General features: G+C 38.3%; 1 long non-coding RNA gene across 2 annotated transcripts; it reads right to left on the bottom strand.

Annotated features, from left to right (window-relative positions):
- Positions 1 to 12,321: 12,321 nt before the first annotated feature.
- Positions 12,322 to 35,571, bottom strand: LOC103692415 (uncharacterized). Of its 2 annotated transcripts, XR_001838001.3 has the most exons (5): positions 35,022 to 35,571; positions 22,003 to 34,548; positions 21,010 to 21,135; positions 16,251 to 16,337; positions 12,322 to 12,878 (listed from the first exon to the last, which is right to left on the bottom strand). It is a non-coding gene; the product is annotated as an uncharacterized LOC103692415 (long non-coding RNA). The 2 variants fall into 2 exon arrangements; XR_010051867.1 differs by having other exon boundaries at positions 16,251 to 21,135.
- Positions 35,572 to 72,089: the final 36,518 nt, after the last annotated feature.

Here is a 72,089-nt window from a genome sequence, read left to right as displayed (position 1 = left end):
TCCACATGCTATCCATTAACTGGGTAAAAGATTCCTATTGACACTTGTGTCGTCTCAGTGTTTACAGAATCCAGGGACTTGGTTGATATGGGGACAACAAACATCTTTGTAAGGTTAGTCAGGAGGCTCTCCCCCGTAAGTTTGGTATTCATTTGTTTATTTTTGAATATGCATCCTAGAACCAAGGATGACTTCAAACTCATGATCTTTGTGAATTAGACATTCTGCATGTTATAAATATAGCCATGTACTGTTAGACCTGGATCTCATTGGTTTTGAAATTTAAAAACAAGGGACAAAGTTGATACCCACCACTTTGGTCTGATTACCTGTTTCTCTACCCACCAAGCCATAGACACATAAAGTCATGGACATACATGGGCAGTGCTTCCAATCTGGGCTCACACTACCACTTTGTAGGCATTTCCATTAATCCTCTCTTCTGTTTAATGCGTCATGCAGTTTTTTAGCATCTGACTATACAAAATGTGTCCTATGCTGGTGGTAACAATATGTCACAGGGTAAATTCCTACAACAATGTCTTTGAATCAGACAATGAACCCTTTTTAGATAGCAAGCATATTTAGCCATAAAGATCCTGTGAACTGAAAGAAAAGGATGCACTTGTATTTGGGATCAGTGGTAGACAGTCTTCCTTGGCTCTGTGGATGTATCTTTGAAGTAGACTTGAAGGAATATGAAGATGAGGATGGCATCCTGCAAACTAAGGAACAACTCCAAATACTGTGGCACCTTTTCTTTCCTGGAAGGCATTGGGGTGGACTCAAAAGGCATTAGGGACTTGGTAACGTCAATTGTTGCCTTAAGTATTTTCTCTGATGCCAACCAGCTTATGTCACATTTTAAGAACATGGACTTATGTTTTATTGAACTTCTTTCTGTGGAATGAAGCCATGTGCCTGTGTGCATTTGTTTTCAAAGCAGTCCTAGCAATTACTTTGTATTGTGAACATTGTGGTTTTAATTGGTGCTTTTAGAACTGCTGCCTGGGAAGCTAAGCCATCGGCTAAGGGGGAATGGTGGCTCGTTTTCTTCGTGCCATTTCTTTATTAGTATAATTGTTAAACTCTGTAAACCAGGAGTTTGCATTTTTAGGCAAACCACAAAGCACAGAATCTTTCCAAGCCTTAGTTTCTACCAAAGCAACACAAACATATGCCAGAGCTATAAACTAATCAAGTCAAAGATGTTGATTTGTCTCTTAGGTTTCATTTTATGTATGCAAAATGGATTGTGTGCACACTTATGTGTGTGCATGCAGGTGTGTGTGTGTGTGTGTGTGTGTGTGTGTGTGTGTGTGTAAATAAATGCTATAGTGAGCATGTGGAGGTTATAAGACAACTTCAGGTGCCAATCATTGCTTTTACCTTTTTTTTTTTTTTGTAACAGGGTCTCTCTTAGTTTTCTTTGCATGTTCCAGGATAACTGTCTCATGACCTTCTAGGGGACTCCCCATCTCTATCTATTGTCTCTCTACAGTGATACTAGAGTGAAAGATGCTCATATTACACATCTGTGATTTTAGTATGTTCTGGAGATTCAAACTTATGTCCTCATACTTTATTTTTGGTTTGTTTGTTTATGTATTTATTTATTTTTTTCTCCATCTTTATTAAATTGGGTATTTCTTATTTACATTTCAATTGTTACTACCTTTCCTGGTTTCCAGGCCAACATCCCCGTAACCCCTCCTCCTCTCCTTCTATATGGGTGTTCCCCTCCCCAACCTTCCCCCATTACTGCCCTCCCCCTAACAATCCCGTTTACTGGGTCCTCATACTTTGTGACAAGTGCTTTTACTCACTGAACCATCTCCCAAATATTTCACTTACTTAGTGATCTAAGGCATAGGAATTTAATCACATGACCTCATTATTAGCGATTAATTTTGCTTTTTTGTCCCCTTCTTAAACATGTGGCCACTCAGGATGGTCACAGCCATACCAAGGGGTAATGACTTAATAAAAGGAACAGTTTCCTGGAAACAGTTCCTTCCTTATTTTCCCCACAGTGCATGTTTGAAAGGATTTGATCCCTTCCTTTTGTTTTCCCTGAAACTTTCTTTGTTCTACTTGATTGAGAAGCAGACTGTCACTTATGTACCAGGGGCCTTTTCTTATTCTGATAGCACGTGAATATGTCCAGTGGAGGTTGTGTAGTGTCCAGCTTTCCATATGTTTCATCATTTGATCAGAGAGGCTGTGCTGATCTTTCAAGGATGGGAAGCCAGTTGAGTGTCCAATGGTCTAATCTTTAACTACAGATTATGTATCAGTAGAAAATGTTAATTATTATTACCATATAGCTTAACTGTGTTAAACACTAGATACAGATTTTTTTTTAAGAATAGAAGGGTCAGATTTCAGATTTTCATATGATAATGTTTCTGACATAACTAAGAATATAAGATAGACTAAGGCCTGTTTGCATTGGAAGAACAGGTATCTGTCTCAGGAAGGTATTTTATGGATTAGAAAGGAAATTGGTAACTATTGCTAACACTCAAGAAAGAAAAATCTCCCTTTTAAGATTTTATAATATAAAGGATAAATAATAATGCTTTATTGTATCAAAGATAAATGGTCATGCTTACGTATTTGTTCTCAATCTCTTATATTTAAAAATAAAAAATAATTTTTTATTTTATGCTTTGAAAAGCCATATTTTATGTAAAATATAAAGTTTTTATAAAGTATAAAAAATGACATCATTTATATAAAATCATTTATTCATCAACTATTCCATAAGATGTGTAGCATAATTTAATTATTCTCTTTGTTATGATGTAGTTAAACTGTTTTAGTCCATGATTATAAGGTAATAAAAATAATTTTTTATATCTAATAAAACTGGCACTTAACTGAGAATGGACAAATCTTTCGCACTTTTTCTTGATTGCAGTAATTTCATTACTCCTCCTGATGGTTCCACAAAGTCAGTAATATAATTGTCCTCATTTTAAGAAAGAAATAATTGAATCTTGCTGATAGTTTACCGCTTGATGATGATAACATAGCTAACAAGTATGGAACTTAACCATTGTGGTATCTGCTTTCGAAGTTCATGCCCCATACATTACATGCTGTTAACTCATCGAATACAATGGTGACTATATCTAAGAATGTGCAAATATAAATTCTGCTTCAAAATATACCTATTTTGAACAGTTTTATAGAGTGTAATAAATTACCTTTCAAAAGTTCAACATCAATGTATTTTACCAATCTGTACCTTAAAACAAGCATTTCCTAATAGATTCTCTTGATAAAATTATTTTCATTGTCATTGCTAAATACACCATGGAAAAAGTTCTTTTAAAAATTTGGTGATGTAACAACGACTTTATGAAATTCTTAGGCAAATGGATGGAACTAGAAAATATTATTCTAAGTGAGGTAACCCAGTCACAAAAGAACATACGTGGAATGTACTCACTGATAAGCGGATATTAGCCCAAAAGCTCAGAATACCCAAGATATAATTCACAGACCATATGAAGCTCAAGAAGAAGGAATACAAGAATATGGATGCTTCAGTCCTTCTTAGAAGGGGGAACAAAATACTCACAGGAGGAAATACAGGGACAAAGAGTTCAGCAGAGACTGAAGGAAAGGCCATCCAGAGACTGTCCCACCTGGGGATCCATTCCATGTGCAGCCACCAAACCAAGTCACTATTGCTGATGCTAAGAAGTGCTTGCTGACAGGAGCCTGATATGGATGTCTCCTGAGAGGCTGCCAGAGCCTTAGTAATACAGATTAAGATGCTTGCAAGTAACAATCAGACTGAGCACAAGGAACCCCTGTGGAGGAATTAGAGAAAGGACTGAAGGAGCTGAAAGGGTTTGCAACCCCATAGGAAGAACAACAATATCAAACAACCAGAACCGCCAGAGCTCCCAAGGACTAAACCACCAACTGAAGAATACACATGGGGGAATCCATGGCTCCAGCCACATAGGTAGCAGAGACTGACATTGTCTTGCAACAATAGGAGGAGAAGCCCTTGGTCCTGTGAAGGCTGGGTTTCCTAGTGTAGGGGAATGCTACAGTGTTGAGGTGGGAGTGGGTGGGTGGGTGGGAAGGGGAGCATCCTCATAGAAGCAGAAAAAGGGGGATGGGAAAGGGGGAATCAGGAAAGGATATATAACATTTGAAATGTAAATATATAAACTAACCAATTAAAAAAATGTTGGCAGAATAAGCCGGGAAGCAATGTTCTTCCATTGACCCATGCTTCAGTTCTTGCCTCAGGTTCTTTTCCTGATAGAGCTTCTGCCTTCTTTCCCTCAAGGATGGATTGTACTTGTGATGTGTAAGCCAAGTAAAATCTTTTCTCCCCAAGTTCCTTTGGTCACTATGTTTGTCTGGGCAACAGAAAGCAAAGTAAGACTGGCGCATAGTCAGATCTCAACAAATGTTTTCCCCTAAGTGTTGGGGGATAAAATGAAGATAGGTGAGGTTGGGCATCTGGTTCTAGGTTCTACAACATCTCAAGGGAGGTGCTTCACAGTGATAAATAAATGCAAAGCAAACAGTTGCACCCAACAACGAAGATTATGTATAATAGATGTTGTGGTAGCCTGTAGGCCCTCAAAGAATTGATGGGACATATTCCTTTCCAGGAACAAAGACTTCACTCAGAAGGAAAAGTCTGAAAGAACTCTCAAAAGGACAGACAGAGTTCAGCAAGTATCCTTGAAATAACAATCCATTTCCTATCCTGGGAATACAAAGAAATACCTAGTTGAAGTAATGATGGTGCTTGTATTTTGGATCCTCTTAAAAGTTACATGGGAGGGAGGGGGGATGCAGATTTAATCCTAAACAAAACACCAATGGCTTATGCTCTAAGATCAAGAATCGACAAATGGGATCTCATAAAACTGCAAAGCTTCTGTAAGGCAAAGGACACTGTGGTTAGGACAAAACGGCAACCAACAGATTGGGAAAAGATCTTTACCAATCCTACAACAGATAGAGGCCTTATATCCAAAATATACAAAGAACTCAAGAAGTTAGACCGCAGGGAAACAAATAACCCTATTAAAAAATGGGGTTCAGAGCTAAACAAAGAATTCACAGCTGAGGAATGCCGAATGGCTGAGAAACACCTAAAGAAATGTTCAACATCTTTAGTCATAAGGGAAATGCAAATCAAAACAACCCTGAGATTTCACCTCACACCAGTGAGAATGAGTAAGATCAAAAACTCAGGGGACAGCAAATGTTGGCGAGGATGAGGAGAAAGAGGAACACTCCTCCATTGTTGGTGGGATTGCATACTGGTACAACCATTCTGGAAATCAGTCTGGAGGATCCTCAGAAAATTGGACATTGAACTGCCTGAGGATCCAGCTATACCTCTCTTGGGCATATACCCAAAAGATGCCCCAAGATATAAAAAAGACACGTGCTCCACTATGTTCATTGCAGCCTTATTTATAATAGCCAGAAGCTGGAAAGAACCCAGATGCCCTTCAACAGAGGAATGGATACAGAAAATGTGGTACATCTACACAATGGAATATTACTCAGCTATCAAAAACAACGAGTTTATGAAATTCGTAGGCAAATGGTTGGAACTGGAAAATATCATCCTGAGTGAGCTAACCCAATCACAGAAAGACATACATGGTATGCACTCATTGATAAGTGGCTATTAGCCCAAATGCTTGAATTACCCTAGATGCCTAGAACAAACAAAACTCAAGACGGATGATCAAAATGTGAATGCTTCACTCCTTCTTTAAATGAGGAAAAAGAATACCCTTGGCAGGGAAGGGAGAGGCAAAGATTAAAACAGAGACTGAAGGAACACCCATTCAGAGCCTGCCCCACATGTGGCCCATACATATACAGCCATCCAATTAGACAAGATGGATGAAGCAAAGAAGTGCAGACCGACAGGAGCCGGATGTAGATCGCTCCTGAGAGACACAGCCAGAATACAGCAAATACAGAGGCGAATGCCAGCAGCAAACCACTGAACTGAGAAGAGGACCCCCGTTGAAGGAATCAGAGAAAGAACTGGAAGAGCTTGAAGGGGCTCGAGACCCCATATGAACAACAATGCCAAGCAACCAGAGCTTCCAGGGACTAAGCCACTACCTAAAGAGTATATATACATGGACTGACCCTGGACTCTGACCCCATAGGTAGCAATGAATATCCTAGTAAGAGCACCAGTGGAAGGGGAAGCCCTGGGTCCTGCTAAGACTGAACCCCCTGTGAACTAGACTGTTGGGGGGAGGGCGGCAATGGGGGGAGGGTTGGGAGGGGAACACCCATAAGGAAGGGGAGGGGGGAGGGGGATGTTTGCCCGGATACCGGGAAAGGGAATAACACTCGAAATGTATATAAGAAATACTCAAGTTAATAAAAAAAAAAAAGAGGAAAAAAAAGAATAAAGTGTAAAGTACAGAAATGACTTAAAAAACAACCAGCCGGGAATCTGCCGGGTGCGGTGCTGCATCTCAAACTTTTAGGCGGAATCACTTAAAGAATCTTCTTAGAATTAATATTCTATCTGTTTGGAATAGGACCTGTATTCTGCCAAGCTTTCTGGCTTGAAGATTATATTTGGGTGGCTGGCTCAGTTTGTGAGTACTACTGTTGAGCTTTTAAAGTCAGGAATACAATTAGGAGAGGGTCAAAGTATTCCAAATGAATTTCAGCCACTGAATATTTAAAAAGAAAATTAAGTAATGCCAGGGTTGGGGTGAAGGACTGGCATCTCTCCATAAGACATGTTAGTAAATAGATCTAGAGAAGTGGCAATTTAGGTGGCTTGGGCTAAAAATGACTGTAGCATTTTTGTAACCATGGGATGGCTTTGGGCCTTCTGCACCAGTCAAGAACTAAGACCCACAGCCAAGGTACAACCTGGAAAAGAACAGAGTATGAAGGCAAGATCTCAATGTTTCCTGAGCCCAGAGCTGCTGAGAGGGACTTCTGAATTTCCTAGGACTTCCAGGTTAGGAAACAAACAAACAAACACCAGGAGAATGTAAACACAGAACAGGAATCAACAGCAACTCTTTTTTAATCTTTGTAAGTATTGTTTTTCAAGTCAAAGGCAAAAGGGATTACAAAATAGACTCAAAATCATTTACGAACAAAACAAAAAACAAGGTATTATTTACTGAATGGAAATTAAATAAGAAAATCATAATGAATTTTTTACAAATTAAAAGACTCCTCAATAAATAATATCTCTTTTAATAGCATCTACTAAAAAAAGTAAAAAGACTTTGATACTCTTGTTCCCCACTCAAACAGGGTTTTATAATGGTCAATGAGATGGCTCAGCAGGTGAGGCATTTGCTGCCAAGTTCATAATCCAAGTTCTACTCCAGGGACCCACAGGATAGAACCAACAGGTGGTCCTCTGATCTCTATATGCATGTATGGCCCTCTCTCTCTCTTTCTCTTCTCTTATATACACATGTTGAATGAGCCAATTAACTAAATGCAAATAAAAAATTAATAACCTGGATGTTATTGCCCAAATATTAGTAATAACAACATCAATGAAAGAGTATTGGCCATGTCAATAGCATTATAATAAGCAGTACTATTAATATAGTCCACATATTGTTTTTATGTGCCATTTCCATAATGAACTTTACTTATCTTAGTTTGTGTTGTAGCTCAGTTTCTAGTTGCTATGAAGAAAAGCCAGACAGGAATCAATTATGAAAGGGAGGATGTATTTTGGTTCACAGTACGAAAGAAATAGACCAGCATGGCAAAGAAGGCATTGTAGCAGAAATGGGAGGTGCCTGTTCACACTGTGTTGCTAGGCAGATACTTGAGAGCCTTGAGGCTGGTGTCCCATTCTATGGGATGGTGCCACCCACAGTCAGCCTGGGGCTTTCTTCCTTCATTAAATCTCCCTGGAAGTGCGTTCATAGATACACTCAGAGATTTGTTTCTAAGCTAATTTTAAATATAGTCAAGTTAACAATGAAATGTATTCATTACAGAAAGCGGGGTTACTATCTCAGTTACATAGCAAAGATTTTCAGAGGTTATACAACGTAAGGATTAGAGCTATGTGACCTAAATAGAATGCACTAGCCCCAGATAGCCCACTAATATTTGTAACTTATGAAAACAAAATACTAATTGAGCTTGAGTGTATTTTATTGCTATTTTACCATTAATTATAGCAATTGTCAGAGTAACATGAATAATGGACACACATTTCTTCTAAGCTTAGTGAGTATTAGGAACAGATATCATTATCATTCGTCCTTTCTTACATGTGCTCTCTCTTTTACTAGTGGGTCTCTGATGAACACACTAGTCACTCTCTGAAATTCATTATGGTCTACTCTGTGTCCCAAGATAATATTGACCAAAACTCACTGTAGTATTTGGTTCTATCTCTTATCCTACTACGCATATTTTAAATTCAAAGGGGGTTACTATAGATGATGAAATGATATTAATACAATCTGGACTTGTCTTGAGAAATTAAAAAAAATATTTTCACTTGTTGCTATATTTCCCCATTCTGTGTTATTCTCTGTTCCAATAAATTTCTGTTTGTTCTTAGTTCTGCTGCTCTCCTGAGACACCAGTCATCCAAGTTTCTATCCACAAAGGCAGCGGTGTATCATAGTCATGTAAATAAAGGTTACAGAAAAATAAAAAGCAATTAAGAGAATGCAATGAAAACGTCATGGGAAAAAGACCTTTAATTTTAAAGAACGAAAGAAAGTCCTGTTAAAAATTTTCCCACATTACTTTAATTTACTGTGGTGGTTTGTATGACTAATGTCCTCTATAGTAGTAACATTTAAACATGTGGTCTCCATGTGGTGGACCTGTTTGGGAAGGTTTAGACGGTGCAGCCTTGTTGGAGGAAGTGCATCAGTGGAGGTGAGCTTCGAGATTAAAAACTCTTTTGCCACTTTTAATTTGTTCTCTCTAATTCATACTTGAGTTTCTAGCTACAAGTTCTCAGCTTCCTCTTTCTGCTGTCATGACCACCACCTACTGCCAATCTGTCCCAGCTATTATAGACATTAACCCTCTGGTACCATAAGGCAAAATAAACTATTACATACAAGTTGCTTTTGTCATTGTGTTTTATCTCAGTGACAGAAAATGATTATGGTCATAGAGCTAATTTTCACAAGTGTAAATAAAAAGACTAATATGACTTGAGATACTAATGCCACTTTCTTCAAAAGCAGGATGGTTCTTCCTACTAATTAAAAAATTAGCTATGTCTAGGCACTACATCTTCACCAAGAGAATATTAAGGATCTATTACAACTTGAGGGGGTCTGAGCAAAGCAGAATGCATTTTATAAAGAAGTCTAAAGGTAGCTTTGGGAAACAAAAAGGCTGGTTTTAGGTTTCCATAGTGGTGAGGCAATGGGTATAGGGTGACCATTGAGTTTCTCACTAGTGTCAATGTGAAAAAAGGAGTGAAACATGGGAGCTTTTAACAATTAACCTCTAAAACACTGTCACATTCTTTGTTGAATTTACCAGTACAACTACTGGTAACTGCTACATGATTGGAGCCATTATTAGAACTTGGATTTCTATTTGGTGAACAATTCTAGAAGGTTGCATTCTTTTTTTATGGTATTGAAGTAATTATTTTTATTTTAAAATTATGTATTTATTTTCTTTCAGTACATTTTTGTTCCATTTTTATTAAATTAGGTATTTCTTGTTTACATTTCAAATGTTATTCCCTTTCCAGTTTCCTGTCCATCAGCCCCCTAATCCCTTCCCTTCTTCTTCTATATGGGTGTTCCCCTCTTCACCTACCCCCATAACCCCCCAACAATCCCCTACACTGGGCATCCAACCTTGGCAGGACCAAGGGCTTCCCCTTCCACTGGTGACCAAACAAAGCTCTTCACTGCTGCATATGAAGTTGGAGCTCAGGGTCCATTCCTGCATAGTCTTTTGGTAGTGGTTTAGTCCCTGGAAGCTCTGGTTGGTTGGCATTGTTGTTCTTATAGCCATACAAGCCCCCTCAGCTCAGAAGTTTGCATTCTTAACAGCGATGTTAACAGAGGCTTAGAGTTTAGTATGGAGGCACCATATTTCCTCCACTGTTTCCTGTGTGCAGGCTATAGGATATGGCAGTCATAGTTTTAAAACCTGGACCTAAAGACTTTGACTTTTTCAGTATCCCCTCTGCACAGGGTCTTTCTCTGTGTGTGCTTTGCCATACATATGTGTTTCCTGCCTTAATACAAGTTGCCTTTGTTCATTGTCAAAAGGAACGCTTGGTCTGTGTTCTTTGTTTCCGAAACTCCACAATCAACTATGATTCAAACTATTTTGATTAGGATTTTTTTTATTCTAAGTCCAAACCAGTAGTCTTTTATTTATAATTGTAGAACAGTTTTTTTCCAGAGGTGAAATAGATCACTAAGCGTTCTTAGAGTTTTCGTGGGAAAATCATTTTTGGTTCAGATGCACAGAAGTTAAGTATGCGTTCAATATTAATAAAGGTAGTAACTCTTGACCTTGTTGAAAGGTGCATTATTAGACTATGAGCTGCTTCAGCACTTATTCTTCTGTATTTTTGTGCAATGTAGTCTTTATTCACTTAGCTGTGTCTCTGCTTGTGTTATTTTAGTATTTTCATAGTTAACATGGAAAGATGAACTCAAACAGCTTGCTTTTCAGTGATTTTGGAAGAAATTTCATCCTGTTCCTTCTTTCATTTCTCAGAGCCCAGGGACAGGAACACAGTGATCATTAATGCAATAGTAAGAACAGATATTTTAATCTGGGTCCACATATGCTAATTATAAGCATAGTAATTGTCCACTTCAAATTTATCCTCATAAATTCTGAAATTTTTACATACCTTCCATCCTTTTCAACTATTCTAAGAAAATGTATTTATTGCTTTGGTGTGAGAGCCTAGTAAGACTTTCTGCAGAGAAAGTTGTCTTGATTGCCTGGAGTCTTGTCCCTTATCCACTTTAGTCAATGAGCACGTTTGAATGATTTTCCCCCTGTGGTCAGTCAACCAACTCATCGGGATCAATCTGTTTCCTTCCTTATAAGATTTGAAAAGGCCTCGCATGGTGTCAGTGTGGTCTTGATTAATCTTCTTATTTCTAAGATGGGGAAGTTGAATCAAGGCTAATCTTCTTTATGATTCACACCCCAATCCGTTAGGATGTCTGTTCATCTCCATTTGCTGCTTTAGCAATATCCTCCCAATTTGTGTGCTTAGGCTTAGCAGGAGGTTATTGGTCTCAGGAATCTTAGACATGGATAATTATATATAAGTTTGCTTTTCTCAACATTTATCCTGTGTCTGAAATTTGGAAAGTTGGGATTTTAATACTAAAGACTCACAGGACTTCTAAAAATGCATGTCTAAATTTGATTAGGGAGCACCATGAGTACTTCAGGAAAATGAATTTGCTTTGGGAGAATTTTTTTTTATAAAATCAAACCCAAATCAATTTATTATTGGAAAAGTTGCCAGTTTTGCATGTGTCTTTCTAGCCCAGGATTATAGTTTGCTTTCTATTGTTTGATAAAACACTCTGACCATAAGCAACTTGGGGAAGAAAGGGTTTATTCATATATCATCAAGAGGAACCAAGACAAGAATCAAGGCAAGGACTTGAAACAAGCCATGAAGGAATAGGGCTTACCAGCTTGCTTCACCTGCTCTGCTCAGCTACATTTCTTTTTTTAAAAGTCTTTTTTATTAATTATTTTATTCATTTACATTTCAAATATTGTCATCCTTCCTGGTCTCCCCTTCACAAACCCCTTTCCCATCTATTCTCCACTTTGCCTCCAAGAAGGTACTTCCCCACCTATCCACCCACTCCCACCTCACCTCTCTAGTATCACCCTTTGCTGGGGCAACAAGCCTCCACAACCAAATGCCTTCCCTCCCACTGATGTCAGATAAGGCAGTCTTCAGCTCTATACATAGCAGGAGCCATGGACCTGCTCACATATACTCTTTGGTTGGTATTTCAGTCCTTGGGAACTCTGTGGGATCTGGTAAGTTTATATTGTTGTTCTTTCTATGGGGTTGCAATCTCCATCAGCTCCTTCTGTCCTCCTAACTCTTCTGTTGGGGTCCCCAGGCTCAATCCAATGGTTGACTGTGAGTATTTGTGTTGCCTCAGTCATGTGTTACTTTTCTTATAGAGGTGTAGTGTGTAGAGATGGTACCATTCACAAAGTGATGTTCTACTATTTCAACTAGTAATTGAGAACAATTTTCATAGACATTCCTGTAGGTCCCTCTGATAGAGCCAGCTCTCCAATTCAGGTTTCATCTTTTCAGGTGTGTCAAGCTGTCTTTATTTTTAAAAAAAATTTAAACACTTATAAAGGACAACATTTAATTGGGGCTGGTTTATAGATTCAGAGGTTCAGTCCATTATCATCAAGGTGAGGACATGGCAGCATCCAGGCAGGTTTGGTGCAGGAGGAGCTGAGAGCTCTCCACTTCATCTGAATTTAAGCAAATCGTTTTGCTGGTATAGTGTCATATGCCTATAACCACAGCTCTTGGACGATGAAAGCAGGAGAATCAGGAAGTCAAAAGTGATATCCTTAACTACATATAAAATTTAAGGGCAGCCTGGTCTACATGAGATGCTCTCTAAAGCCCATAATCAATATTGTACTAAGTGATGAGGAGAGGTGGGGATTGGTAAGTGGCATTCTCTGCTCTTTCTTGTCCTTCCTTGGGTTTCCATGAGTGGCAAACAAGATGCAGCCTGTGAAAGGCTCTGAAAGGGACAAAGCACCATAGAGAAACAAGGATGTGTCATCAACACCATGGTTCCTATCCAAGGAGGAAGGCAGGGCACATGCAGAGAGCCAAGCACCTAGGAGGCAAGAAGAAAAAAAAACTTTGTCTTAAATTCTTCCTGGATTTGTGCTTTTTTGGGACAAATCTGGCACTGAAGTTGTCGGATAGGCTAAAGTGGGTCCAGGAAGGTGTTAAGGGGGCAGGTATGGCATTTAACAACCAGAAGATGCTGCCAAGAAAGTGCCACACTCTTCCCTCCTTTGAAATCCTTTCTATCAGTGGGGCTCAAGATCAAAGCCAGATGTGTTCTGAATCCGCGAACCAGCCATTAAGCTGTTGGGGAGCTGGGATGTTAGGCCGCCAATCCCCATCTCATTTGCCAGCAACAGACCCTGTTGCCTCTACACAATGATCTGGAAAGAAATGTTTAGAAATTTCAGTAAACCAATTTACAAAGGACAGACAGTAGAATTAGGTTTTGAGCTACAAGATACAAGAACCTAGTCAACGTGGCTCACATACATGGACTACCTCATAAGACCTAGATTGGCACCAGGCAGGTGCAATGGTTTGTATATGCTCGGCCCAAGGAGTGACACTCTTAGAAGGTGTGGCCTGTTGAAGTGGGCGTGGCCTTGTTGGAGTAGGCGTGGTCTTGTTGGAGTAGGTGTGTCACTGTGGGTGTGGGCTTTAAGACCCTCATCCTAGCTGCCTGGAAGTCAGTCAGTATTCTGTTAGCAGCCTTCAAGCTGACTCTGTCTGTCTGTCTGTCTGTCTGTCTGTCTGTCTGTCTGTCTTTCTCTCTCTTTCTTTCTTATTAACCATTACACCTAAAGCCCAAAAATTATAAAACGTGGTCTTCATAAAACTATAAGGTGACCATATTTAATTTTAAGAAATTCAGAGGTAGTGGATCAAGAATATATAACAGTCATTGTGGAATAAATACTTTATAGTTACCTCCATTCTGATATCCATATACAAAAGTTTATATTAGGCCATTTTGATATTGAAGGTACATTTTCAGATATAATTTCTGCCTTGAATATTTTAGTTCAAGAGAAATAATGTTGATGCTAAACCAGGAAATGACTTCAAGATAGAGAGCAGAGGTAATTTTTAGGTGGCAAATTCTATTGACTTCAGGCTCTGTATGATAAAATTAATAGGGACAATGTCAATAGACAATACACTAAACAAAATGGGATGTATTACTCATAAAAAACTTAGAAGTAGATTGTATTGTTGCACCATATGTTAGGAAATGTGGGGAAAGAGTAAAATATATTGTTTAAAGCCATGTAGATCATTTTTGCTAGAACATGGGTTTCTACTGTCTACCTTTAGAGTTCCATTATTTGATTATATATGGGAGTATTTCCTCTATAGAATCAAGAAGTTATTATCTAGAATTGACATGCATTCACAGCTGCTTTAAGCAGACTAGACTATGACAGGGCTTTCTTAGACTAGATTCATAAGAAATGAAAGCAAGACAATGTTTTGATTAAAGGACCATATCTAGTTGGATACTTATTAACAAGTTTCATCATTGTAAAAACAAGATTTAAAAATACTTTTATATTCTTGGCTCTTATTTACTATTCACAAGACAGAAGATAATTTTGGGAATATAATGTCTGAATTCGATTCTGATCCCAAAGGATAACTAATTTGTAATATAAAAGTGAACAGTGTTGGGTCAAAACGATGACATTATCTTGACTAATGTCAAAACAGTGAAGGAAAAGTAAGTGCTGAATACATCAATAGTAGTTGTCAACAGAGTCATCAAAAGTCAAAACAGAACGAGAAACCAATCCAGAAAAATGGAGGCAAGGGATCTGCATGCAGTAATTCCAAAGGTATGTTCCCTTCAAAGAGGTGGGCAGGTGCTTCAGAAACTATTTCTGTTAGATTAACAACCCCTAGAAGAGGGCAGAGTATTTAAATAAATCAATACTGTGCAATTTCTTTACCAAAACAGTGCTGTTGTCCAAGTTCCTAAGGATTTTATGGAGTTTACCAGATGGTAGAATAACTATTTTCTGTGTGAGTGTTATGCTTGCTTGCTTATGTGTACCTCATGAATGCAGGAAGCACCTCCAGAACTGAAATTAAAGACTGCTTGTATCTAAGCCCAGATACTCTGCAAACGTAGTAGGTGCTCTTAATTGCTGAGCCATCTTTCCAACTCCCCATACTTCATAAAATTTAAGTGAAAATGTTTTCATAAGTTAACCTGGAACTTAAATTAAAAGAGAATGTATCAATAACGAACCCCCTCAAATACTTTGAAATAGGGTATGGTGGCTCCGATAGCTCAGACCTGTAATTCCAACCCTTGAGAACTAAAGCAGGAGTTGTCATGACTTTGAGGCCAACAGAACATCAGTAGAAAACTCGTTTGGAAATTGGAGTTTGCTTTGGGAACACCTATGCCTGTCTATCTTCTGGTCATATAGGAATGAGTAGCTACATGCTTCATTTCTCTCTCTCTTTCTTTCTTTCTTTCTTTCTTTCTTTCTTTCTTTCTTTCTTTCTTTCTTTTCTTTCTTTTTTTTTTTTTCGGAGCTGGGGACCGAACCCAGGGCCTTGCACTTCCTAGGTAAGCGCTCTACCACTGAGCCAAATCCCCAACCCAGGAAACACACTTTTCAAGTTAAGTAATTAGCTAACATAAAATGACACACGCCTTTAAACATAGCTTTAGATGCAGAGGCAGGTGGCTCTCTGAGTTCAAGGCCAGACTGATCTCAGGGAGTTTCAGGCAAGCCAAAGTTACAACAGTGAGACTCTCTCTAAAAATAAATAATAAGTTAAAATAGAGGAGCAAAACTCTATTGATTCATTGAGTAAGCAGGTATTATGTGCTGATTACATTTCAGGTATTGTTTTAGATACCAAGGTTGCTTTAGGAAATAAAATAAATGAAGTCCTTTATTGTATAGAATTACCACAGTAGAAAACATTAATTTCATAGCTGGAATACACCAGAGTGATATGACAGACAGTGTTCTCAACATTCTTTGAAGCCCAGACTCAGACAATGCTTCAAAAGTATTAGTGGGGTAAAGCTAGCTGAAGGAAGATTGAGAAGCAGAGAATTTTAAGCCAAGCAGACATGTAGTTTAATAGACTACTGAAAACACACATGCTCCAGGACCATAAAGAAAATCACTGTGTCTGAGGCAGTGAACAGTAGGGACAGAGATATTCATGAATAGATCAGCAAGGGATCAGCAATAGATTAGAAAGAGAGTCTGAATGTGTTATGAATCAGCAAGGCCAGGAAGGGAGTCTGAATATAATTCTAAGTGTTGGTTCAGAACCATTGGAGGAATTTAATCAGGGAAAGGGCATGCTCTAATTTGTGCTCTAATGATATCAGTTTGGTGGCAATATGGAAAAGGAACTTGAGGGGGTGGGGCAGGGTAGAAGCACTTACCATAGGCATTATGTCAGAAGGCAACAAAAAAATCCATGTCTATATGACACAGTCATGTAGTTCATTACAATCCTAAGTATGCAGGCTCTGTAGAAGAGAAAGAAATTCAGGTGTTTGTTTAGAGAATGTTATTCAGTAGAAAAGGAGGCACAAACTTAAATTCAGGCAGTTACAGTCATCTGGTTCTTGACAAAAATGCACAACATACATATTGATGGAAAAAACAAGACAATATCTTCAACAGATACTGTCGGAAGACTGGATTTCCACTTATAGGAAAATGAAAGTCCATACCTATACTTCATTCTGTGTAAAAAGAAAACTTCAAATATATCAGCGACCTCGATGTAAAACTTGAAACTTAGAAAGTATTGGAGGAGGAAGTAGGAAAACTACTTCAAGATACAGGACTACTCAAGGACTTTCTCAACAGCACTCACTTGTCTTTTGTCAATGAATGTTCGATATTATTACATGTGAAATAATATTGACTCTTGGAGTGGAACATAGAGCTTTGGAAGACAGCATGAAATGAAAAAGTGCTTTTGCATCCAAAGAAAGAGTTAACAGAGTGCAAAGGCCTCATACAGAGAGGGGGAAACTTTTGCCAGCTATGTATTTGACAATGGGTTAATGTCTAGAAAATACAAAAGCAAGACAATCAATAAGAGGACTAAGGACATGAAAGACAGTTGAGTAAAAAATGATCAATAAACTTCATTAGCCAGAAGAGAAATGTAAATCAGAACTACATTGACATTTTATCTCACAGCAGTTACCAAGGTAGTCATTAAGAAAACAAAACCATGGACTGACCCTGGACTCTGACCCCATAGGTAGCAATGAATATCCTAGTAAGAGCACCAGTGGAAGGGGAAGCCCTGGGTCCTGCTAAGACTGAACCCCCAGTGAACTAGACTATGGGGGGAGGGCGGCAATGGGGGGAGGATGGGGAGGGGAACACCCATAAAGGAGGGGAGGCTGAGGGATTAGGGGGATGTTTGCCCGGAAACCGGGAAAGGGAATAACACTCGAAATGTAAATAAGAAATACTCAATAAAAAAAAAAGGCCAAAAAAAAAGCCAAAAAAAAAAAAAAGCCAAAACAAAACAAAACAAAACAAAACCAACAAGTGTTGGGGATGTGTACAAGAAAGGAAGTCTTATATCTTGCTGGTAAAACATAAACTCCTCAAGCTACTCTAGAAGTCAGTGAGGAGATTGCTAATAAAATTAAAACTAGATTTATGATATGACTCAGCTTTACCACTCTGGGGTTTCTACTCAAAGACTCCCAACTGAGCGCATCACTGAGATGCTTGCACGTTACTGTTGTGCTATGCATAACAACTTCATCATGGAACCAAACTACATGTTCACTAATAGGGATGGATAAAGCGAACATTGATTTGAATTCACGATGGTTTACTTTCGGGCACAAAGAATAATGAACTTGGAAAATAGAAGCCACTGTAGGTAATCATATCAAGAGAATTAAGTCAGTCTCAAAAGGAAAAAAATCTTATATGTTTTTCCTCTTTTTGTGGTTCTAAGATTTTATATATTAATAGATAAAGATGATGTGTGAATATTTGACTTGGAAGTAGAGGTGAGACTATGTGCACAGTTGTAGCCAAAGTGGGGGAGGTGGAGGGGAAAGGAAGAGTATGAGGAATGTACTCAACCCACAATACACATTTATATGAAAATTTAAAAAATACAGTTATTCATGAGTTCAAATAATAATGCACCTTAGTGTTCAACCAGAGGTGCTGGAGGACAAGAAGGAAACAGTGCCTTCTAAACACAACAGAACTGATGCACATAAGAAGTCACAGGAGTCTGGGTGCACTCACAGGACCTGAACTGCTCTAAGCAGGTGGGGTCCCGTTACTGACAGAATAGCTGAGCACAAGCTTTCAGTGTCATCCGAAACTATCTCCAAGTGTGTGCCACTTGCAAGGGGAAAATTAGATTTTTCCAATGGAGTCTCACTAGATAAACAAATCACTCTTTTACATCAGCTCCCTACTCAGAAAGAGAGTACCACGACATTTTTGGAGGTGTTTGTCTCATAATGTTTGAATATTTTTTAATCTTATAGCCTTTTGCTTATACATTATGTGTGTGTAAGTGTGTGTGTGTGTGTAAGTGTGTGTGTGTGTGTGTGTGTGAGAGAGAGAGAGAGAGAGAGAGAGAGAGAGAGAGAGGAGAAAGTATGGATGTGTGAAGGATTTGGGAGGAGACGAGGAAGGAGGAAACTGATAATGTATTGAAAAGAAAAATTATTTTAATAAAAAACAAAAGAAAAATTAAAAGCACTATAGAAATGAAGTATCATATACCTGCTCTTTAAGGAAGTCATACCATAACCAGAAGGAAACTTCTTGAACAAGTATTCCATCACAGATGTGCAAAGAGGAAAGGGAAGAGAGCCTTCTCTTGCCTGAGCAAACCAAGTGATGAGAAAAAAGAGGACTTTGTGGAAAGAACAGTAACAAGCAATAGGCTCTCATGGTGGAATATTGATCTTAGGTGCATCTATAATGATGACATGGATGGCTTGGAAGAAATGGAGGAGAGATGAGATGTTATAGCTTTTGGTGAGCAGGTGTTTTTTTCTGAGAAAGGAGGGAACTGATACTCTTTGTAATGGTAATATAATCAATCACACATTGAAAATTTGGAGAATGCAGTCTACTCATAGATTACACTGAAGACCTGGGCAAGAGAAATATAACAGAGTCCATATGGGTATCTGCTAACTTTTGAATCTTGAGTTATGATGATAAAATAGGAGGCCTAGAGAATGGAAAGTGATTGATATGTAATAATGCCATATGTTTCTACATTCTTTAGAGATACATTACAATTTACTTATAAGATATATCTAGTAATCTTATCATCTCTAGTATGTACTTTTTAAAGGAAGAAAAACTCAGATGAATCACTGTCAGGAATAGTCATATTTTTTAGGTATTTGAAGGTGACAGTGTAGGCTGTCATAGAAATACATAATCCATTTATACATTTTTAAAGTACTCCCCAAATTGCAGTGTTCAAAGTAACCCACAATAAAGAGAGAAAATTGCTTCTTCCAGAGCCAAGGATGAACTACCAGAAGTTTATCTTCAGGAAATTAGTGGCTGAGAGAAGAATAGATTCCTGAGCTGTTGTTTTATTTCTAAAGCACATTATAGTCAGCCATAAAAGCTATTTCAAGTTGTAGTCAATATATCACATGGTTCTCTGAAATAGAAAAAAATTGTACTTATGATTTTTTTCTCTTGGATACAGCTTTGGAAAAACCCAATGCTTTTTATGGGTATTTGATAAATATAACGATATTGCTGTCTCTGGAATATTTTTTGTAACCTAATAATTTGTAAATTTTGGTATCTGTTTGGCAGTGTTTTAGTCTGTAGTTAAAATCAGTTCTGTTATTTTTCTTGTGTATCTGTTTTTAAAACAAAAAGAAGAAATATATTAAGCCCAGTGTAGAGAATGCATATGTTTTGTTTGTCTGGATTTTGCTTTTTGTTTATTTGAGAGAGTGTGTCATAGTATGCTTAGGCTGGCCTCAAACAGACAGCAATCTGTCTACCTCAGCTTCCCAAGTACCAGGATTTCAGGCATGAGCTACCATGTAGTTTTACAAGACAGTGTTGGAAGTGCTTGGGCCCCTACACTAGTGTTCTCAACCTCCTTCACATTAAAGGAATAGGAAATGTTTAGAATCTAAAACTTTGTGTATTTTTTTTAACTTGGTGTATTTTTAAAGTCAGAAATCCTTAATTTTGGGATACTCTGTATTTTAAACTGAGAAACTTTTTACATTAAGCAGAAAAAACATTTCAAAGTGTTTTTAGTCTTTGATCCCTTAACCATTGTCCACTTTCTCAGCAACCCCCATCTAGATTTTCCTTGCCTAACATCTTCAAGGCTTCCTCTGTTTGCATCTGAAATTCACTGCAACACTATTTTAGAGAGCTGGCTGCCAATATTTTCAGCATGAATTTTTTGTTATTGTAACAGACCATGCTTATAGATGACAGTTGTAAAGCCCGTGCTGTTTTCTCTGTGTGCAGATTTGAAATACAGCATGGATCATCACCATGCAGCGAGCTTTGGAGAAAGGAGAAGGTATTTAAAGCTAGTAAAGAAGATACCATGACATTTCAGGAAATGAGATCAGCACGCATGATGGCACAGAATAAGAAAAAGGCAGCCATGTCTCCCAAAATTCTATATCAGAGTAAGAAACTTAGTTATTATGAGCTTTTCCACTCAGGGTCTAAACTATATTTGTTTTCATTTCTCTAAAACTCTCAACAATATTTGTATATTATAGGTACTAAAAATATAGTCCAACATTCAAGCCAAAGAATATGTTTTGCATCTTAAGAGATAACTCAAGGGCTGGAGAGATGGCTAACTTATAAAGTGTTTTTCGATGTGTGCACGCGCACGCACGCACCTGTGTGTGTGTGTGTGTGTGTGTGTGTGTGTGTGTGTGTGTGTGAGCATGATGAGCTGAGTTGGGATCCCAGTGTCCATAGAAAAGCTGGGCATGAGTCATATGTGCAAATTCAGGATTGGTGGTATGGAGAGACAAGTAATTCTGGAGATTTGTTGATAACTGGGACATTTACATTAACTTCTAAAATATGATAAAGATCTACCTATGTAAAGATACAGTAGGAGGGAATACCTGGAGGGGGTATACTGTTTTTACTAGTTACAATTCATAGCAAACTTACAGGCAATAAAAAAGGTTGGTTGGTATTTTTCTTTTTTTTCTTTCTTTCCTCATTTAATTTCACAACATTTAATATTTTGCAATCCAAGATGCATGGCTAAATCCAGCAAGAACTTGGGGAATTTTCCTTTAGGTGCAAGAAGAAAAACAATACAGAGATGAGCTCTGGGATTCAAGAGAACAGGGGATGGAGTATTATACTGCTAAGCTCAATGCTGACATCTGTGAAACAAATGAGGGGCTTCAGACTCATATATATTTGGTCTGACTCAGTTGTCTTTGTCTTTTTTTTCTGTGCTTTGTGTAATGCAAAACAGGAACTTGTGTGCCTTGCATCGGCCATTGCATTTAGCATGAAGTGCAGATGGTACTGACAGCTGCTGTGAGTCCATGTAGAATAGCCAGTGGGCTAGAAATAGATGAGTGGCTTCTCTGCCATTTAAAGTATTATGGACTAGAGCTGAATGGTAGGATGACAGTACCCAAGAGTCAATCTCTTGCAACAATGACTTTTAAAAATTATATATGAACAAGTAAATCTCCATTGCAAAACGAACATGTTTTCTTGACTCAGGAAGACTGAGATAGTAGGTTTTGGGGGCTAAGGGATGCTAATGTTCAGAATGAAGTGTTTTTAAAATTCAATCAAAATAAAAATTGATTAACTATTATTCACATTTGCTTCTCCATCAAGGTCACATATATGGCTATTATATGAATATTTTATATGGAAGGACCAAATTCTTCACTTTAAAAATTAAACTTCTTAGTCTATGATTTTTATCATCTTTAAAATAAGTGTTTTCATATTATAGATCACAGTATCTTTCATACATTTATTTTATGACTTGTGCATGAAGACAAAATTTTGCAATATTCATTCAAAGCCAAATAGAATAGAAGTTTGGACAGGAAGTATGGAGTAGCCAGGGGCAGGAGCCTTCTGGTCTCCATCTGCACCCCAGAGCTAAGGCTGTCCCACAGACCTTCTTACCCAAATCCTGTTCAGAGAAAGCTGGACTCCCAGGAGCACTGTCACTCCTAATTTCAGAGGTGAGACCACCAATTTTGCTCCAATATGGCCAAAGGGGGACCCACTAGAAGACAACAGTGCACAAGAACCATGAGCTACTGTGGATAGGACCCTTCTGGTCTCCATCTGTACTACAGAGTTCATCCTGTGGCACAGCATTCTGTACATAAATCCTGCCTGGAGAGAGCTAATCTTCCAGGAGTGCTGTTACTCCTAAGTTCACAGGAGAGACCATCACTTTTGCTCCAACAACTATCCGAAGGGGAACCCACCAAGAGTCCAAAGGGCTTAGGAACTGCGAAACAGCTAGGGACAGGATATTTCTGGTTTTCCATCAGTACACCAGGATTAACCCTCTGACACAACTCTCCACATCCAATCCTGACCAGAGAGAACTATTCTCCCTGTTCTGCTGACACACCTAAGAGCACAGGCTCACATGCCCACAGGAAGGACAAGCATCAGTCAAAGACAACAAGACCAACTAACACCAGAGATAACCAGATGGCAAGAGGCAAGCATAAGAACCTCAGCAACAGAATCAAGGCTACTTGGCATAATTAGAATAGTTCTCATATCACAGCAAGTCTTAGATACCCCAACACACAGAAAAAGCAAAATTTGGATATAAACCACATCTCATAATGATGACAGAGGACTTTAAGAAGAACATTAATTACCCCTTTAAAGAAATACAGGAGAACACAGGTAAACAGGTAGAAGCCCTTAAAGGGGAAACAGAAAAATCCCTTAAAGAATTACAGGAAAACACAACCAAACAGGAGAAAGAATTGAATAAAACAATCCAGCATCTAAAAATGGAAATAGAAACAATAAAGATAACCAGGGAGATAGAAAATCTGGGAAAGAGATCAGGAGTCATAGATGCAACCATCAACAATAGAATGTAAGAGATACAAGAGAGAATCTAAGGGCTAGAAGATTCCATAGAAAACATTGAGACAACAGTCAGAGAAAATGCAAAATGCTTCTGTACCAATACGATACAGTTGTTATCACTATTACTCTGTAATAATGCTTGAGGTCATGGATGGTGATTCCCCCAGAATTTCGTTTATTGTTGAGGATAGCTTTCGCTATCCTTTTTTTTAATTATTCCAAATGAATTTGCAAATTGCTCTTTCTAACTTTATGAAGAATTAAGTTGGAATTTTGATGGGAATTGCAATGAATCTGTAGATTGCTTTTGGAAAAATGGACATTTTTACTACATTAATTCTGCCAATCCATGAGCATGGGAGGTCATTCCATGTTCTTAGATCTTCAATTTCTTTCTTCAGAGACTTGAAGTTCTTGTCATACAGATCTTTCATTTGCTTAGTTAGAGTCACACTAAGGTATTTTATGTTATTTGGGACTATTGTGAAGGGTGTCATTTCCCTAATTTCTTTTTCAGCCTGTTTATCCTTTGAATAGAGGAAGGTTACTGGTTTGTTTGAGTTAATTTTATACCCAGCCACTTTGCTGAAGTTGTTTATCAGGCTCAGTAGTTCTGTGATGGTGTGGAACAGAGTAATAGTGATAAAAACTGTATGGTGTTGGTACAGACATAGGCAAGTGTATCAGTGGAATAGAATTGAAGACCCAGAAATGAATCCACACACTGATGTTCATTTGATCTTTGACAAAGGAGCTAAAACCATCCAGTGGAAAAAAGATAGCATTTTCAACAAATGGTGCAGGTTCAACTGGAGGTCAGCATGTAGAAGAATGTAAATCAATCTATTCATACCACCCTGTATAAAACTAAAGTCAAAATGGATCAAGGACCTTCACATAAAATGAGATACACTCAAACTAACAGAAGAAAATGTGGGGAAGAACCTTGAACACATGGGAACAAGGGAAAATTTCCTAAACAGAACACCAATGGCTTATGCTCTAAGATCAATAATCGACAAATAGGACATCATAAAACTGCAAAGCTTCTGTAAGGCAAAGGACACTGTCATTAGGACAAAACGGCAACTAACAGATTGTGAAAGGATCTTTACAATTCCTACATCTGATAGAGGGCTAATATCCAAAGTATACAAAAACTCAAGAAATTAGACTCCAGAGAGCCAATAAACATATTTTAAAAATGGGTACAGAGATAAACAAATAATTCTCAGCTGAGGAATATCAAATGGCTGAGAACTACCTAAAGAAATGTTCAATGTCCTTAGTCATCAGGGAAATGCAAATCAGAACAACCCTGAGATTCCACCTCATACCAGTCAGAATGGCTAAGATCAAAAACTCAGGCAAGGGTGTGGGGAAAGAGGAACACTCTCCCATTTTTGGTGAGATTACAACCACTCTGGAAATCAGTCTTGATGTTCCTCAGAAAATTGGACATTGCACTACCTGAGGACCCAGCTATATGACTCCTGGGTATATACCAAGATGGTGCTCTAACATACTACATGGACACATGCTCCACCGCCCTATCTATAATAGCCAGAAGCTGGAAAGAACCCAGATGCCCTTCAACAGAGGAAAGGATACAGAAAATGTGGTACATCTACACAATGGAGTACTATTCAGCTATCAAAAGCAATGAGTTCATGAAATGGATTCATAGGCAAATGGATAGAACTAGAAAATATCATCCTGAGTGAGGTAACCCAATCACAGAAAAACACACATGGTATGTACTCATTGATAAGTGGATATTAACTCAAAAGCTCAAATTTCCCAAGATGCAATCCACAGACTACATGAAGCTCAAGAAGTAGGATGACCAAAGTGTGGATGTTTCACTTCTTCTTAAAAGGGAGAACAAAAATATTCATAGGAGGGAATATTGAGACAAAGTTTGGGGAAGAGACTGAAGGAAAGGCCATTCAGAGCCTGCCCCACCTGGGTATACAGCCCATATATATTCAGCCACCAAAACTAGATAAGATTGATGAAGCAACGAAGTGCATGCTGACAAGAGCCTGATATAGCTGTCTCCTGAGAGACTCAGCCAGAACATGTCAAATACAGAGATGACTGCTAGCAGAAAACCATTGAACTAAGAACAGGGTCACCATTGGACAAATTAGTGAAAGGATTGAAGGAGCTGAAGGGGCTTACAACCCCATAACAACAATACTAAACAACCATAGCTCCCAGGGACTAAACCACTACCCAAAGACTACATATGTACAGACCGATGGCTCTAGCTGCACATGTAGCAGAGGATGGCCTTTTTGGGCACCAATGGGAGAAGAAGCCCTTGGTTCTGCCAAGGCTGGATGCCACCACTGCAGGGGAATATCCGGGGTTGGGGGGAAGCAGGGAACAGGGTTGGTGGGCATGGGGACCACCCTTATAGAAGAAGGGGAGAGGAATGGGATATGGGGCTTATGGTCAGGAAATGGGGAAAGAGAATAACATTTGAAATATAAATAAAAATATGAATAAAATCATAAATAAGCAGAAAAAAGGAAAAGAAAATACAAAATGTAAAATCTCTTCCCCCTACACATCCAGGAAATCCAGGACACAATGAGAATAGCAAACCTAAACTAATAGATACAGAAGATAGTGAAGATGCCAAATGTAAAGGGTCAGTAAATATCTTCAACAAAATTATAGAAGAAAACTTCCCTAACCTAAAGAAATCAAAGTCCATGAGAGTACAGGAAGCTTACAGTACTCCAAGTAGATTGGACCAGAAAAGAAATTCCTCCTGTCACATAATAATTGAAACACCAGATGCACAAAACAAAGGAAGAATATTAAAAAACTATAAGGGAAAAGGTTAAATACAAAGGCAGAGTTGGGGCTGGGGATTTAGCTCAGTGGTAGAGCGCTTACCTAGGAAGCGCAAGGCCCTGGGTTCGGTCCCCAGCTCCGAAAAAAAGAACCAAAAAAAAAAAAAACAAAAAAAAAACAAAAAAACAAAGGCAGAGTTATCAGAAATACACCAGACTTCTCAACAGAGACTATGAAAGTAAGAAGATCCTGGGCAGATGTCATACAGTCTCAAACAGAACACAAATGCCAGCCCAGGCTACTATACCCAGCCAACCCCTCAATTAACATAGATGAAAAAAGAAGATATTCTATGAAAAAACTAAATTTACACAATACCTTCCCCCAAATCCAGCCCTACAAAGAATAATAGATGGAAAATTCCAATACAAGGAGTGAAACTATACCCTAGAAAAAGCAATAAATTAATCCTTTGTTTTTTTGTTCAACAAACCCCAAAGAAGATAGCCACATAAACATAATTCCACCTCTAACAACAAAAGTAACAGGATGTAACAATCACTTTTCCTTAGTATCTCTTAACATGAATGGACTCACTTCCTCAATAAAAATACATAGACTAACAGCCTATATACTCAGAGAGGACCCAGAATTTTCTGCATACAGTGAAGCCACCTCAGTGACAAAGACAGACACTAACTCACAGTAAAGGCAGGGGAAAATTTTCCAAGCAAATGGTCCCAAGAAACAACTAGGGTAGCCATTCTACTATGGAATAAAATCAACTTTCAACCAAAAGTTATCAAAAAAGATAAGGAAAAGACAATTTATACTCATCAAAGGAAAAAATATCTATCAAGATGACCTCTCAATTCTGAACATCTATGTTCCAAATGCAAGGGCACCCAGATTCATAAAAGAAACTCTACTAAAGCTCAAAGCACACATCTGAACTTACACAATAATAGTGGGAGACATCAATTATGGACTCTCATCAACAGACAGATCATGAAAACAGAAACTAAACAGAGATACAGTGAAACTAACAGAAGTTATGAACCAAGTGGATTATCATATGTATACATATGATAATCATATAACATTTCTTCCTAAAACAATGAAGTATAACTTCTCCTGAGCACCTCATGGTACCATCTCAAAAACTGACCATATAATATATCACAAAATGGGCCTCAACAGATAAAAGAAGATTGAGATAATCCCATGCATCTGATCAGATCACCATAGACTAAGGTTTATCTTCAATAAGAACAAAAACAACAGAAAGCCCACATATACATGAAATCTGAACAATGCTCTACTCAATGATAACTTGGTCAAGGAAGAAATAAAGAAATTAAAGATTTTTTTAGAAGTTAATGAAAATGAAGGCACAACATACCCAAACTTATGGAATACATGGAAAGCAATGCTAACATGAAAACTCATAGCTCATAGTTCCTCCAAAAGGAAGCTGGAGAGAGCACACACTAACATCTTGACAGTAGAACTGAAGGGTCTAGAACAAAAAGAAACAAATACACCCAAGAGAAGTAGATGGCACAAAATAATCAAATTCAGAACTAAAATGAACCAAGTAGAAACAGAAATACAAAGAATCAACAAAACCAAGAGCTGGTTCTTTGAGAAAATCAACAAATAATTTGTAAAACCTAGAGCTGGTTCTTTGAGAAAATCAAGAAGTCTGACCAAAATGCAAATGCTTCACTCCTTCTTTAAAAGGAGAACAAGAATACCCTTGGCAGGGAATAGAGAGGCAAAGTTTAGAACAGAGGCAGAAGGAACACCCGTTCAGAGCCTGCCCCACATGTGGCCCATACCTATACAGCCACCCAATTAGATAAGATGGACAAAGCAAAGAAGTGCAGGCCGACAGGAACCGGATGTAGATCTCTCCTGAGAGACACAGCCAGAATACAGCAAATACAGAGGCGAATGCCAGCAGCAAACCACTGAACTGAGAATAGGACCCCCGTTGAAGGAATCAGAGAAAGGACTGAAAGAGCTTGAAGGGCCTTGAGACCACATATGAACAAGAATGCCAAGCAACCAGAGCTTCCAGGGACTAAGCCACTACCCAAAGACTATACATGGACTGACCCTGGGCTCCAACCTCATAGGTAGCAATGAACAGCCTAGTAAGAACACCAGTGGAAGGGGAAGCCCTTGATCCTGCCAAGACTGAACCCCCAGTGAACGGAATTGTTGGGGGGCGGTAATAGGGGATGGATGAGGAGGGGAACACCCATCTAGAAGGTGAGTGGGAGGGGTTAGGGGGATGTTGGCCCAGAAACTGGGAAGGGGAATAACAATCGAAATGTAAATAAGAAATACTCAAGTTAATAAAGATGGGGAAAAAAAGTAAGGTCCAAGAGAGAGAGAGAGAGAGAGAGAGAGAGAGAGAGAGAGAGAGAGAGAGAGAGAGAGAGAGAAAATCAACAAAACCCTTAGCCAGAGTAACCAGAGGGTACAGAAAGAGTATCCAAATTAACAAAATCAGAAATAAAACTAAGACATAACAACAGAATTTGAGAAAATTCAAAAAATCATCACACCCTACTATAAAAGCCTATATTCAACAAAACTGGAAGATCTGGATGAAATGGACAATTTTCTAGACAGGTATCAGGTAACAAATTTAAATCAGGATCAGATAAACCATCTAACCAGTTTCATAACTCCTAAAGTAATAGATGCAGTTTTTAAAAGTCTGGCAACCAAATATAGCCCAGGACCAGATGGGTTTAGAAGAGAATTCTATCAGACCTTCATAGAAGACCTAATACCAGTACTGTCAAAACTATTCCACAAAATAGAAACAGAAGGAACACTACCCAATTCCTCTAAGAAGCCACAATTACACTTATACCTAAACCATAGAAAACCCCAACAATGAAAGTGAACTTCAGACCAATTTTCCTTATGAACATCTATGCAAAAATATTCAATAAAATTCTTGCAGGCCAAATCAAAGAACACACCAAAATGATCATCCATCATGATCAAGTAGGCTTCATCCCAGGCATGCAGAGATGGTTCAATATATAGAAATCCATCAACATAATACACTATATAAATAAACTCAAAGAAAAAAGCTACATGATCATCTTATTAAATGCTGATAAAGCTTTTGATACAATTCAACTGAAAGACCCCCAGACTTGGGGAGACTCTCGCTCCAGTCACGGGTTGAGGTACCCCCAGGAAACATGAGAAGCCGGTCTTGATGTAATCAACAAGAGGCAGTTTTATTTACGAGATCTCGGGCTGACACGTATCTCACACAGGAGATTGAGTCAAGCCCCGAGCCTCTCTAGGCAGGAGCTTACATAGGGAAAACCAGGGGTTTCGTGTGGATACACATAATTGACTAATACAGAGGGTGCACAGTTACTTTTGGCACGGAGTTACATCAACAAAGCATACGTGTAATCTAGCATCTCAGCAATGTGGGCAGGGCAACTCATCTCACTGCAGCAGGGGGATGACCCATCCTCAGGGAGTGAAGGAAGGGGAGGGGGTGGCTCCAGATGGCCAGTGTCCTTGGGAGTTGATAGTCGGGCCAGTGAGCCCTATCTCAAATTCTCTCAGGCATGTCTGGACTTTGTTCATGACTAACTTTTAGAAATTTTAACCCTTCATTCCCCTCTATTCCTTGTGAATAGTCCTAATCTTAGGACTACGAGTCTAGCGTCTAGAGGCTCTTTATCCCGTATAGCCCGATACAGCCCGATACTGTTGTCTCAACATAAGGACATGTATAGCACTAATCCGCTCCCTAACAAAAGCTAAAAGGCGATTAACGATGTAGGGCCCAAAAGTGAGCAAAAGGAGGAGGATAATCAAGGGACCAGCTAAGGCTGACAGCAGGGTGGTAAGCCATGGGGACCTATCGAACCAGCTTTGAAACCAGTTATCAGTGGTTTCTCGTTCTCGTCGTCTCTTGTCCAGCCTCTCCCTAAGTTTAGCCATAGAATCTTTAATGGTCCCGGAGTGATCGAGGTAAAAACAACATTCTTCTCTCAAAGCGGCACCTAGCCCTCTTTCTTTAAGGAATATCAGGTCTAATCTTCTCCTATTTTGAAGGACTACCTCTGAGAGGGAGGTTAGGTATTCTTGGAGGTCAGCTAAAAAGTCTTTAGGATTCCAATCTGAACACTATCTAAACCTATACACCAAGGTCATGACTATCTTAGAACTTTTAAACTTATGGTCCCTGAGGCACAGCCCCAAGAAGTGTTAGGAGTATTAACATATGTAATGTTACATCATTTGTAATAGAAATCAAGCCTATCTCTATATTTTTCTCAATGGAACCCAGGGCAAACATGAAATTCTTGTTTCTAAAGCACACTCCTCAAGTGAGCATTATAACAACCTCCCAGTCACTTATCTGATGTGTAAGTCTAGGGAGCTTTTTGAAGATCTGAGTGTCCCTCTAGGTCCCAACTCTCAGCCCCAACAGCTAGTATGCGGCTGGTGAGGGCTGAGAATTGACGGCTGTCAGGGTGGTCAGCAGCACCAGGTACGGTCCTTTCCAGCGAGGCTTGAGTGTCTGGGCTCCATGTCATTGTATATATTTACAGTCTCCAACTTGGAACGGATGAGATGTCTCAGAGGTCCCTGGGGCATAGGCTGCTGCCAGCTGTGAGCAGATTTCTTTCTGTATCACCTGTAGGCCTTTTAGCCTGGCACATAAATCATTATTACTATGACATGTTGGTTCAGTAACATCATCTAATACAGTCAGGGGAGCTGAGGCCCCATATAAGATCTCAAAGGGGATAAGGCTGAATCTGGAAAGGGTATTTCTTGCTCTGAAGAGAGCAAGAGGGAAGGAGTGTCACCCAGTCTGCGCCAGTCTCCATGGTCAATTTGAACAGGGTCTCTTTTAGAGTCTTATTTATTTATTCTACCTGTCCTGAACTTTGAGGTCTGTAAATATAATGTAATTTCCAATCGACCTCTAAATACTTGGCCACACCCTGGCTTACCTTGGCAACGAAAGTAGGGCCATTGTCTGACCAGATTACCTTGGGCATTCCAAATTGGGGGAAAGATTTCTTCCAGTATCTTCTTGATGATTGTAGAGGCCGTCTCTTGTTTGGTGAGGAAAGTTTTTGTCTATTCCTGAAAAGGTATCTACAAGCACTAGGAGATACTTGTGATCATATTTTCCTGGTTTTATCTCAGTGAAGTTCACTTCGACTTTTGACTAAACTCTCTAGGTCTCTTTGTCCTGTTTCTTGTTAAGCATTTACTTATTGACATACCTTTCTCTGAGGAATATAGTTTTCCCTCAAGTGTGTCATTGTCTTTTTTTTTTTTTTCGTTTAAGCAATTTGGGCCTTTTCTTCCATTGTACATTTTAAGTGAGGCCATCCCTTAGTCCAATCCCAGTTCCCAGTGGCTGTCTCTTGTAGGCCTGTAACCAGGATAGGCTCCTGCATAGCCATTTTTCGAGCCACTTTATCTGCTTTGTTACTGTCCCATGCCACTGAATCTCTTCCTTCTGATATCCTGAGCAATGAATAGTACTCACAGTTGTTGGCTTCACCAGGGCATCCAAGAGATGGTAAAGGCATCTGCAGTGCTGATGTGTTGGGGGGTAGAAGTTCAGCCATCCCAGATGACATTGTGTTGTCCACCACGGCAGCACCCACTTATCTCTGACCTTCATGAAGAGAACTGTTCCCGTCTGTGGACAAGGTCCTCGGCTTTCATCAGGGGTCAGTCAGCCAGTCGCAGAGGTCTTTCCTCCACCCATGGGCTTCTGTCAGTGCTTGACACTTGTGCTGTGGTGGCTCCAGGTCAGGATTGGGCAGCAAGGTGACCAGATTACCCCCAACAGGTGGAGAATCTAGTCCATGTCAGCTGATCAGTGATCCCATCCTCTGGTACATTTCATTTAAAGGCAAAACATCAGCCACTCTACCGCAGTTTAAGTCCTGGATTGGGTGATAATTGTCAGAGCCTGGCTGGCAGGAATGATGTGTTCCAGGCAGAACGGCACTAAGCCACACACACACATCTCCCAGCATCAGGTACTGGTGCACTGAGACAGGTCTTAAGCTCCACATACACAGTCTGTAGATATGTATACACATGGCCTCACCCAGCCATTTTAGCCCACACAAGCCATTTTGGAGAGCAATTTTCTCATGAGCAAGGGATAGGGGCAGTCAGGGATGACCATGAACTAGTGGGTGGGTTACCCGGCCCACGCCAAGGTCCACTGTTCTTCGGGCAGTCCATAAATATTGTTCGTTGTCAGTAGCCCCTTGCACTCAAGGTCTTTGGATATTGGCCCACTGGTGGGGGGACATAGGAGCACAGAGCATTGGGTCCCTGTATCCACACTTCCCTTCTATCTCTGTACATAGCCAGCACTCTAGGACCAAGAAGCTCTCCAGTGGCCCCTCTTGTTCTTTCTTGGGCAGTCCCTGACCCAGTGTCCTTTTTCTTCGTATTAGGCACACCGATCTTTAGCCAGGAATTCTCTTCTGTTGCCAGGTACTATCTTCCTAGGTTCCCTAACTACTGTGGCCAGTATATGTTCCTCTCTTGTCTCTTTTCTTCCTTAGCTTCCTGTTCTTTTTACCTTCTTTTCTCTTTCTCTTCCTCAGTCTCTCTGTCTGTATCTTCTTCTACAGCTATTAGTTGTTGTCTACTTTTGTGCACCGACCCTGAACCATATATCAACCTTATTTTCTCTGCAACTTACAACAACTCTCTCAGTGACTTAGCTTAACCCTTCAAGTTTCTGTAACTTTTTCTTTATATCTTTTTCTTACTTTAGCCAAATTGGTGGGGCATTTTCTAGCCCCTCTGAGATCCACCCTTGGAGCCTGGCGGCAGACCTGGCACTCCCTACCTTTAGGCGTTTTGAAGTCAACAGGCAGAAGTGAGGGCCTTCCATCCGTGTCTGGAACATTTTTTCTGGCCTCTAGTAGGATTCCGTCTTTCCTCGGTGGTAAAGAAGACCTGTAACAGTTACTAACAAGCATCTCAAATGGGATGGTGAGAAAACAAGGGAATCTTGAGAATAGAGGTCCACTGAAGAGGACAAATAGCATTTAGTCACACAGCTAAACCAGGAGGCCTTCTTGGGACAAAAAGGCCGTTGTAGAAATAAGCACAAGCTTTGTTCCTGTGAAACAGAAAGGCAAGCAGAGAGGCAGCTGATCTGTTATCGACTATCTCTCTGGACTTAGATTTTACTTAAGAAGTACCTCCCTTCAGTGCCAGCTCAGTGGCTCTGTCTCTCAGTAAACCCAGCCTCTGAAGGACACTAGGCTTCTAGTAAGAACTAATAACAAAAGGGTGGAGAGAGGGTTAGAACCTGGGTGTTAGATACTAAGTGGCTGACAAAAGAAATTGTAACCAGTTCACCTGGGGCTATCAGGACTGTAGTAGTAGTCCTTTACCAAGCTGTCTCACTGGGTTAAAGGCCCATGGAAAAGAAAACATTAATCCTGACCTTGGCCACAGCCAAAGACTGAATTCTAAATTTTGACTGGCAAAACAAAGTTCTTCACAGTTTGTTGCAGATTCTTTGAAACTATTTTAGGGGCTTCTCTGCCCCCCAACCTGGGGCATTTTGACCACAGGGGCAGGAACTGGCTGCTGTGGGGATAGGATCAAAGGCACTCTCCATGTCAATGATGACTAACAGGGAAGGTTACTTAATGTTGGAGATCAACTCCTCTCTTGGAATAGGGCCAGCAGATAAGGCAGGCTCCCTTAAAGAACTTCTCTTAATACTCTCCTTTTGTGAGCAAGTGTTGAAGGTCTGGCCACTGAAGGCAGCAACTGGAATTTTTTTTTTTCAGGGCCAAAAGTCTCATAATACAACCACTAACTCTACGCTATCTTTGTTGTCAAAGCGCCAACCCCAGCCAGCCTCCTTACCTTGAAACTCCTCTTGCGCTCACTTGGCCAGAGCTGCGCTGCTGCCCACGCGCAGCCTGTAGCTTGCTAGTAGGCCTGTATGCTCACAACCCTCAGCCCCTACATTTTCCTACTCTGTGTTGTCCCTTCCTTAGAAGCTGTGAATGTTTAAGCCACAGGGAGAATTTTTCTTCAGGATCTAAGGTAAAGCTTTCAGGTTCTTGTTAATGCCTGCTTCAGACGGATCACTCGCTAACCTGGAGTCCTTCATACACTACGGTTAACAGCAGCTGGGCTGGACAATGGGAGTAAAGAGAGGGGCAGCTCTCCTTGGGGAGGAGGCTCAAGAGAGAAAGATAAAACTCCCCGGCAGAAAACAATTTCTCTCAAGCAAATTATTTTTAACTTTTAAGTTAAGCACCAAGAGGACCAAGTAAAACTCCTTGACAAACAAAACAAACAGTTTCATGATTTCAAACACAGTCGTCAGTCCAAGATTTCAAACACAGTTATCAGTCCAAGTCCAAAAACGAAACAAAAGCCAAAAAGACACTGGACAATACCACAGAAAACAAACCAGACAAACAAGACAAAGACAAAGCATCCTATAACCAATTTCCACAGATGCCTGGTACCTTCAGTACCTGGCCCAAACTGCAGCTTAACCTTAGCTGCTTCTGGGATACCAAACACAGAAACAGAATACAGACAACAGACACTAACACATCTAAGCACACTTGTCCATGCCTATACTTAAATAGGCAGCCGAACACGACCTCCGAAGTCAAGTCACAGTCAGATCTCTTTGACTGTCACCTGCCGGGTCCTCCCGACAAAAGTCGGCTCGTGGGACGTCTCCCAGAACTGGGGCGTCCTCACTTCCGCCATCTAAAAAAAGAACAAAAAGAAAACAGCTATTCGAAGTAGAAACCCAGTACCTACTCACAGGCGTCTGTCCGGGGTGGGAAGCCCTTCCACCCAAGCACACTTAAATACGGGGTGGGAAGCCCATCCACCCGAGTACACTCAAAAACAACAGGGTGGGAAGCCCATCCACCCAAGTGCACTCAAAAACAACGGGGTGGGAAGCCCATCCACCCGAGTGCACTCAAAAACAATGGGGTGGGAAGCCCATCCACCCGAGTGCACTCAAAAACAACAGAGTGGGAAGCCCATCCACTCGAGTACACTCAAAAACAACAGAGTGGGAAGCCCATCCACTCAAATACAGGGTGGGAAGTCTTCTTCTGCCCAGACAGTGCACCAAGACCTTAAACCGGTACTGAAAAACACAGACTACAGGACTTAGTTCACACACACACTCACACAGCGGCCGCTTTCCAGCACTCACACTAACGTACCTCCAAGAGGCATTCGGGTCTCCGGGGGTCATGCTCCTATCCCGGACGAGCCCCCAATGAAAGACCCCCAGACTTGGGGAGACTCTCGCTCCAGTCACGGGTTGAGGTACCCCCAGGAAACACGAGAAGCCGGTCTTGATGTAATCAACAAGAGGCAGTTTTATTTACGAGATCTCGGGCTGACACGTATCTCACACAGGAGATTGAGTCAAGCCCTGAGCCTCTCTAGGCAGGAGCTTATATAGGGAAAACCAGGGGTTTCGTGTGGATACACATAATTGGCTAATACAAAGGGTGCACAGTTACTTTTGGCACGGAGTTACATCAACAAAGCATACGTGTAATCTAGCATCTCAGCAATGTGGGCAGGGCAACTTATCTCACTGCAGCAGGGGGATGACCCATCCTCAGGGAGTGAAGGAAGGGGAGGGGGTGGCTCCAGATGGCCAGTGTCCTTGGGAGTTGATAGTCGGGCCAGTGAGCCCTATCTCAAATTCTCTCAGGCATGTCTGGACTTTGTTCATGACTAACTTTTAGAAATTTTAACCCTTCACAACATCCCTTTACATTAAAAGTCCTGGAAAGATCAGAAACTTAGGGCCCATACCTACATATAATAAAAGCAATATACAGAAAACCAGTAGCCAACATCAAACCAAATGGAGAGAAACTTGAAGCAATTCCACTAAAATCAGGGAGGAGAAAAAGCTGACCACTATTTCAATATAGTACTTGAAGTCCAAGCCAGAGCAATCAGACCACAAAAGGAGGTCAAAGAGATACAGATTGGAAAGGAAGAAGTCAAAATATCACTATTTGCCGATGATCTGATAGTATACTTAAATGACCCCAAAAATTCCACCAGAGAGGTACTAAGCCTGATAAACAACTTCAGCAAAGTGGCTGGATATAAAATTAACTGGAACAAATTACTAGTCTTCCTCTAAGGTTAAACAATCTGAGAAAGAAATGAAGGAAATGACACTCTTCACAATATCACACATAACACAAAATACCTCAATTTGACTCTAACCAATCAAGTGAAAGATCTGTATGACAAGAATTTCAAGTCTATGAAGAAAAAAAATGAAGATTTCAGAAGATGGAAAGAACTCCAATGCTCATGGACTGGCAGGATTAACATAGTGAAAATGGACATATTGACAAAAGCAATCTACAGATTCATTGCAATCCTCATCAAAATTTCACTCAATTCTTCACAGAGTTAGAAAGAGCTCTCTGCAAATTTATTTGGAATAACAGAAAGCCCAGGATAGCAAAAACTATACTCAACAAAAGAAGAACTTCTGGGGAAATCGTCATGCCTGACCTCAAGCTGTATTACAGAGGAATAGTGATAAAAATCTGTATTATATTGGTACAGAGACAGGCAGGTAGATCAATAGAATAGAACTAAAGATCCAGAAATGAATTCACACACCTATGATCACTTGATCTTTAACGAAGGATCTAAAATCATTCAGTGGAAAATATTTTTAAATTTTTATGGGATTTTTTTATCTACATTTCAACTATAATCCTCCTTCCTGGTTTCCCTTCTGTAAACCCCCGATGCCATTCCTCACACCCTGCTTCAATGAGGATACACCCCACCCCAACCCATCTACTTCCTCCCACCTCATGGCCATGGCATCCCCCTACATTGTGCCATTAAGTCTTCACAGGACCAAGGGCCTCTCCTCCTATTGATGCCTGACAAGGCCATCCTCTGCTACATATGATGCTGGGGCCCTGCATCACTCCATGTGTAATCTTTGGTTGCTGGTGTAGTCCCTGGAAGCTATGGCATGTCTGGTTGATTGATATTGCTGTTCTTTTTATGGGTTTGTAAACTGACTCAGCTACCTCAGTCCTTTCTCTAACTCTTCATTGGTGACCCTATGTTCAGTCCAATGGTTGCCTGTGAGCATTTGCCATCTCTGGCAGAGCCTCTCAATAGACAGCTATATCAGTCTACTGTCAGCATCCACCTCTTGGCATCTCCAATAGTAACTGGATTTTGTATCTGCATATGGGATGGATCCCCAAGTGGGGAAGTTTCTAGAAGGCCTTTCTTTCAGTCTCTGCTCCACAGTTTGTACTTCCTCCTGTGAATATTTTGTTCTCTCTTCTAAGAAGTACTAAGAATACCAACTTTAGTATTTCTTCTTCTTGAGTGTCATGTGCTCTGCTTGTTCAACTGGAAGTCAGCATGTACAAGAATGCATATTGATCATTCTTATCTCCTTGCACATAACTCAAGTCTAAGTGGATCAAGGACCTCCACATAAAACCAGATACACTGAAACTAATAGAAGAGAAAGTGGTGAAGAGCCTTGAACACATGGACGCAGGGGAAAATTTCCTAAATAGAACATGAATGGCTTATGCTCTAAGATCAACAGGAGACAAATGGGACCTCACAAAATTACAAAGCTTCTTTATGCCAAAGGATACTGTCAATAGGACAAAATGGCAATCGACAGAATGGAGAAAGATCTTTACCAATCCTACATCCAATAGAGGGATAATATCCAATATATATAAAGAACTCAAGAAGTTAGACTCAAGAGAACCAAATAACCCTATTAAATATGGGGTAAAGAGCCAAATAAAGAATTCTCACCTGAGGAATTTGGAATGGACAAGAGCACCTAAGGAAATGTTCAACATTCTTAGTCATCAGAATGCAAATGAAAACCATTCTGAGATTCTCCCTCATACCAGTCAGAATGGCTAACATCAAAAAGTCAAATGACAATAGATGCTGCTGAGGGTGTGGAGAAAGAGGAACACTTTTCTATTGTTGGTGGGATTGCAAGTTGATACAACCACTGTGGAAATCAGTCTGGCAGTTCCTCCAGCTATACCACTCCTGAGCATATAACCAAATGATCCTCCGACATATAACAAGGGCACGTGCTCCACTATGTTCATAGCAGCCTTATGTATAATAGCCAGAAGCTGGAAAGAACACAGATTCCCTTCAACAGAGGAATGGATACAGAAAATGTGGTATATGTACACAATGGAATACAAATCAGCTGTCAAAAACAATGACTTCAGGAAATTCATAGGTGAATGGATGGAACTAGAAAATATCCTGAGTGAGGTAACCCAATCACAAAAATACACACATGTTATGCACTCACTGATAAGTGGATATTAGTCCAAAAACTCAGATTACCCAAGATGCAATCCACAGACCACATGAAGTTTAAGAAGGACAACCAAATTGAGGATGCTTCAGTCCTTCTTAAAAGGAGGAACAAAATTATTCATAGAAGGGGATATGGAGCAGAGTCTGAAGGAATGACCATTCAGATACTGCCCCTCCTGGATATATAGCCCATATGTAAACAGCCACCAAAACTAGATAATATTGATAAAGCCAAGAATTGTATGCTGACAGGAGCCTGATATCGCTGTCTCCTGAGAGGCCCAACCAGAGCATGACAAATACAGAGGCAAATGCTAGCAGCAAATCACTGAACTGAGAACAGAGTACTGTTGGAGGAATTAGAGAAAGGATTGAAAGAGCTGAAGGAGCTTAAGAAGCTTGCAACCCCATAAGAACAACAATACCAACCAACCAGAGCTCCCATGGACTAAATCACTATCCAAAGTGTACACATGGACAGACCTATGAATCCAGCGCATATGTAGCTGAGGATCGCATTGCTGGGCACCAATGAGAGGAGAAGCCCTTGATCCTGCCAAGGCTGGACCCCCCCAGTGTAGGGGACAATCAGGCGTGGAAGGGGAGTGATTGGTGATGTGGGCCACCCTTATAGAAGAAGGGTAGGGAATGGGATAGGGGGCTTACGGCCAGGAAACCAGGAAAGTGAATAACATTTGAAATGAAAATAAAAATATCCCCCCCAAAGAACCCTTAAATATCTTTTGCCTCTATGGTATTAAATGGAGTAAGTTTGAGTAAACAAAATTAAATAGCTTATTGACTGTGAAATTTCTAGGTATTTGACACTGAAAATCATGAAACCTATGAGCTAGACACCTGGACTTTGCAGCTCCTGGCACATTTCTTTTTTCTTAGGCAATAAACAAAATAATAACAACAAAAACCCACAAAATTGATTTTTCTAGATAATTTACTATGTAATATTTTAATAAATATTTATGAATAAAATTTGAACAGCACAGTATTTCCAATGTTGGTGTTCGAATTCTTACAGTTGAGCAATTGAATATTTACTTCATTGGAATAATATATTTTTGAATTCTAGTCAGCTTTCTGACACATTTTCATGTGTAATTTTGTGAAAACTTCTTAGCTAGCTTTGCTAGAGGAACATTCTTCTCTTATAACCATTTAACAATAAGATGATGACTATCTGAAGAGATTTCAAAACCTGGATGACTACATCAGTGGAAATATTCTAATGCTCTCTTCCCATACTGAAAATCATACTACAGATGTTATCTTTTGCTTTATGTTTGAAAGAACCGCATTGATTTTTGCCTAAATAGGCCAGGAAAGCTGTTTTCTTCTTTCACAACTGTCCTTGCGACTTCAACATAGTCTTCAATTTCAAAAGTTATTGTAAGGGGCGAAATAGAGACAACTAAGTTTTGTGGTTTGCAAACTGCTAAAACAAACTGAATAGCAAATTTTTGGGTTACTGTTAATAATGAAGGGAGCTAAAATAGACAAAGAGAGAAGAAAAGGGTAAGGTATAATGTAGTCAGTGGCAACTACCTAGTTTTTATGAAGTGTAAGCTTTTCTACTGGTAGAAGGGCAAATGAAACTGAAGTCTTCTAACAGAGCAAGAAAAATGAAGTCTTTGAGTGAGACAGTAGTTTGAATACTGCTCTAAAATTTTAGCAACTACCTGAAGTTGGTTCTCCAGTTTGAATCAAGTTCATACAATGTCTACACTGTGCTGTAAATATAAGTCATTACTTTTGCACCTAATGGTGGAATAGGATGACATTATAAGAGAAGAAGGTGCTTAGCTATTGGAAATAAGAAAACAAGGTCTTGGGTGTACGAATAAATAATAAATAAAATTGTTTCTATAAAAATGGATAAATTCGGAAATTAGAAGTTGAACTGATAACCATTCATAATTGTAGACATTTGTCCAGTTTTAATTTGCATGATATCTGTGCTATTGCAATTGTTCTGAAGTTCCAGAAAATCTTAAAGGTCATTTACTTTCTAGCATTCATTTAGCCAATGAATAAATGTAGCAATGTTAGTATGCTGCTATTTTCTGTTCCAGCAAATCTTTGTGCAGTCTTGAAGTAAGAGATAGAACTAGACTAAAGCTATGGTCTGGGTCAAAATTTTCATATAGTTAAGACTTTTATGGTAGACTACAATAGCTACACTCAGGTGATAACATAGCTTCTCCTTAAATATTACAGAAAAGCATTTAGTTAGATCATAAAACCTCTAATCACTGGAGGTAATTTTCAGGAAAAATGGCTAGAGTGGAAATTAGGGCCATTCATCATGGGGATTATGATTCGACCTTAAAAATCAGAGATATATGCTCTGAGTCCCCAGGCTTTACTAATCTCGAATGTGCCCAGGAAACTAGGCTTTCTGCCTTTGGCATGGTGGGAGACTTCTCTGTGTCCTCAGTCCCCTTCAAGACACAGAAATTCATAGATCTTTGTCAAGCAAGCCATCCTCACTTCCTCTTGGAAGGCTTCTGCCTGTGTTCTGATTTTGTGTTCTGTGGGTAAGAACTGATCCTCTTATGGCCCTTTCTGCTGTGGACAGTGCAGAGCCACATCTGGATATTTATTTATTGGGCCAGATCTTTATTCTTGCTGTTTTCTTTCTTTGCTTTGTAATAAGAGTTTCCAGAAACTAAGTTCAGGCCACAGAAATCTCAGAGCACAATGTTTTCACCTCAGTCCTTTCCCTTTGATGTGGACGACTGTTCTCTGAGCCAGTTTGAACTCTCCCTTGCTTTGAGGTAAATTTTCTTCAGGAAACTTTTTTGTTTTTGCTCCCAGAAATCAAAATAAACAGACTACTGCTGGAAGTTCTACTCCAAAAAATATTTTATATTAGAGTACATAAGTTCTAAGATGATGAACATTGGGCCATTCCAACTACTTAATTACTAGCTAATTCATCTACTTGCTAATGTGCTACATTATGGCTGTTTTTCTTGAAGTTATTTAACCAAAAGCTTTAAATACAGAATCAAGCTTAGACATTGGGGTGGAGGGTGCAAAACTGTTAATACCCAAGATAAGGAGATGAGATCCTCAAGAGAGAGTTGGCCAAATAGGCTTTTTCCTAGTGATGAACTTAAATAATTTCACACCAAGAGTAACAGATCTCTTTACTATGATAGGTCATTCTCTATTTTAGTGAACACTTTCAAAATTAAAATTGTTATTCCAAGTGATGTCTCATGGAATCCAAGTAAGAGAAAAAAGGAGACAGTTTAGAAAGGGACAATAGATTAAATCTGGAGCCACAACACAATGGACAACCCTTCCGTTTATAAAGCTTAGCAGGAAAGACACATCTTTGTTTCAAGTTACTTCCCTTTACTGTGTTTTGGACAGGTTCTGTTTGCTGCTTGTCACTTAACTTACAAATGCGTATCAACCCTTTCATCAGTGAGAGTGTATATCATGAGGTGTCTGCGACATAAAAAGCAATAGGCAAGTCTCCAGACTTCAGTGGGAGCAGTGGTATTTTTCTTTGGAGCCATTAATTCGTTATCTTGCAGATGCATGCCCATTAGGGAGACCGTTGCATTTAATTCAGATCCATCAGCTTCTGATGCTGCGACATGTCATGCTAAGAATGAGGAGACTGATTCTCTGTTGAAATGAAAATCCGTGTCTTTGGTCTCAGATTGTGCTACACCCTTGAAGAGTAGAATTCACACTCACTCCTTCAAATTGTAGCAGGTGGATGATCAAAGTTCCTGTAGAAATCACCGAGAAGCTTACATTCCGTACAAAGCTGTGAGTTTGCTTATTCTCTAATTACCGAACTTTCACATTGAAGCTGGGCTCTGGTGGGTGGCATATTTTTCACAGCAGCCTCAATTTGTCTCTAAAATGGATAGGGCCAGAGGGCACTGATTTACCAGACTGTCTTACCGCATTAGAGATAGACTAGTTAACAAAATTAATGAAATGAGCATTATGGTTTGTTTGTGTTTCCTTGAGATATTTGTCCAGGATAGCAAGTGGTGCTTTCTTACACTAATTTCATATTTTATGTGTATTGAGATTTCAAGTAAAGATCAATTCTCTCCTCTCTGTCTACCTTGGTTGCCAACTAATTCTTATCCCCTCTTTCACAAAGGTAATAGGTAAGCTTTGGAAATGCCTTTAGGCTTACTACTGAACATCATTTTCAGCTCCTGATCAGGGCCATTTCATCTACAACTTGAAATTAACTGTTTAACTCCAAACACATGGTAAATTTTGTAAAAACATTCTTCATAAAGTTGTGAAAGTGCATCCACAATTAATATAAAATTAGGCAAACACTGTACTGTGGACGAGGAGTCAATTTTTTATCTGGGCAAGGACTAGGAATAAGTAGATCATCATTTCTAATTAAGACATTTAGGCCACTACAGTACAATTACAAAAACTACGATTCTTGAAACTTTCCATATGTTCACATAGGAACTATGCAAGCGATTGTCCCTGGACAGGTGCAACTTTGGCTATGGTGAATCTGAGTCTAGATTTTTGTATCACAATTCAAACACCTAATAGGAACTTGGCATATGTTTGCATTCAAGTTGCCAGAGGCAAGCAAAAGGCTTTTGTCCTGATGAACTCTATTGTCAGTTACGTACCCTAAAATTTTTTTCCACCTAATCCTAATGCCCAAAACTTGACTCAAAAATTCTACTTAAAGGGTAGTTTGCTTAACTGGCAAGGTAACGTGTACTTTTCATATGCAACCCTGCCAGCTTTACATGTCTTTTAAAGTCGATACAAAAGAACAGTTTGTTTTGTTAAGGACAAAAGCATCCTCCAGAGCCCTTGGTATTTCATAGAACATGCAGACTTAATATCCAATTTGTGCAGAATCTGAAGTGGCGCTACTTTTCAGTTTTTCCTCATGATATGACACAACTGTAAAGTTTTACCACCTACACACCCATCACAATCTCTCTCCTCCAACGATTTGTGGGAAACAATGAGACAAGCTGAAGTACAGCCACAGTTTTAGCTTTCTCCCTGTCTGACTATAGAAGATAAGTCCACACTCAATACAGCAAGATGTGGAAAGGGGTAGGTGGAAGAGTAGGCTGGGATAGTCAAAACCGAGCTACTTTTCAGGGGATATTTTTATGCTTATGTCAAGTTTTCACCTTCTTTTTAGTTATAATGATGTTTGCTGGCTATATGTAGATTTCAATGCCATACTCACATTTTGTAAGAGTTTTGAAGTTTATTGCTTATAGTGTAATTAACATTGACATAGTCAAGTCCACCCTAGGTCATTGAAAGATTTGCAATTCTTATTGTACCTAAAGTGGCTAATATTATCTGCATATCCTTTTATGCTTTACACTTCGTGCATACAGGACTACTATGTATATGAGCAGTAGAGCAAAGCAATGCTTCCTGGCTTTGTGCATTATGTGAAAAGGATCTGAGATGACCCATATGAAGTGCTCAGTACTGCGAAGACACATGGTGCGCATTCAATAAACAACTGCGGCAGTGTTATTAGTAATTCTTTTCTTTTGTAGTTGGAGGAGGATTAATGTAATTAATCTAGTTTAATCGCTTTTCAGCAATCAGTTCAGCGTGTGGCTAGAAATGTGAAACTGAAATTCTAGATTTTTTTTTTCAGAACTGTGGATTTAACTTGCACGGTAGGCACATACCTATATAGAGTAGTGGTTCTCAACCTTCCTAGTTGTGCAATGTTTTAACATAGTTTCTCGTACTGTGCAACCCACAGGTTGAGAACCACTTCTCTAGCGATTGTCAATTTATTGGATATTTTACTCTGTAATTTTAAATACTTTTTCAAAGTTTATGTGATGAAGTCAAGCCAAATATATAACAGACAAGGGCAGTTTTGTTGCTGCATTGGTTTTGACTGGATTCCAGGTTTGACTCAAGAAGGATAGGAGAGTTATTTAGTACTGGCATCGCACTGGCAGAAGGCTTCAGTTTTCTACATTTAGCTTTACATCACAATGCAGTTTATACAAAGACTCAGAATTCCTTGACACACCATTTTCTCCATCACATAACTTAACATACAAGATACCAGCATGTCAGGGTTATGGAAATCAGTGGGATATCGGGCAGTTCCAAAATCCCATTGAGGTGGTTGTAGTAAGAAAGGATTTAAATGGATGAAATCTAAGTCTATGGATGAAATTAAAGTTAGAAATTATCCTATGGAATAGTAAATACCACAACATTTAGCCTAAAATTATTGGAGATTCTTTCTCTGGAGTTTATTTTTCATTTATACTTTGAGAATTTCGAGTGTGAATACAATATATTTTTGGATGTCAACTGTATCAACTCCCACCCACTCAAACTTCTAGATCCCTCAGCCACAACCTGCCCCAACTTCATGCCCCTTTTCATATCTCTCTGAGACTAGTTAGTGTTGTCCTTACATGCTTAGGTATAGGGACATACACTGGAACATGTGCATCCTAATAAGGGTCACATTCTGGGAGAAGACTGACGTTCCTTAATCTGCAGCTTCCATTTACCAAAGCTTGACTAAGGATGAGGCTTTGTGAACTGCTTGCACATGTCTGCTACATTCCTGACTAGCTTGATCTTACAGAGGTCTTTAAAGACAATAACAGCCACAAGGACATCACAAATGCAATGGTCCTGTCATAGCCAGTATATTATTTCACAGCAACCTCCTCTAACCTCAGACACTTAAAGATCCCTTCCACAATGTTTCCTGAGGTGTATCTGGAAGGAGTATAAGTGTCTCATTAAGACTGAGGACCCTGTGTTAACTCTTCTCCACAGTCAGTGAGTTGTGGATCTATGTATAAATTGCTGTCTTTTGCCAAAGAAGCATTTCAGATGAAGGTTAAGGGACATCATGAATCTACAGTAGGAAGTCCTTAGAAGGTGGTTGGATACTAAATCAACATGGTATCATGTTGATTTAAGCCCTGGAGTTTAAGGTTATTAAACCTAAAATTTAAACTTCCTCTGCATGTGCTTGGTTAAAACATGCTGCTACATAGAAAATATATAGAAGAAAAATGTAAAAATATCAAATTGGTGGAGTCACAGTTGAGGTGTAGGCTAATATGAGTCATGTCCACTTGCAAAACAGACCAAACATTTGTCTTTTGTATGACCAGGTAGAATGCTTGAAAAGCAGTGGAATTTATGTTGATTTCATTGCAGCGAAATTTGCTTTTTCATACATTAAAACAAATGCAAAATGTGTACTCAATTACTTGATGCCTACTAAACTGGATGGTTTTGGCTCCTTTGTCAAAAATCAAGTGACCACAGGTGTGTGGGTTCATTTCTGGGTCTTCAATTCTATTCCACTGGTCTATCTGTCTGTCTCTGTACCAATACCATGCAGTTTTTAATCACTATTGCTCTGTAATACTGCTTGAGTTCAGGGATAGTGATTCCCCCTGAAGTCCTTTTATTGTTGAGGATAGTTTTAGCTATCCTGGGTTTTTTGTTATTCCAGATGAATTTGCAAATTGTTCTGTCTAACTCTCTGAAGAATTGGATTGGTATTTTGATGGGGATTGCATTGAATCTGTAGGTTGCTTTTGGTAAAATGGCCATTTTTACTATATTAATCCTGCAATCCATGAGCATGTGAGGTCTTTCCATCTTCTGAGATCTTCTTCAATTTCTTTCTTCAGAGGCTTGAAGTTCTTATTATATAGATCTTTCACTTGCTTGGTTAAAGTCATGCTGAGGTATTTTATATTATTTGGGACTATTATGAAGGGTGTCGTTTCCCTAATTTCTTTCTCGGCTTGTTTCTCTTTTTGTGTAGAGGAAGGCTACTGATTTATTTGAGTTAATTTTATACCCACCCACTTTGCTGAAGCTGTTTATCAGGTTTATTAGTTCTCTGGTAGAACTTTTGGGATCACTTAAATATACTATCATATCATCTGCAAATAGTGATATTTTGACTTCTTTTCCAATCCCTTTTCTGTATCCCTTTGATCTCCTTTTGTTGTATGATTGCTCTGGCTTGAACTTCAAGAACTATATTGAATAAGTAGGGAGAGAGTGGGCAGCCTTGACTAGTCCCTGATTTTAGTGGGATTTCTTCAAGTTTCTCTCCATTTAGTTTAATGCTAGCTACTTGTTTGCTGTATATGGCTTTTACTATGTTTATGTATGGGCCTTGAATTCCTGTTCTTTCCAGGACTTTTATTATGAAGGGGTTGTTGAATTGTGTCAAATGCTTTCTCAGCATCTAATGAAATGATCATGTGGTTTTTATCTTTCAGTTTGTTTATATAATGGATCACGTTGATGGTTTTCCGTATATTAAACCATCCCTGCATGCCTGGGATGAAGTCTACTTGATCGTGATGGATGATTGTTTTGATGTGTTCTTGGACTCGGTTTGCAAGAATTTTATTGAGTATTTTTTCATCAATATTCATAAGGGAAAATGGTCTGAAGTTCTCCTTCTTTGTTCGATCTTTGTGTGGTTTAGGTATAAGAGTTATTGTGTCTTCATAGAAGGAATTCGGTAGCTCTCCATCTGTTTCAATTTTGTGGAATAGTTTGGATAGTATTGGTATGAGGTCTTCTATGAAGGTCTGCACTGAACTCATCTGTACCTGGGCTCTTTTTGGTTGGGAGACCTTTAATGACTGCTTCTATTTCCTTAGGAGTTATGGGGTTGTTTAAATGGTTTATCTGTTCCTGATTTAACTTCAGTACCTGGTATCTCTCTAGGAAATTGTCCATTTCCTGCAGATTTTCAAGTTTTGTTGAATATAGGCTTTTGTAGTAGGATCTAATGATTTTTTGAATTTCCTCTGGCTCTGTTGTTATGTCTCCCTTTTCATTTCTGATTTTGTAAATTTGGACACAATCTCTGTGTCCTCTGGTTAGTCTGGCCAAGGGTTTATCTATCTTGTTGATTTTCTCAAGGAACCAGCTTTTGGTTCTGTTGATTCTTTGTACAGTCCTTTTTGTTTCTACTTGGTTGATTTCAGCTCTGAATTTGATTATTTCCTGCCTTCTACTCCTCCTGGGTGTATTTGCTTCTTTTGTTCTAGAGCTTTTAGGTGTGCTGTCAAGCTGCTGATATATGCTCTTTCCTGTTTCTTTCTGCAGGCACTCAGTGCTATGAGTTTTCCTCTTAGCACAGCTTTCATTGGGTTTCATAAGATTGGGTATGTTGTACCTTCATTTTCATTAATTTCTAAGAAGTCTTTAATTTCTTTCTTTATTTCTTCCTTGACCAGGTTATCGTTGAGTAGAGCATTGTTCAACTTCCATGTATATGTGGGCGTTCTTTCCTTATTGTTATTGAAGACCAGCTTTAGCCCATGGTGGTCTGATAGGATACATGGGATTATTTCTTTCTGTACCTGTTGAGGCTCGTTTTTTGACCAATTATATGGTCAATTTTGGAGAAAGTACCATGAGATGGTGAGAAGAAGGTATATCCTTTTGCTTTAGGATAGAATGTTCTATAAATATCTGCTAATTCCATTTGTTTCATAACTTCTGTTAGTCTGTCTATGTCTTTGTCTATGTGATTGTTGCTTCCTGTTTTCTTTGTATTTGGAGGTGAGATTATGTTTGTGTGCTTTTCTCCTCTTTGTTTTGTCGCAAAATGATTTGTTTCTTGCTTATTCTCGGGTGTAGCTTGCCTCCTTGTGTTGGAATTTACCATTTATTATCATTTGTAGAGCTGGATTTATACAAAGATATTGTGTAAATTTGGTTTTGTCATAGAATATCTTGGTTTCTCCATCTATGTTAATTGAGAGTTTTGCTGGGTACAGTAACCTGGGCTGTCATTTGTGTTCTATTAGGGTCTGTATGACATCTGTCCAGGATCTTTCATAGTCTCTGGTGAGAAGTGTGGTGTAATTTTGATAGGTTTGCCTTTATATGTTACTTGACCTTTTTCCCTTACTGCTTTCAATATTCATTCTTTGTTTTGTGCATTTGGTGTTTTGACTATTATGTGACGGGAGGAGTTTCTTTTCTGGTCTAATCTATTTGGAGTTCTGTAGGCTTCTTCTATGTTTATGGGCATCATTTCTTTAGGTTAGGGAAAGTTTTCTTCTATGATTTTGTGGAAAATATTTACCGGTCCTTTGAGTTGGGAGTCTTCACTATCTTCTATACCTATTATCCTTAGGTTTGATCTTCCCATTGTATCCTGGATTTCCTATATGTTTTGGGCCAGTAGCTTTTTCCATTTTACCTTATCTTTGATAGTTGTGTAGATGATTTCTATGGAATATTCTGCTCCTTAGATTCTCTCTTCTATCTCTTGTATTCTGTTGGTGATGCTTGTATCTATGGCTCCTTGTCTCTTCCTTTGGTTTTCTCTCTCCAGGGTTGTCTCCCTTTGTGCTTTCTTCATTGTTTCTATTTCCATTTTCAATTCCTTCACCTGTTTGATTGTGTTTTCCTGTAATTCCTTCAGGGTTTTTTTATGTTTTCTCTAAGGGCTTCTACTTGTTTTATTGTGCTTTCTTGCATTTCTCTAAGGGAGTTCTTTATGTCTTTCTTAAAGTCCTCCATCATCATAATCAAATGTGATTTTAAATCTAGTTCTTCCTTTTCTGGTGTGTTTAGATATTCAGTGATTGTTTTGGTGGGAAAATTGTGCTCTGATGATGCCATGTAGTCTTGGTTTTTGTTGCTTGGGTTCTTGCATTTGCCTCTTGCCATCAGGTTGTCTCTGGTGTTACCTTGTTTTGCTATTTCTGACAGTGGCTTGACCATCCTATAGGCCTGTGTGTCAGGAGTGCTGTAGAACTGTTTTCCTGTTTTCTTTCAGTGATTTATGGGAACAGAGTGTTCTGCTTTCAGGCCTGTAGTCATTCCTGTCCATTAGCTTTCAGCTGTCCCTGTGGGTGGGAACAAGAAGGGACTGCCCCTGCTTCTTCTGGGTCCCTGTACACAGGGGGTCCAGATGGTGCTAGGTGTTTTCCTTTAGAGTCAGACATGTGGGCAGAGAGTAGTCTGCTCTGGTTTCCCAGGCATGTCTGCCCCTCTGAAGATCTAACTCTCCCTCCCATGGTATTTGGGTGCGTTCAGATCCAGTCGCAGTCGGACTTCAGGGTTCCCTGCAGCTTGAGTGCCCCTATTTTCCTGTGCCCATAGGCCCTACACAGTTTCCTCTTGGGCCAGGGATGTGAGCAAAGGTGGGCAGAAGTGGTAGTTTCTCTTGCCCTGCATTCTCACGATTGCCCACACGACTGGGCAATCAGCTCTCTCTCCCAAGGGGGAGACCTGTCTTATTACAATGGGCATAAAATGCAAATTAAAAATCAAAGTAGGAAAAATAGAATATTGTGAGCTACTGAAAATGAATATATTATTCAAACATATTTGTTCCCTAGGCATGATAAATTTTGTATAAGTATCAGTAATGAGCAAATATTTCTATTATCTCAATTTGAGGTAATATAGTTATATTTAAAGTTTGAACAATTAAATTTATTCCTAGCAATTACACATTTAAATCTAGTATATTTATATGAGGTTACAAAAGAGAAATTGCTTAAAAATTATACTTTTGATCTGCACAACCTCATGTTCATTTACATTAGCAACCCAGAAAAATACTGTTTTATGAAGCATAATTTAAAATTTTATTGCAAGAGTTCTTTGAAAAGATTATGAGTAATCTCTGTCATCTACCTACCTACCTACTATCTATCTATCTATCTATCTATCTATCTATCTATCTATCTATCTAGAGACAGAAAGTGTGAGTGAGAAAGAGAGGAAGAGACTTTCTCAGCATTTTTAATAACATAAAATATCTTAAACTTCTTACATTCTTTGTAATAGAATGACTGAATTTATTCTGTCTTATATTTTATAGTCTTTATTTCCATCTCTACTTCTCTAACCTTGGGTACCCATAATTCTACTCTCTGCTATTATGTGACCAATGATTTACTTGAGCATGTAAGAAATCATTTGACACTTATCTTTCTTTGCTTAACATAGTTTAGTTAATGACATGTATTTTAGGTTCAGTCATCTGTTGCAAATGACATGATTTCTCATACATATCATATATATTCAATATATACCTATATACATATTGTTTCTGATATGTTTTTGCTAGACACTCAAGTTTGAGTATATAACTTGGCTACTGTGAGTAGCACTGCATTAAACATTGGCATACAGGTGTCTTATTCATAGTACATCAGTGCCTTTGGATATATACACTATACTGAGATTCTTGGATCATATGGTAATTCTATTTTAAATATTGTAGGAAATTATAGGCTGTTTTACCTCATAACTATGCTAATTGTCATTCTCATCAAGACTGTGAAGGGCTTCAACTTGTTAACACTTTTCTATCTTTCATGTTTATGACACCCACAATTTTTAAAAACCAATATTTCTTAAATTCATGATAGAAATAAGGCTCACTTCTAACTTTACCTGGGCTAATTCATTTACTTTAATGTTCTAAGGAGTCTATTCTATTACTATTGTCATTTTCAGGTCATGAAGATGAAGATGGTATTGAATATATCTCTAATTCCAGCATTAAGGAGGCTGAGGGAGGAGAGCTGCTATGAACTTGATACACTGGATATACAGTGAATTTGAAACCATACTAGTAAACATAGCAAAATGTTTATAAAGTAATGCAAAGCAAATAAAAATTTGTCAAAAATTATACTTCTAGACAGAGGCAGAATTAAGTAGTTTTTATCAAGATCTTCATTCATAATGGCTCAACAGTGGATCAAAGAATAAGATTTACTTCTACAGAGTGGATTTTCCTGGTGACATTTTATCATGTTACTTTTCCTTTAATGTAACATGTCTTACAATCTGGAATAGAGTCACTGGGAAGTAAGTGTCCTGTTTCCCATCTATGCTGAGTGCATACTTATTCCCTGAAACAGTGCCTTTCATTATGTTTTCAAACTGTGCATACAAGGGAAAAGATGGACCATTTTGAGTAAGGACAGTAGATCTGGCATAGATGTTATTGGTACAACAAGCATCACAGCACTTTTTAGACAAGAAGAGACAAATAGAAGAATGGCTTTTCCATTATAGAAAACCTGTGGCTTTGGCTTTACTCTAAAAATAGCAGAAAGGCAAAACACAATATTAGTACTTAATTTAAACTTCACAAACACCTACTAATTTAAATCTTATATCAAATGAGGGCAATGGATCAATTTTGAGTTGTTTACAAAATATTTTTTTTATGTCTTAAAGCAATTGATAAAGTGCTATAAGGCATATGACCCGGTTTTGGGTATTGACATTATATTTTAGAATTCCATGACTTGTGACCTACAGAGAAAGAAACCCATTAGAAAAAGATTCTATGTCAGTTAAATTAAAGAGTGTTTTCTTCAAATAAATAGTGAAATAAAAATTAACCATTATTTTTCTAAACTCAGAATAAAATAACTGGTGAGCAATATGTGTGGTAGAGTCCTGGGAAGAGTAAACGGTGTGGCAACATCATGTTCCTCTTCCATGGGTGTGTTTCACATGAACTTCAAGTTTTCAGGGGAGCTTATAGAGTGTGCCCAAGCCAGCAGTATCTGGGCACTGATCCCTAAAATAATTTCTTCCCTTTCTTCCCCATCTTCCTTCTTATTCTGAGAGGCAGGATCACTCAACTCAAATACATTACATCTCTTGAGGCCAGTCATGTCTCCAAATCTTTGGATTTCTCTGCTGTTCTTTGATAGTCTTCATTCTTCAACTTTAACATTTATGAATCCAAATGATTGGATTCCAGAGTGTTTTTCATGCTAAAGTCTGAGCAGAATCAATCCACTTGCTTTCTATCAGTTTCCACATGTGTGCCTGTTTGTGTTTCAACTTCTTTCCTTGCCATGGTTCACAGTTTTGGTCTTTGAACAATTTACTTGATTTGCTAGTAGAAATCCATCTCTTTGTCTATTTCCTGGGATAACAAGGACTGATGCCCTAGTATTTGTGCATGATTTGGCCTGGCTTAGATTTTAAATCTCATATTAGCCTATGATTGGCTTTCTTGCCTAATTCTGAACATGATAGGATGCTGAAACCCCATGTTTGGAAACAACTGCTTGGGTGACTATAAAACAGCATGCTTTATTTTTAAAGATGTGGAGGGGACATATTTCTTCAGTTACTCTGTATTAAACGTGTTCTTCCCTCTTCTTTCTGATAACTTCTATACGGTATCATAAAAGTGATATTTCCCTCTACTCATTGAAAATACCAAGTTTACTAGTAACAAAATGCTTTCTCTCCATCCTCCTTTTAAAACACTATTATTAATGGATCAGTACAAAAATTTGTAAGACTACCTTGGAACAGACTAGAGAAACAAAAGAAATAGGTTTTCCAATTCAAGTAATTAAAAAAATAAAATAAAGAGATATTGTTGGCATCTTAGATTAACCATGCCAGAGGTTAGTTTGTAATATTGTTTACCCATTGTAAAACAAAATATACCTAAATTTAGAAGTTTAATGTTTTAAATATTTACTATTTCAAAGTTTCTTTGGTTCATAAACTAAGGAATGGCTTCATGTGTTAGTTCTAGGGCAGATATTTTATCGAACTTGCAGTCCAGATATTAGCTAGGCAGTTTTCTTAGAGAGTGGAAAATGTATTTCCAAGTCTGCTACCTAGATTTTCTTTCTACATAATGGAGATTAGGGGAGGAGAGGAGAAAGTGGAGAAAAGGAAGCAAGAGAGAGAAGACAAGCAACAACAGGTAGAAGCAAGAAGAGAATAAGCGAGAGGAAGTGGCTGCAATGTGTTTCATGGAGTCGTCTTGTGACTGTAGGAAAAGAGTCACTAGTTCACTCATTAATTAATCCCTTAGCTGTTGAACAAAATATATGATTCTTATTTGAATATTGTATACTGACCATTTCATCTTTAGAATTTGTTTAGTCAAACATCAATGCTATCATCTCTAGTTAATTTTTATGGTTAGGCACTGACTCTTCTATATCATTGTCAGAGTGTCTCCTGTGCAGTATTAGAATTTGTTACCTCAATTGTAATCAGATTTATGAGAGGAGCAAGACACCTTCCATCTTTTGCAAAGACAACTGACATACCAGGCTTCATTCCTTAGTCAATTCTTCTTTTGGTGCTTTTCCTCAAATCAGCTCTCTGGGTTTTGTTTATCCTCTTTATCTCTGTTATTTGTACAAATAAAGATGGCAGAGTAAATGGGATTATTATGAGGAGATTATAAATTTTAGCAACTGATTTAAAACTGGATTGAGCTGCTCTCTCTCTTCTGAAGCCATGTGATGCATCTGTGTTGGGGAACGAATTTAGTAGATGCTGGTGAAGCAGGAAATTAAATATGGTCCTAGCCTCAAAGACATCAGATTATAAGCTAACAGTGATGGAGAAACCTTATGAAATGTATGAATATAAGGTAAATAAATAGATTCTAGTATTAAACTTACTGATGTGTGTAATCATATCATGCACATTGAAAGTGGATCCCCAAATTCAATGAGTTTACTATGAAGACCACATTAATAATATTTTGCTTTTCAGAGGAGGTTGATGAAGAGTCCTATCTAACTCATCTTAAATATTCTAATGAGATGAACTTTTTTTTTATCATGGGAGATTTACTGTAGGCCAATAAAAATCAGTTCACATACTGTACCTCTACCAGCATTCATGAGATGGTTATCTGCTTCAGTGAAGAAGGAGTTGAAATCTATTGACCTGTTTGCTAATAGTTTGTGATTTTTCTTGCTTCTTAGTTTTATGAATGGAATAAGTAAATTTAAATTCGTAAACATTGCCCTTCTTTTGTCAAAGGGGCAATATCTGATCCTAAAATGATATAGTCTGACTACAGAAAAATGGCTGCTTCTATGTATTTATGTGCATTAACACAATGAGCAAATATTAATCTCTTTAAAACACCTTTAATCTTTGCATCTTCCACACAATCTCGATCACATTGATAAGGATTTACAACTTCCAGCTAAAGTTTATTTCCCCTGAATCTCGGTGTATAAAATAAACATAAGCACTGCCTGTGGCTTTCATCCTCTTTGGATTTCTTTGGAACAAAGCTATCATTGGTGTTTGTCACGAAACCTGCTGTTCATTGGTCTCTGTTTCAAAGTGACTTTATCCATGGTTTCTCATCACTTCTGCAAGTTAAGGCTTCACTGCTTTTCCTGATTTCTCTGCATTCAAGAACAGAATTTAGTCTGAGACTGTGGTAAAATGACAAGTTTCTATAATCACACATCTTACTTTAAATAATAAGTAATTTATATTTTCTAAAGAATTGAGTACACCTAATGGAGCCTACTCCATAGTGTTATATACAGAACTCTGTCCTGTTTGGATTAATGGTTAGTACTAAGTGGTGAAAGAATAAAATTAATTATGTCTATATTACACAATGGAATCTATTTTTGGTTATTATTCAATGAGTCATTTTTAGGAGAGAAGGGAACATGGATTGTATATTTTGCTAAATGAATAACTGACTTGTATCCAGTGTAAGTTACTTCCCAACTTCACAACTTTATCCCTGTAACTAATGAAGTAGCATCTTTGCTCTCTTCTATACTCTATTATCCTTAGGTTTGGTCTTCTCGTTGTGTCCTGGATTTCCTGGATGTTTTGCGTTAGGAGCCTTTTGCATTTTGTATTTTCTTTGATGACTGTGTCAGGGTTTTCTATGGTGTCTTCTGCCCCTGAGATTCTCTCTTCTAACTCTTGTATTCTGTTGGTGATGCTTGTGTTTATGACTCCTGATCTCTTTCCTAGTCTTTCTATCTCCAGGGTTGTCTCCCTTTGTAATTTCTTTATTGTTTCTATTTCCACTTTTAGATCCTGGATGGTTTTGTTCCACCTGTTTATTTATGTTTTCCTATAACTAAACAATGTTTCTGCTGTAAGGGCTTCTACTTGTTTACTTGTGTTGTCCTGTATTTCTTTTAAGGGAGTTATTTATGTTCTTCTTAAAGTCCTCTATCATCATCATGAGATATGATTTTATATCTGCATTTTGCTTCTCCGATGTGTTGGGGTATCTGGTAATTGATGTGGCTGGAGAAGTACGTTCTGATGATGCCAAGTAGCCTTGGTTTCTTTTGCTTAGTTTCTTGTGCTTGCCTCTTGCCATCTGCTTATCTCTGATATTAGTTCGTCTTGCTGTCTCTGACTGAAGTTTGTCCCTCCTGTGGGCCTGTGAGCCTGTGATCAAAGGAGCGAGTGGGATCCTGGGAGATCAACTCTCTCCGGGCAGCTTTTGGGTCTGGAGGCCAGTGGGACAACCTTAGCTCTGGGTACAGATGGAGACTGGAAGTGAAACATTGTTCTTATGGTAAAGTCTATACCTATGAAGGTGACAGACTTATAATTTATGAACGTAAGAAAGTTTCTTTTGGAGACATGGTTACTTGAATATAGCTGGCCTTAATATTGCTATTTATCAGAGGATGGCATTGAGATTTTATCCTCCTGCTTCACTTCCCAGGTGTTGGGATTGCAGATAGGCAGCAGGATTCCTGGTGTTTCTAGTGGTGGGAAGTGAATTTAGGGCTTTTATGCATGCTACACAAGTTCTCTACCAGCTGAGCTACATCCTCAGAACTGTAAACAAATTTTAATAAAAGTAGTTAATCTTATTTAAATGTTACTCTGCAAAAATTAACTGAGTACTTGGTCCTTGTAGACAGAGCATAATAAAAATCTGTATTTTTTAAAAAGTACTTCCTTCTCTACACAGTATTGTTTGATGCATTAAGCAAAAGGCTGGACTCTGTTGTCAGTAACAAAAAAGATAATTAATTGAAAAGAATTGAGAAAAATCAATAACAATCAATCAGAGTTGCTAAAGAATTTCATAAGAATTAATTTCAAAGGAGATGAAAAGACAGTTTTGCTTGTATGCAGAAGACACTGACGAAAGGGGCAGAATCAAGTTTTAAAAATACTTGGCCTTGGGCTGTGCCCATGTTTGGCATAAGCCTATCTCTGTGACGTATGCAAATAGAGAGAACCAAACTGAATGGCTTCCATTACTACTCACGTACTCTGTATGAGATGCTAGACCACGTAGATGTTCCACAGCCTTAGTGCACTAAATTCTTGTGACTGATTTGTGTACATATTCAAATAGCAGCCACAAACTAAAAATTAGCAGAGTTTGCCTAAGGTTCAAAGTCACAAATTGTTGGATCTGTGGCCTATGTGTTAATTAATGTTTCTTTTTTGAGTAAATGGTTGCTGCTCATAGATAGCAGGGAAATTTGATTTTCTTTTAAATATGTAACCATGAGAGTAAGTGTTCTTTTTTCTTTCCTAAACAAATTTTTTCATTTAAAATTTTAAAAAGTCATCCAAGATTTCATAACAGGTATTAAACAGTATTTCTTCTTAATAGGTAACTTGTAATTGCTGGCTCAAGGTAATCTACATTTTTAATTCCACTCATTTTGAACCAGTGCTGTTAATAATGCATGCTTATGGTCCAAAATGGAAGAAATGAGCTCTGAAAAATTACCACTAAGTCTTTTGTACTTTCTGTGTCATTTAAGTGTTTGTGGAAACTTTTATGCAAAGAGAAAATATAAGGAAAAACAAATTTCTTATGATTTAGCAGTTCTAAAAATTCCTTAGTATAATTTGACTTTACTTTGTCTGTAAGCAAACATAGAGATGTGACTAGCCAAGAGAAAACTAAACTAGAATGATCTTTCATTTTTAGGCTCCAATGATTAACAAGGTAAGAGGGATGAAAAGTCCTTACCATCATTTCTAATCCCTGGACCTTTGTTTATTCTAATGAATTAGGAAAGAAAATCTGTTTAGTCGTCAGGATTCTTGGGATGATCATTCAGATGTGACAAAAACATACAAGGAACAAAGGAGAAAGGAAAGACAGAAAGGAGCAAAAGAAGGAAGGAGGGAGGAGAGTGGGAAGGAGGTAAGGATCCTTTCATTGCTGTTCTATCAAAAATAATGGCTTCAAAATTATTTATATATAGAATCTTTCTACATTGAAGCTTTCATATATATATCATAGTACTACATGAGAAAATATTTGTAGATACTTGTTTATACTAAACTATACTGCAAGTGTCCTGTAAGCCATGTAAAATCATACTGTATAAATAAACACGTGGAAATAAAAATTCCTTTGGGTTCTGGCTTTGAAATGATATTTGTAAACAAAGTTAACAATTTGGTATTTCTGTGATTAAAATGTTAAGGATTATAATTTAGATAATTTAGATTTATATACTCTGCAGTTATTTGGTCCTTATGTGGTTTTTAGACATTTCTATAATTACTCAGGAAAAAAAATCAACGGAACTTGAAGGCAACATGATAGGGTAGAAAGGTCACATTTTTAGAAGATGAATTCTGTTTTCGTTCTGCTGTGTAGCTGAAGTCTTTGGCTATTTAACTCCCATTAGCATTCAGTTTCCAGTTGAAAAATGGGACTGATAAATCTCACCTCACTGAAATGTTAAGAGGATCATATCAAATGCTGGAGGTAAAATCCTTCTTAAAGTACTTGGTGAGATTTTTTTTGGTTTAGTGCCTCTCCATAATCTTAAGACATAAAAAGTCTGAATGTTTTTGGTGTTATGGATTAGTAAATAAGTGAGCATGTTTGCAAAACTAAGAAAATCTAACCATGAATTATGCACATTCTAATAAAATTTATATTTTAAAAGAAAACGTTTGCTATACATTTTACTTCTGATATCTTGTTCAAGATAATCCTGATACTAGAGATGGCAGAGACCATCCTCAGAATGGCTCTAGTTCCATTGGATAAGCACCAGAATTCTTAAAATAATCTTCCAAGCCTCTTGTCAGGTAAATTTTATTCCTTGTCATTTGGAGAATGCTGAAGAGCTACAACTAGTTCATAAATATGTTCAAAGCAAGTGTTCTTTGTGGCTCTCGGAAGGTCTGCATTTTTCCCTTAGATGTACCTCATAGGTATTTCATCTCTATCATTCATTTCTCCTTCTTTTGATTCATCTAGAGGGGGATGAAAACTTTCAATCTGACTGGCAGAACTCATTTTATTTAATTTGCCAAACTTTCACTCAACTCTTAGTCCTAGCTCATTATCACCGTTATCGATATTTTCTGGATCAAAATGGGTTTTACACATTCTAAACACATGGAAGGAGTGCATTCAAAATTCTTGCTAGAAAACTAAAATGAACAATGCCTCTACAAATTATGCCACCATGACTTGACATTTAAAATGACCAAGTTAAGATATAAACATCCAGATATGATTACTAATACTTTCAGAGTCCAGGGCACTGTTTTCCGTGCTATCATTCTAGAAGTAAAGGAAATAACCAAGGAGGGCTACATTTAGCCCGACGTTCATTTTTAAAATGGATTTTCTTGTTGGGTTTGCCTTTCCTGATTGAGATAAGTGAAGTCTACACTAGTTCTCATTTGTTTTCGCACTGCCTTAATGCTTTCAGATGATGGTGGCAGTGTTTTAAGTCTTAGGAACAGGATACTCCTGGAACTTTATATTTTTCTGCTTAGGTTCTTAGAGAATAGCTGATAAAGTGATTGAAAATTAAAGAGGTTAATAGATGGAAGCGGGAATCTAGGGCTAGCAAAACACTCTGTAGACCAACAATAGGAAGGTGAAGTTGTTTAACTTGAAGCTAAACGGTACATACTGTAGGTCAAGGTAATGCTGAAGCTGACTGACATGAATATGCTTTGTTTAGAAGTAAGTCTAGAGAAAATGAATTTATGTCCTTTATTATCAGAAAAATTATCACTGAACAGTGATGTTGAAGTAGTTTTATCCTAAATATTTTTGGATTTATGCTACTATCTCCGTTGTTGAAAAGAATTTGGTAGACAAGGATGCTTGCTCTTTGAGAGGACTGGAATTCTTGTGTGTCCCTCTTTCCATACAATCTCAAGGAGATCTTTTCTTTGCTTAAGCAAAAGGAAAGGGGTCTGAGTAATAATTTACATTTTAAAAGTCCCAACAACATTTTCCTGATCCTCATGATGAATTAGAAGATGTCAAGTCTCTTCCCTTTCACTAGAAGAATATTAATCCAATGTTGAAATGATACTCATATTAATTATGAAGATTAAAAGGCCCATTTGGCAGAATGCTGTTAAGAAATGGGTGAATTATCTTCGATAATAAATAGGTAAAATTGAGCTAATCATTTATTTAATGTGTATAGCTATTGAATGCAATGTATGAATTAGACTCGGGCCTGAGAACTGGTGAAAACCGATGTAAAAGAACTCAGAGCTCACAGAGTGGACTGGGCTTTAGAGGCACAAAGGTTCTGGGATCACAGTATTTTAGCATGCTATAGGAGGCTTTTTGAGTGGAATTAAAGATTGTTGACGTTCACGAGAGTGAAACTCTTGATGCTTTAGTGATTCAGAACCTTACCGAGTAACCAGTTTTAGGCAGAATAGTCTCATAATATAAAGGGAGAATGGAGTGGTGGACGGAATACGAGCACGTGTTAAGAATAAACACTTCCGTGATGCATACCGGAGTGATGGGTACAATGATATACACGCACCCACATTCACTAAAGTTGTCTCCTAAAGCAGCAAAGTCTTTAGGGGCCTTGAAGAGTTGGGAGAAATTATTTCACGGTTTCTACTGTTGTAAATTAAGTGCCTCTGACCATGCTACTGTTGGGTCTCTGAACTCATGGTTTAAGTGCCTTGCAATTCTGAGTCTGTCTATAGCAAACCTCTGAGCCCTCCCTGCTGAGGCGGCATCAGTTTGTCCCCCCCGCACCTCTGCCTGGATGTACAGGGTTTAAAACAGAAATTTGGAGGTTAGGTTGCATTGGGTCTCACTGTTCTCTGTACAACGAAAATAATGTGATACAAAAATGAGTTAAATCGAAGCATGAAACAAAGTCAGTGTTAGCTTTCCCAAACCGCACTGCTTCATTCTGAAACTCCCAACTGAGAATCTCAGACCAGACAATATTCTCGCTTTACTGCTAACAACAAAGAATACTTCCGTGTTTCCCTTCTCACAGCCACTTGCTGCCTACACTTTTACTCATACAGATATGGAAGATGAAGCTGAACATTGCTATAGAAGGATTATTGGATCATCTTGTTTTTCGGCTGACAAACAGGAAGAAGCATAGCCGAAACCCACAGAGTATTAAGGTAACTAGCACACCACTGCAGGCCGATGCTCCTGCGTCTGTCCTCTCTAGGCTCCTCTGAATGAAAAGGAAAGTGAATGCGTGCCTGGGTGCCTGACAGATGACACACAGTCTCAACCCCTGTTTGAGGGTTTGCGATAACTTTAAAATTCACATGCATTTTTCATTTTACCTCGGAATATATTCACATCTGTTTTAATATCCAAGAGAATGTCCAAGTTTCGTGTCAACAAGTGAAGTAGTTGCCACAATGAAGTAGTGCTGACGTGATCCTCTGTTCTCTATTCCCCCAGGATGACACGATCTACTTACGCATCTCCAAATTGAAAAATGAGTCATTTGGATGTCATTTCAATATTATGGTTTTCTGTCCACCACCCTCGACACATCCTCAGAGGGACACTAGAAAGGCTGAGGGCAATAAAAGCTTACCTTTCAGGAGTAGCTGCAGTAAAAGGATGCTTGCTAGCCACAGTTTGTAAACCAGAGTTGTACACATGCAGTAATGCTATGCTGTGATCTCACACTCCCTTGACTCTCGTGCATTAGAAGTAATGCAGAGCTAAATTAGTTATTTCCTGGGTCTAATATATCTATCCATTTTAATAGCATTCACATTTGTCTATATTATAAGAATAACATCCAGAAGTTTAAAAGTAGAAACAAAATTCATATTTTTGAGGCATGGGATGAATATAGAGGCTGCTAGAAAAAGAGGGCATTTTTCTTCAACGAGGCAGAAAAGGAATAACTTTACAAGCTCAGCGAATTGCAGAGTACTGCAGTTAGGTCTGTGCGCGGATTCTTCATTATGTGGAAAGCTAATATAGTTAGCAGAACATTTTTTTTTCTTTAAATGCACATCAAACCCGAGGATGAAATGCAGTCACAAAATAAGCTTCTCAAGTCCTGGAAGCCATAAATTCCCCCAATGTTATAACTTAATCTTCTGGAAATACTCCAAATAGCAGCCCTGAGTTCCCTTGACTGAAATTCTCTCATTTTCTCCCTGTGTGCATTTAACTTTATTCTTTATTGAATAAAAAGGGGAGGTATAAAAAAGGACTTGGTTTATTGCTTCTAATAAAAGAAATGTAATTTGAATACCCAAGGATGTAATCAGATCATAGCATTTCAGTTGTATTACTAATATGGTCATAAAATAAATAAGTTGCATGCTAAAAGAGCTCACCACGCAAGTGCATCTTGTCACCCCGTCTCATCCATCTTTCCTTGCCATTTTCCGTCTGTCAGCGTTTTCCCCTCAGCTTTTGGCTTGCACCTAGCTATTTTTCACCCATCTTTCACTGTTGTCTTGTTACCCTCTCGGTTTAATAGATAGAGGTAGAAGGAATCTGCTGCACCTCACGCTTCTTTAGTTTTTGGACTCTCAATTTGTCACTTGACCACTCTGCTTGCTCCTTTCTTGTCTTGTTCATTAAGTCAGGTACGAATGCATGAAACCGGGTGTTTCTCATGTTGATGTTTCTAAACAATCGGTCTTTTAGCTCCGGGAACCTGTGAAGCTTGTCCCTGATGAAAACTTCTAACAGGAAGAATGTGATCTTTCCCTTTTTCTGTTATATTCTGAAGTTCAAAATCTTAGAAAATGAAACTAACTGAAAGGGTATTTTAATTTTGGGTCTGGACAGGACAATTAATGTTTCCTTTAAGTGTTAGTATTCATTTAAAAGTCTGTTTCTGAATAGACAACAAATAAAAAATTTTGATCATGAAAACGTTGGGCAATATTAAGCTCGAAAATCAGATTTATGGCAACTTAATTAATTTGAACCTATAGATCTTACTTGATAAATGTGATCAATGTGTATAAATTTTATTAAGACAAAATTTAAGTTCAAAAGTAGTCACAGCCTTCAGGGATGAACCGACACTGCTATTTCTTCAATAAGAATTCTTATTTGATAATCTAATTTTGTATTATTCAATGAAGAAATTGATTTTCTAGAAAAATACATATTTTATTTTCATACTGAGTCCTGGAATGATTTTTCTCTTCTACTTTGTCATGCCTTGTGGGCACTAGAGGGGAGCCCTTTGACAGCAGAGTTGAATTATAGCTCCAGTTATTGACCCTTGGCAGCAAATGAGATGCACCTTGGAATTTACTGAATCATCATGTTTTTCTAGCCAGGAGAATTAGGACAAACATCTCTCTTTACTTTATTCTAAAAATCACACAGTCACTCCATGACCATGATCCTATTCTTTGAAGCAATTTCATTGTTGTCATTGCTCAAAAAAAATCTCTATTTCTTTGGGAATTGTATGAGACTATTAGTAAAAATGACCTATGCCTGCTAAAGGATATGAGACTAACTCTTTGCAGTGAGGATTAAATGAAATTCGATAAAATGTTGAACTTACTCTTTCCTCCCACTAGAATCCACTGGTAGTTTTCCAGATTTTGAAGAGTATCTGTTTTGGCATCACGACTTTGTGAAGTGTGGATTCATAGGGGACATAGGGTTACGTGATCCACACCAAACATCCCATCAACATGAAACTGTCTTCAGAGGCAGCCTCAGTTCTTAAATCTCTCAAGCTACCTCCTTCTCAGTGTGACAGAAACCTGACAGTGCTTGCCATAGATGCTTCCTTAGATTTTAAGTCACATGTATATGACAGATATTTGATGGGAAATGTTAACCTTTGTACAAGTACCTATTCTTCTGCATTCCCAAGCCTTCCCAATGTCTTGTTTCCCATTCTTCCTTCTGGTTTGTTGAGTAGCCATCATCTCTGGTCTTTAGTGAATGTTTAAATTGGAGGAGATCTTGGTTATTGTATTGGGTGGTGATAAAATGGCCTTCTACACAACCAACACTAATAAACAAGCCTACTGTGAAGCAAACTGGATCCCCTAGATATTCTATGTAGGGTATCTAGAAAAACATCAAGTCTGATAGTATAGAAAAATTAAGGCACCTGAATTTCTGGTGGAGATAGAGAATGGAAGAAAGAATTCGAAGGGTGTTTGTCTTTAGAGCTCTTTATCTCATATTTTGAACTTGGAAATAGCTTTGACTTAGACGAATTAAAAACCATTGAATGGGAGAACCAACAGAAAAATGTGATAAGCACTAAAACTCCCATTGAATTTGGGAATTCCCCTGCATGTCATTGCCTGAAAAGACCCCTTGATATGCCAATGGACAGAGCCCACCCTTCATAAAAGCTGACCACCTAGTTTTGTTTCATTTTCTATACTCTTCATAGGAAAAACCTAGGTACCTCTTGACTTCAGTGATGTTATTAATACACATTTCTAATACACCTCAAATGCAGTGGGTTTTTCTGATTCATTTTTGGGGACACAGAACCAAGTTCTTTCAGATTTTTGGAATGGATGCTTATGCTTTCGGGAAAAGGCACTAGAATTGCATGCAAGTTGTGCAGATTTGTTCCTTTCAGTGAGAAGTCCAAGCTTGAATATTTTTGGAAATAAAAATTTTCAAACTTTGAGGATGATATTTATCTATTTATCCTCAATTCTGTTCATTTACCAAGGACCCCATGTGTATGTGTCCTACATCTCTGTGTTTTCCTTACTGTGGTATTTTGTTTGGTTAATTTTTTTATTGATAAAGTTATTTGTAGAATAGGTCTCTTTTGAGACACTATATTAATTACTTCTTAATTTTATCTTAATGTTAAAAGCAATCTTATTAAGTGGATTTATCCCCTGTATTTGTTGAATGATAAAACAGCTTTAAATATTAAGGAGCATCCTTAAATTTAGATATAAAATACTTAACAGAGGCAGTTGGTGGAGCTAAGTCCATCAAATTAAACAAAAAAAAGCTAGTTTTCTCATTTAGAGAAGATCTCTTCTTCCTCCTATTGTTTCTTTTGCAAAGTGAAGATGTGTAATATGCACAAATATGTGTGCATGAAAGTGTTTCCATATATAATGAAAGAGGCCAGAAGAAGCTATGGGTATTCATATCTTTCATTTTTGCTGGGGCTGTGGCTCAGTTGGTTTAGAATGTTTTCTTAGCATGCCAAAAATTCCTGGTTTTTAAGTACCATGTTATCCAGGCATAGGCTTGTACTCCTAGTACTCAGGAATTAGAGGCATTGAGGTCTGAAGTGTAGCATTATTAACATTAGTGAGTTCAACAGCAGCTTGGGTACTGGAGATCCTACTTGAAACAAAAATAAAAACAACAAATTGGAACTGGGTCCTTTGTTCCCTTTACTTCATGGAGAGAAGATCTCCCACTGAGCCCAGATCTAGAGCTAGATGGACAGCCATCAAACTTAGTGATTCAGTCTCCACCTCTCACAGTGCTTGGGGTATAGGTTAATTCCTGGCCAATTCCTCATACATGCAAGTGCTCTTACTGGGTAATCTTTTCACTGGCCCACACCCCCCATCAGTGGAATTTCTTATTTCAAAGCTATGAATTAAGAAAAACATTACAAAAAGGTTTTGTTTGTTCTTATTTCAGAAACAACTGCAAGAGTGGAGATCTGAGAGACACTAAGGCTCCCATCTACCGTAACCCCCTAGAACTGAATATATTAACCCCAAAATGCATTTCTACTTTTTAAATTTATCCTTCAATAATTTAATTTATCATTCACTAACTAGCCACTTTTCAATGAATTGGAGTTCCATGGTTTTAAAAAGTCTTCATGGTACAGAACAAATAAATACTAGAAATATATCAAGTATTTCTGCGAACAAGAAATGTACTTCTTCAATGTGTTTCTTCTTCTTGGCATTGATGGATGACTCTGGAGCTGTTTTGTTCATTTTTGGAGATGTGTCGTTTTTGATTACTTCATAAAATTAAAGGGTCAATATAGAATACGCAAAGGACTAATTATTCAAGCAACTGATTAATCAGTCACTATCGACAAGAAAATGTCACATTTGTCTTGAACACTGACTCAACCCAAATGAAATTGTAGTACAAGCAAACAACAGCATAGTACAATGCTTGAAATTTCATAGTAGGGAGCTGGAGTGCTTCAAGTGAAGGCAAAAAGGATATTATTCAGATAAAATTATTTTAATTTCTTCCAATAAATTCTCAAAAAATTTCAATTAGAGTCATCAGGTAAAGAATACAATTTTTGAATTAAAAAATTCAGCATACAATTTTAAGTACTTATTTTATGATTGTCCGTATAGTAATATGTTTCTGACCTAATGGTGTTAAGACTTTAAGGTGAATATGAATTATCATACAATAATTATTGGAGTTCATAACCTTGGCCATGTGTTTACTACTCCATTTATTTATCAAAGATGTTGTAATAAACATTTAATCTACTTATCCATTCCTTTTAAGCAAGAAGATCAAGTAGATGAGAGGATTTGTTGAATACTAAGCTTCCAGGAAGCAATTAAACCAATAAGGGATGGAAGAGGAAAACTGAAAAGGACTAATTTTTATTATAAAAAGGCAATTTAATAGAATAATTAACTTCATACTTGTCAGTTACTGGATCCATGTCAGATACAGAGAGTTTCTTATTAAGAAAGGCGAACAGCTGTAGTTTGCACAGTCTATGGTTGTAGGATTTTTCTTTAAAAATATTCAGACTAAAGAACTCTTGTTAGATTTTCTTAGAATTGACCTCCAGGCTCAGGGCTATTTCCTCACTGTGTATGACTTCAACTCTCAATGGTTTCCACTTTGGAACTTGCAACTTAGTTGAATGCTTCAATCCTTAAACATTTTCACTGGAATGCAAGGAGACAGACACTTCTTGAGGTTAGTGAGATGACACAAAACATTTATGAAACAGAATAGAGCACACCAAGGCAGAGCCTCACTATTTCTCCTCAAAGTGTTTTTGCTAGTGCTGAGGTAGGATTCAATAGAGGGATGGCTACTCTTGAAAACGTTTGAGACAAAACGTACCAGCATCTTCAACAGCAGCTGTTCTCCCAAACAGACACTGCTCCTCATCACAGACTTCAGAGGGAAGCTAAGCCCTTGTGTTTTTTTCTGAAGGATAGCTAAAATTCATTTTCAAGACCACAATCATCTAGGATGAAATTAATATGTTTCACCCCAAATGGCATAGATGGATAAGTGTAGTGAATTTGTTAATATTCACTACACTTTTAATATTGCTCTTGAAATGAGTAAATTTCCTAATATGAGTACAATATTCATAGTTTTGCTTAAACATCATTCAATTATACTTTCCATGATTTAGGGGTCATAACTCTTGGAGTTCAGTTGCCCATGAACAGTTATGTTCATCCTGTGAATCAGAGAGCCATAGATTTACCATTTTCTAGGATTTGCTTTATGCTTCTGACTTTAGCTCTGGCTAGCAGCTGAGGACTTGTCAACTTTCCTGCTCATTGCCTGCCTCTGTGCTAGGCCAGCAATTACACAGCATGCCATCCTTACTTTCTCTTCAAATGTAGTCTCCTCCGAATGAAACATGTCATTTTCAGTGGAGCTAAACATAGGCACTCTGGAGCATATGACCTTAAATACACAAATATTTTCTTCATGTGCTTAATTTTTTTTCTGAATGAAGAATTTCCTGAAGAAAAAAGCAATGCCAGCAATGTGGGCTGGTAGTAGGGGGAGTAGCATTATAGCTTTCTTTAAAGCAAGTTGATATTTGTAAAAGAGAATGTCTGTGTTTGTACCTAAGATTTTGAAGTGACAAAAAAATGAAAAAAAACTTCAAGTGAAAAAAATGAAGAAGAGGATGAGAGGAAAATTATGGACAAGACTAAAGGTCCAGAGTAGAGGTGAGGGAGAAACTGGAGATATGAACTCCACTCCCATTTTGCTTAGAGTTTTAATTCTATATTGAAAATCTTAAGATAAATGAGAACTATTAAAGCTGGATGGGGCTGTAGGTCTATTCAATGCATGCTATAAAAGAATAGACATTTAAGAAAAGGTAAATGAATTTAAAAAATGGAATGATTATATAGTAAAAGGGTTGATGGGCAGGAGAGATGCTCAGGGGTAAATCGCTGTCCATGTACATACACATGTGGGGAGAGTTTAGATTCAGGCATACACATAATAAACTCTTGGTGCACGTGGCAGACCCCTTAATCCCTCAGAAGTAGAGGTGGGATTCTGGCAAAGAATGGCTAGCTAGGTTGTTTACTAGCAGGCTCTGATTTCAGGGAGAGATGCTGACTCAGTAATTAAAAGTGAAAATTTCCAAGAAAAAAATTCATGATTAAATAAAAAGATGTAGTTATTTTTTTTTCAAAAAATCAAAGGCAATAAGGAAGACATTCAATGGTAACCTCTGGCCTCTAAATGTATGCAAATATATCCATACATATGCAAACATGCCACACACATGAATAAGCATGCGAATAAGATAAATTCAAAAGGGGGACAGAGGGCCTTCTGCCTGGGCAGATCACCAGCTTGTCTGCTCCTCTAAAGACACCACAATCTGAAGGCCTCCCAGGAGTTCTGCTGCACACAGAGCAACAGGTAAGGGACATGTACACTCCTTCATTCCTGGTAGGATTGCAAACTGGTAAAACCACTCTGGAAATCACTCTGAAAGTTCCATCGAAAATTGGAAAGAGATCTACCTGAAAACCCAGCTATACCACTTTTGGCCATATACCCAAAAGATGCTCCACCATGCCATAGGGGCACATGCTTCACTATGTTCATAGCAGCCTTATTTGTGATAGCCAGAACCTGGAAAAAACCCAGGTGTCCCACAACAGAAGAATGGATACAGAAAATGTGTTTCATTTACACAATTGAATACTAATCAACTATTAAGAATGAGGACATCCTAAGTTTTGCAGGCAAATGGATGGAACTAGAAAATATCAATCTCTATGAGGTAACTCAGTCCCAAAAGGACATGCATGGTATGTACTCACTAATAAGTGGATATCAGCCAAAAATGTACAGAATACCCATGATACAGTCCATAGAACTCAAGAAGGTTAATAAACAGAAGGGCCCAAGTGAGGATGCCTCAATCCCACTTGGGAGGGAGAAGCAAGCAATCATGGGGTGGGGGGCAGAAGGAGGGGGACTGGGTACAAGAGGGGACAGGGAGAAGAAAAGGAGAACATGATCAGGTTCTTTTGAGGGCGGTGTTTATAGGAGTGAAGCCCTGAGAGCCAGCAGAAAGAATGAAAACAGGCAACTAAGGGAGGTAGGAGGTAGGTGGACCCTCTAGAATGTACTGGAGACCTGGGAAGTGAGAGATGACCAGAACTCAAAAGGAGGGACCTTAGATGAAGTGAGCAGCAGTGGGGAGAGGGAACTTGCAGAGTCCATCTCCACTAGAAAGACAGGGTGTCAAATGGAGGGAGGGGGCTACCATCCCACAGGCAAAAATTCTGATCCAGAATTGTTCCTAAGAGAATTGCAGAGACAAAAATGGAGAGGAAACTGAAGAAAAGGAGGTCCAGTGACCATCCCAAATTGGGATCCATCTCAAGGGGAGGCTCCAAGGCCAAACATCATTATTGTTGTGATAGTGTGCCTATAGACAGGAGCCTAGCATGACTGCCCTCAGAGAGGCACAAAGAGCAACTGAAAGAGTCAGGTGCAGATACTTAAAACCAACCAATGGACAGAAGCTGGGACCCTGTGGTTGGATTAGGGAAAGGCTGGAAGAAGCTGAGGAGGAGAGGGACCCCATAGGAAGACCAGCAATCTCAACTAACTTGCCCCACCCCCACAGATCTCTCAGACACTGAGTCACCAACCAAGCAGCATACACTACCTGATAAAAGTGTATACACTCCCCCACATATATACGGCAGAGGACTGCCTGGTCTGACCTTAGTGAGAGAAGATGCACTTAACCCTGGAGAGACTTGAGGCTTCAGGGTGTGGGGACATCCTCTTGGAGAAGGGAGAGAATGTATGGGATGAGGAACAGTCAGAGGGTAGATCAGAAGGGAGATTAAGACTGAACTCCAGACTAAAATCAAATTAAAGATTAAAAAAGAAAAAAGTAAACCTTCCTGAAATTTTTTCAGCTGTTTAATATTAAAAAATGATAAGGGGTGGTAGAGAAAGAAAGTTTAGATTTGTTTTGTATAATTGTTAATCTTCTTTTTCCCTCTTTCAGTATCTAACATTTTGGTTTCCAGCTGTTTATTATCCCAATCATTCCCTGCACCAGATGATGTGCTAGCAGCAGGGCTCTAAGATGTTTTATGCTAATGAGGGGGAAAGTCTTGGACAGGTTGCAAAGCCTAGAATATTTTTTTTTGAGTGACACGGTAAAGTAATCAGAATCTAAATGGAAAGGAAACTTGGGTAACAGCCATTAGATTTAATATGCCAAAGTAACTGATTGACATTTTAATTAGATGAGAAAATATAATTATATTTTAAACTCTGAAAGGACCCTTACAAGAAAGATGGACATTCTATAAATAAAGAAACTTGCAGGAACACAGAGGAATAGCAGAGAATATTAAGATGCATTCAATTTTCAGTGCTCATGACAGGAGTTATTAATTCCATGGATCATGAAGCAAAACTTTTAGAAAGTTAACTTGCACTTACCCTTTTGACAACAGTTTGCATTATCATGATTGGATTGTATTAAGTGTATTGTTTGCTGGAGCTATTTATCTTCATCTTAGCATCTCCGGCATAAATATTTAATATAATTTATGTTCTAAATTTTAAAAATGTCTCTGTAAAAGTAAACGACTACATGGTACATATCTTCCCACTATAATAGTGAGGTTTATCTATGACTACACACCACATAAACTACGTCAGCTCAAAACCAGACTTTGCATAACATGAGGATGTTAGCCGTTTCCACCATCTATGTAGATGAGATAGCCATGAAAAGCAAAATTTAGAAAGGTATTTTACTAGTGCTGGAAGACATACTTTGTAGGCTCATCTTTTTAATCACAAAATGTTTCTCCTCGTGAGGATGTTTCTGTTAAATATTCAACATTTTAAAAGATATAGATGGTGTCATGAAAATAATTAATGTGGATATACAATAGACTTCTTTATACAGGAGGATCTACACAATGAGTTATAAACTAGATTGAAATCTTATTCTAAGACAGTAAAGGCCATAGATTGTTTTCAAGTTCTCATATGTTAACATCATAATATACATATAAACATGTAAGCAATAGATGGGTTTTAGCACATCACATTTTCCAGAGATAGTTCCACCAATACCCCCCCCTTCCCCATCTTACATGCCTTTAGGTAATTCTGTCTCTGCTTTGCCCTGACTGAGAAAAGATGAGTTTTCTGGTTTTAGTGGAATAGCTTTGAATTTCTCTCCATTTACTTTGATATTGACTAAGGCTTGCTGTAAATTACCTTTATTATACTTAAGTATGTACCTTGTATTCAGGACTTTAATCTCTCTAGAACTTTTATCATGAAAGAGTATAGGTTCCATCAAGGCCTTTTCTGCACCTAATGAGATGAGCATTTTTTTTCCTTCAGTTTGTTTATGTAGTGAATTACATTTATTATTTTTGGTATATTGAACCATTCCTGCATCTCTGCAATGAAGTCTACTTGATTATTCTGCATGATCTTTTTGATGTGTTCCTAGATTCAGTTTGCAACATTCTTGCATATTTTGCATCTATTTCCTTAAAGAAAATTAGTTTGTAATTCTCTTTCTTTGTTGGATCTTTATGTAGTTTGGGTACCACAGTAACTATAAAATGAATTTGGCAATGTTTCTTCTTTTTCTATTTTATGGAATAATTTGAGGAGTATTGGCATTAACTCTTTTTGAAAGTCTGGTAAAATTCTGGGCTAAAACAGTTTGACCCTGGGATTTTTTTTTTTAGTTGGGGGATTTTAACAACTTTTTTATTTCACTAATGGTTCTATATGTCTATTTAAATTATTTATCTGATCTTGATTTAACTTTGGAAAGTGATGCTTGTCAGGAAAACATTTCATTTCTTGCTGTGGGCCATGCAGGAGGAATGGCTAATGGCTTTAAAAACTCCTAGAATGTGGCCCACTAGCTACTATAGGCACTTGGGTGATCCTCAGTATGGTAGGACCCTGAGCACTATGTCTCCTAAGGATTTCCTACTGCTATGGGGTTCTGCTCTGCTTGCTGCCCTCAAATCCCACTTAATCTAAGAGTTATATAAAAACAGAGAGGCGGTTTCAGTCCCTCATTGCACAGTGTCTCTGGCACTCACAATAATAATGCTTAATCTTTTTCAGGCACTGCTGTTAGAGCAGATTTGTGATTCAATCACTACCCTAGGAAAGAATTTAGACATGTAGATTATCAGCAATGACTGAACTTTCACCTTAGAAAACCTTTGGAAAAATAAAATTGTTAATGAAGGTAGGTCGAGATGCTTTTATTACTGGCTCTGATATAAAAAAATCTTGGGGAACAGTTTGAAGTTCAGAAAGGCACACTCTTATTAGTTAAGCTAGGACCTTCATGATCAGGGAACAAGAACAATGAATGGCTGACAGGACTTTTACTAAGGCTGGGCTGGTGATCAGTGATTTCTTATCCCCATTTTTGCCCTCAGATTCCTAATATGATTTATTCAGAATTACTGATGTGTAGATCTGGAGATTTAAGTTAGGCATAATTGAATTTTTATATAAAAGTGATTCTTTTAAGAATCTTAAAAATTGTTTTTAAAGATAAATAATAAAATAATTACTCCTCTCTTTGTAAGTTCAAATGGCTGCCTGCTGCTAAGAGAAATTGGATGAG

The sequence above is a fragment of the Rattus norvegicus genome, chromosome 5 (assembly GCF_036323735.1).
Source record: "Rattus norvegicus strain BN/NHsdMcwi chromosome 5, GRCr8, whole genome shotgun sequence".
Taxonomy (NCBI): Eukaryota; Metazoa; Chordata; class Mammalia; order Rodentia; family Muridae; genus Rattus; species Rattus norvegicus.
The sequence above is the reverse complement of the archived record's forward strand: the minus strand, read 5'-3'. Positions and strand labels throughout refer to the sequence as shown.